The following is a 66,888-nucleotide window of genomic DNA, read 5'->3' as shown; positions in this document are numbered from 1 at the left end:
ACTGGCTGCCCTTCCAGCCACTGTTCCTGGCCGCCCCACCAGCCGCTTGCTTGCCACGTTCACCGATCGCACCCATCAGTTGCCTTCTGCTGCCACCTGCTGTGACCTCAGCAGGTCAATCTCTTAGTGATTAGCTCTCACCACAAATCATTTCAGTTCTCAACGAATACTTAAAATAACAAAGGCTACTAATGAAGCCTATTTACCTTTATTTTTGAACAATGGGAACACATTAAACCAGACCACAGACCCTTAGAGAGAGTCCACATCTCCTGGCTAAGATACCTGCCCCCATCCCTCTTATTTTTGGGGTCTGGCTTCAAGCCTCTGGCTTAACGAGGTCCTTTCAACTGAGGGTGACCCCCTCATTTGGGACAGGTTAAGCACAATTCTTCTTTGAGTGATTGCTCCAATGCATTCCAGTTAGGTGTGCGCGCCGCGCGTGCACGGCATCTCGGAACTTTTTACCCTAGCAACCCCAGCGGGCCGGCTGGCGCCCCCTGGAGTGGCGCCGCCATGGCGCTAAATATATACCTCAGCCGGCCCGTCCGCTCCTCAGTTCCTTCTTACCGCCCGTGACGGCCAGTTGGAACTGTGGAGTGCTCTCTGTCCTCCACAACCCTAGCTCTCGCTACTTCTTGTTGTACATAGTTTATTTAGTGTTAGTATAGTTAGTTCAGTAGTTAGTTAGTTAGTATTTTAGGTAAGGATAAGGGGGGTATTTCCTCCCTTCCCTTCCCCGGTGCGGGCTCATGCCCAAGGCACCGGGCTTTAAGCCCTGTGCAGCGTGCCAGAGGCCTATGCCGGTTGGTGACCCCCACGGCTCCTGCCTCCGTTGCCTGGGCGAAGGACACCGCACGGACAAGTGTGCGATCTGATCAGCATTCAAGCCGCGGACCCGTAAGGAGCGGGACATTCGCCTAAAACAGCTCCTTATGGAGGCGTCCCTCCAACCCCCGGCACCGTCCGCGCCGGCACCGAGGGCTTCATCGGTGCAGAGTGCACCCGCGGCACCGAGCTGTTCCGGCACCGCGGCCCCGGTACCTAAGCCTGCGGCTAAGAAGACCCGGCACCGCTCGCTTTCGCCCTCCGACAAGCAACAGCTGCTGAAAGCAGTGGCAAAAGCCCGCACGGAGGACGCCGCGAGAGTGGCTGCGGCCGTTCGTAAAGCGTGCCCTGGGCCCTCGACTCCGGCACCGCAAGCGCCGTCGAGTCCGGCATCGCCGCGCTCCCCGGCACCGACCGTGGTTGAGCCAAGGCTGCCATCGACGCCGGAGACATTCACCTCCGCGCGTGAGCTAATCCGGCTCATAGAGGCACCGAGCCTCCGGCCCCCGGCACCGCCGGTGCGGGCTGTCGCCTCAGTGGGGAAACCGGCCAGAATGACACGGCCGCCCTCTCTGGACGAACGGCACGGAAGGCGCTCCCGGTCCCGTTCCCGGTCCCGGCGCAGGTCGCCGTCCCGTCGTTCGGGATCTCGACGCCGCTCCTCATCCCGGCACCGAGCACCATCCCGACGCCGGTCTGAGTCCCGGTACCGCTCTCAATCTCGGTACCGGTCGTACTCCCGGCACCGATCCAGGTCCCGGTCACCGTACCGTCGGTACCGCCGGAGGTCTCCATCCCGGCACCGTTCACGGCACCGCGACTCTCGAAGTCATTCCCGGCACCGCAGATCCCGGTCCCGGTCGAGCTCCCGGCACCGCGGTGGCCGACGGTCACGATCGCCGTCCCGCCGGCGATACTCGTATCGACCCTCGGCGCCGTCGGCAGAGGGACTCCCGTCTTCAGCGGTTCAATCCCTCGGCGCCTCGGCACCGCCTTGGCCATCCCGCCCAGCATCGGTGGCCTCCGGTGCGGATGATACCGCCCACCAGTTGCCGACCCCGCAAGGACTCCATCATGAACAGTGGGGCTACTGGGTCCCCTGGGCGCATCATGAGGCGCAGGGCACCCCTTTTCCTTTGCGGGATGTGACCAGGGTCCCCGAGGCGACAGTTAGCCGGCCGCCTCCCTCTCCTCCGCACGAGCCCTCCGCTCCTCCGGACCGCCAATCAGCCACACCGCACGACAAAGCGGAGGCTCAACCACCAGCCCCGGCGCCAGAACCAATCGTGCAGGGCGTCTCTTCATCGTCCTCGCCGGACGAGGCGGTGGCAGGTGCTGCGGCCAACGAACCCCCGCCCATTGACCTTCGGGCCTTCCAGGACCTGCTTCGCCGAGTGGCGGCGGCCATGGGTCTCCCCGTCGCGGAGGTCCAAGAGGATGAGGACCCGATCACCAATGTGGTGGGTGCGGACACTCCCGTCCGAGTGGCATTGCCCTTCGTGCGGACAATTCAAAAAAACGCCACTACGCTCTGGCAGACCCCCGCTTCCATTAAACCCACAGCACGCGGGGTCGAGCGTAAGTACTCAGCCCCCCCAACAGGCTATGAGTACCTCTACTCCCACCCAACCCCGGACTCCCTGGTCGTTCAATCCGTCAACGACCGCGAGAGACACGGCCAACCTGCCCCTGCGCCCAAGTCCAAGGACGCCCGGCGCATGGACCTGCTCGGCCATAAGGTCTACTCCGCAGGGGGCTTACAAATGCGGATTGCGAACATTATGGTCCTTCTCGCCAGGTACGTCTTTGACATCCTGACGTCCCTGGCGAAGTTCACGGAGCTCCTGCCATCAACATCTCGCCAGGAGTTCTCGGCCTTGTTGGACGAGGGAAAAAAGTCCTCCAGGTTCTCTATCACGGCCGCCCTCGACGCCGCGGACTCCGGGGCTCGGACCTTGGCATCCGGCGTGACGATGAGGCGCATCTCCTGGCTGCAATCCTCCACCCTGCCGCCGGAGGTGCAGTATACTCTCCAGGACCTCCTTTACACCCAGGGTCTGTTTTCCGAAAAGACGGATTCTCGGATCCAGACCCTGAAGGACGGTCGCATCGCCATCCGTACGCTCGGGATGCACACGCCGGCGACACAGCGCAGACCCTTCCGGCCGCAACCCTCCCGCTACCAACAGCGCTATCGGCCGTATGCTAGCCGGCGACCGGCCCAAAGCCGCCGTCGCCTGTCAGGCAATCGGTGGAACCAAGGGCAGGCCTCGTCCAAGGCTCCCCAGGGGGCCAAGTCTGCTTTTTGATGGGACGCTCGAGGACGGCCCATCTCTCTCCCTACCGGATCCTACCCCCTTATTTTACAACCGCCTTTCCCATTTCTTTTCGGCATGGTCCCAATTGACAACGGACAACTGGGTGCTGCAAACAGTCCAGTCGGGATACCGCCTTCAATTTGTTTCGCCTCTGCCTTCCCACCCACCCTCCCTGTCCCTCTTCAGGGACCCCTCTCACGAGCAAGTCCTCTTACAAGAGGTCCAGACTCTGTTGAGCGTGGGTGCCATAGAAGCAGTGCCTCAAGACAGGCGGGGCAGGGGATTCTACTCCCGTTATTTCCTTATCCCCAAAGCGAAAGGCGGGCTACGTCCTATCCTGGACCTTCGCGAGCTGAACAAGTTCCTGCTCAAGCCCAAGTTTCGCATGGTCACCTTGGGGACCATCATTCCCTCTCTGGATCCGGGAGATTGGTTTGCCGCCCTCGACATGAAGGACGCTTACTTCCATGTCGCCATCTATCCTCCTCATCGACGTTACCTCCGATTTGTGGTCGGCAACACCCACTACCAGTTTGCTGTGTTGCCATTCGGTCTCTCCACCGCACCGAGGGTCTTTACCAAATGCATGGCGGTGGTCGCCGCAGCCCTCCGCCGTCGTCAGATCCACGTGTACCCGTATCTAGACGACTGGCTGGTTCGCGGACAATCTCGACAACTCGTGATGGGCCAGATGGCGGAGATCCGGTCCCTCTTCCGGCGGCTCGGCCTCCTCATCAACGTCGAGAAGTCCACTTTGATTCCTTCTCAGCGCGTGGAGTTCATCGGAGCGGTCCTCGACTCCACCATAGCCAGGGCCTGTCTCCCTCGCGCCCGCCACCAGACGATGGTCACCCTCATCATGGACCTAGTCACCTTCCCGACCACGACGGTGCGCTCCTGCCTCCGCCTCCTGGGCCACATGGCGGCATGCACGTATGTGACCGCGTACGCGCGGCTCCACCTCCGCCCGTTCCAGTCCTGGCTCGCGTCGGTGTACCGGCCGCATCGAGACCCGATCGATATGGTGGTGACGGTCTCCAGAGCGACCCTCGAGTCCCTCCGATGGTGGCTCGACCCGGAGATCGTGTGTGCCGGGATCCCGTTCCACCCTCCGCGCCCGTCCGCCACGCTCACCACGGACGCCTCGGCACTCGGTTGGGGGGCCCACTTGGGCGATCTCCACACCCAAGGCCTCTGGTCGACCCAGGAGCTCGCCCTGCATATCAATGTCCGCGAGCTGCGAGCGATCCGTCTAGCCTGCCAAACTTTCTGCCCCCACCTGCAAGGCCGATGTGTGACAGTATTCACGGACAATACAACAGCAATGTTCTACGTGAACAAGCAGGGCGGAGCACGCTCTTCCCCCCTCTGCAGGGAGGCGATGCTCCTGTGGGACTTCTGCGTGACCCACTCCATTCACCTGCAAGCGTCCTTTCTTCCGGGAGTGCAGAACACGCTGGCCGACCGGCTCAGCAGGTCGTTCCTCTCACACGAGTGGTCCCTCCGTCCAGATGTCGTCCACACAATCTTCCAGAGGTGGGGGTTTCCCCAGATAGACCTATTCGCCTCCAGGGAGAACAGGAAGTGCCACCGGTTTTGTTCATTCCAGGGTCGCTCGCCAGGCTCCCTGTCCGACGCCTTTCTCTACCCCTGGACGGATCGCCTCTTCTACGCCTTCCCTCCAGTTCCGCTCGTGCACCGAGTGCTCCTGAAGCTTCGGAGGGACAGAGCCCACGTCATTCTCATAGCGCCGGCCTGGCCGAGGCAGCACTGGTACACCCTGCTGCTCGAGCTCTCCGTTCGGGACCCCATCCCCCTCCCGTCGTGGCCGGACCTCAGACCCAGGACTTCGGCAGACTCCGCCATCCGAACCTGCAGTCCCTCCATCTTACAGCTTGGTACCTGAGTGGTTGACCCACGCAGAGAGGGGCTGTTCCGCGGCAGTTCAGCAAGTCCTACTTGAAAGTCGAAAGCCTTCCACTTGCTCCACTTACCTCGCGAAGTGGAAGAGGTTCGCGCTTTGGTGCGATCAGCGATCTCTCAATCCATTCGTAGTTCCGGTACCTACCATCCTCGACTACCTTTGGTACCTTAAGGAGCAAGGTCTTGCAGTCTCCTCATTGAAGGTTCACCTGGCAGCAGTGTCCGCCTTTCGTCCATTGCTGGAAGGTCGGTCCATCTTCTCCAACCAGATGGTTTCCCGCTTCCTTAAAGGCCTGGACCGCTTGTACCCGCCGGTGCGGCGTCCTGCCCCGACCTGGGATTTGAACCTCGTCCTGGCCAAGCTGATGGGTCCCCCCTTCGAGCCCTTGGCCACGTGTTCGCTACTCTACCTCTCCTGGAAGACAGCTTTCGCCGCCATCACATCCGCGAGACGAGTTTCTGAGCTTCGCGCACTAACGGTGGGCCCACCTTACACCGTCTTCCATGCAGACAAGGTACAGCTTCGACCACATCCGGCCTTCCTCCCTAAGGTGGTATCGGCCTTCCACCTCAACCAGGAGATCTTCCTCCCGGTCTTCTTCCCGAAGCCGCATGCCTCGCCTCGGGAACAACAGCTTCACACCCTGGACGTCCGCAGGGCGCTTGCCTTTTACGTCGAGCGGACGAAGCCTTTCCGGCGTTCGACCCAGTTGTTTGTCGCCGTCGCCGACCGCATGAAGGGTGAGCCGGTCTCCTCCCAGAGAATTTCCTCCTGGGTCACTGCATGTATTCGGACCTGCTACGAGCTTGCTCGCGTGCCGCCATGCCGCCTCACCGCTCACTCGACAAGGGCGCACGCCTCGTCGGCCGCCTTCCTGGCCAATGTTCCGCTCCAGGACATCTGTCGAGCGGCCACCTGGTCTTCGGTCCACACCTTCGCCTCCCACTACGCGTTGGTGCAGCAGTCTCGAGATGACGCAGCCTTCGGCTCTGCGGTATTACACTCCGCCACGTCTCACTCCGACCCCACCGCCTAGGTAAGGCTTGGGAATCACCTAACTGGAATGCATTGGAGCAATCACTCGAAGAAGAAAAGACGGTTACTCACCTGTAGTAACTGTTGTTCTTCGAGATGTGTTGCTCCAATCCATTCCAGACCCGCCCTCCTTCCCACTGTCGGAGTAGCCGGCAAGAAGGAACTGAGGAGCGGACGGGCTGGCTGAGGTATATATTTAGCGCCATGGCGGCGCCACTCCAGGGGGCGCCAGCTGGCCCGCCAGGGTTGCTAGGGTAAAAAGTTCCGAGATGCCGTGCACGCGCGGCGCGCACACCTAACTGGAATGGATTGGAGCAACACATCTCGAAGAACAACAGTTACTACAGGTGAGTAACCGTCTTTTCTGCTCCCCTTTATCCATTCGATAAAGAGCAGCACGGCTTTATGTGCTGGATACCTATGCAGAGTAGGTGTGTTCATGTAAATACAGTTTGCTCCTGAAGTCTCTCCCCTTCGGAACCAGCTGTCAGGGGAGATTCAGACCCTGCTTACATTAATTCTGCTGTTCAGCTCTGCTGTCTAGCGGCTGACTGTCTTTTTGACATTTCCAGCCTCCAGCTCATAGCAAAACCAGAGCTCTTCATTCCTTCTGCCAAACACGTTGGTGGGTCGCCATGGCACTTCGGGGCTAATGTAGTAGGGAGCTTTGGCGGGGTGGGGCTCATGGCTCTTTGGGGTTGGGATACCAGGGGTCCTTCAGATGGAAGGGGGGGCTCATGTTTCGTTAGGGGTGGGGGAAAGCTCTCCTGGCTCTTTGGGGCTGAGATCTGGAGTCCTGGGGGGATTCAGCTCTTTGGGTCTTGAGTCCATGAGGCTGTCGTGTGTGTGTGTGTGTGTGTGTGTGTGTGTGCAGGGCAGCTCATGGCTCTGGGGGATGTGTGTGTGTGTGTGGGGGGCTCATGGTTCTTGGGGGGGAGTCCAGGGGGCTCTGTGTGTGGGGGCTCATGGCTTGGGGGTGCTGGGGCATGTTTTTTGAGGAGAGAATGTGTGTGTGGCAGGGAGGTGCTAATGTCTCTTGGGGGCTGTTGGGAGGTGGGGCTGATGGCTTTTTGGGGATGTGGGGTAATGTTGGAGGGTTCATGGAGTGCTGGGGGTGCTGTAGGGCAAATGGTGGGAGTGTGGGGCTCATGGCTCTGGGGCGCTGGGGTGCTCTGGGGCGATGGCTGGGGTGGCTCATGGCTCGGCGCTGGGGGCACTCGGGGCTGATGGCTCTGGGGCGGGGTGGGGCTCATGGCTCGGCGCTGGGGGCACTCGGGGCTGATGGCTCTGGGGCGGGGTGGGGCTCATGGCTCGGGGCGCCGAGGGGCACCCGGGAGCTGATGGCTCTGGGGCGGGGTGGGGCTCATGGCTCGGGGCGCCGAGGGCACTCGGGGCTGATGGCTCTGGGGCGGGGTGGGGCTCATGGCTCGGCGCTGGGGGCACTCGGGGCTGATGGCTCTGGGGCGGGGTGGGGCTCATGGCTCTGGGGCGCTGTGGGGGCACTCGGGGCTGATGGCTCTGGGGCGGGGTGGGGGCTCATGGCTCGGCGCTGGGGCGGGGTGGGGGCTCATGGCTCTGGGGCGCTGGGGGTGCTGGGGCCGATGGCTCTGGGGCGGGGTGGGGGCTCATGGCTCTGGGGCGCTGGGGTGCTGGGGCTGATGGCTTTGGGGGCGGGGTGGGGCTCATGGCTCGGCGCTGGGGGCACTCGGGGCTGATGGCTCTGGGGGGCGGGGTGGGGGGCTCATGGCTCTGGGGGCGCTGGGGGGGGCACTCGGGGGCCGATGGCTCTGGGGGGCGGGGTGGGGGGCTCATGGCTCGGCGCTGGGGGGCACTCGGGGGCCGATGGCTCTGGGGGCGGGGTGGGGGCTCATGGCTCGGCGCTGGGGACACTGGGGCTGATGGCTCTGGGGGCGGGGTGGGGGCTCATGGCTCGGGGGCGCCGAGGGGACACTAGGGGCCGATGGCGGGGGCAGGAGTGTCCGTCCCCCTTGCGGCTCCGCCCGCAGCCGGGCCCCACCCGCGGCCTTGCCCGGCCCGTGGCCCGGTGACGGTGTTTGTGACCCGGCCCCGCCCGGGCGCCGCCGCGGCCTCACTTGGCGGCTGCTCCGGATCCAGCGAGGGGCCGGACCGCGCCGAGCCGAACCGCGCCGCGCCATGGCCTCCCGCAGCGCCGGGACCCTCCTGACCCAGAACCGCGCCACCTACGTGCCGCCGGCTCTCATGCCCGGGTAACGGGGACCCCATAACCCCCTGTATCCCCATAACCCCTGTACCCCTTCCCCATAGCCCCTTCCCCATAGCTCTCTGCACCCCCATAACCCCTGTATCCCCATAACCCCTGTACCCCTTCCCCCATAGCCCCCTTCCCCATAGCTCTCTGCACCCCCATAACCCCTGTATCCCCATAACCCCTGTACCCCTTCCCCATAGCCCCCTTCCCCATAGCTCTCTGCACCCCCATAACCCCTGTATCCCCATAACCCCTGTACCCCTTCCCCATAGCCCCTTCCCCATAGCTCTCTGCACCCCCATAACCCCCTGTATCCCCATAACCCCTGTACCCCCTTCCCCATAGCCCCCTTCCCCATAGCTCTCTGCACCCCCATAACCCCTGTATCCCCATAACCCCTGTGCCCCCTTCCCCCATAGCCCCTTCCCCATAGCTCTCTGCACCCCATAACCCCTGTATCCCCATAGCCCCCTGTGCCCCCATAGCCCCCTTCCCCATAGCTCTCTGCACCCCCATAGCTCCCTGTATCCCCATAACCCCCTGTACCCCTGCATCCCCATAGCCCCTTCCCCATAACCCTCTGCACCCCATAGCCCCTGCACCCCCACCAACCTCCCCTGCACCCCCATAGCCCCTTTCCCCCATAACTCTCTGCACCCCCATAGCCCCTGCAGCCCCTGACCCCTGCTCCACCCATAGCCCCTGCACCTCCCCTGTGCTCCCCATAGCTCCCCTGCACCCTCACCAACCTCCCCTGCAGCCCCATAACACTCTGCACCCCCATAGCCCCTGCAGCCCCTGACCCCTGCACCGCCCATAGCCCCTGCACCTCCCCTGTGCTCCCCATAGCTCCCTGCACTCCCATTGCCTCCTGCACCCCGCATAGCCCCCTTCCCCATAACCTCTGCACCCCATAGCTACCCTGCATCTCCACCAACCTCCCTGCACCCCCATAGCTCCCTGCACCCCTACCAACCTCCCCTGTGCTCCCTGCACCCCCACCAACCTCCCCTGCACCCCTAAAGCCTCTTTCCCCATAACCCTCTGCAGCCCCCATAGCCCCCTGCACCCACACCAACCTCCCCTATGCTCCCCATAGATCCCTGCACCTCCACCAACCTCCCTGCATCCCCATAGCCCCTTCCCTCACCAACCTCCCCGCACCCCCATAACCCTCTGCAGCCCCACCAACCTCCCTGTACTCCCTGTCAGCCCCGGACCCCATAGCCTCTTACCTCCCATCAATCCCCTTCCCCATAACCCCTTCCCCACCAACCTCCCTGCACCCCCACCAACCTCCCTGCACCCCCATAATCCCCAAGCCCAACCAACCTCTTCCCCTCAATCCCTGGGCCCCCATCAATCCCCATAATCCTCTGCACCCCCACTAACCTCCCCTGCACCCCCATAACCCTCTGCATCCCCACCAACCTTCCCTGCACTCACCATCAATCCCCTGCACCGCATGAACCTCCCCTGCACTCACAGAGACCCCCCTATAGTTCTGCACCCCCACCAACCTCCCCTGCACTCCCCATAAGCCCTTGCACCCCCATAGTTCCCCATACCCTCACCAACCTCCCCTTCACCCCAACAGCCTCCCCAGCCCTCCCCATAATCCCTTGCACCTCCATATAGCCCCATCCACCCACACGAACCTCCAGTAGCCCCCACCCTGCATCACCATCAAGATAAGTGTAGGGGACTTAGGAAGCCCCCTACATCCCCACCAACCTCCCCTTAGCCCCCCTGGATCCCCATAACCCCTACATCCCCACCAACCTCCATCAACCCCTGAGCCTCCAATCAACCTCCCCATTGCCCCTTGTATCTCCGTCACTCCTGCACACACAACCCATCAACCCCTGGGCTCACCCCTGCACTCCTCATCACCCCCGTCACCCCACCAACCCCATAGCCCCGTGTACACTCATCAACTCGTAGGGACCCCCATAGCCCCCTGCACTCCCCATCAACCCATAGGGACCCCTGCACCCCATCAACCCCTGGGACCCCATAACCCCTCTACCCCATTAACCCTCCCAGGGATCCCCATACCCCTATACCCCCACTAACTCACAGGACTGCATAGCCCCTTGCACCCCCTAATCAACCCACAGTGCTCTCCCATAGCTCCCTGCACCCCCTCCCATCAACCCACAGGGGGACCCCCCATTAACCCCTGGAAACCCCATAGCTCCCTGCACATACACCTCACTAACCCTCATAGCTCCCTACATCCCCATTAACTCCTGGGGACAGCCATAATCCCCATATTAACCCCAGGAGAACCCCCTCCGCAGTCCCCTCTGTCCTCCCGTTAAGCCCAGGACCCCGCTTTCGAGGGTACGTCCTATCTCTAGCCCCCCACATGCTACTTCTATCACTCCAATAGCCCCCTTTTCCAGGAGTAGGTGTCCCCATCCATTGCTCCCTATGTTCCCCCCATCCTGCAGACACTCCCCCATTCCCTCCTCCACTCCCCCTTCCCTAGAGGCATCCTACATCTAATATCCCCTACACACACTCTCTGGGGCATGGGAATCCCACATAATTTCTTCCTAAGTCCCCTACACTTATCTTGGGGGGGGGAAACACCCTCTAACTACCCACGTACGGAAACTACATCAACACCATTACCTCTCTCAACCAAACTAGTCATCTCATCAAAACCATGTGCCAGCCCCCTGCTCTGGTAGGGGAGAATGGAGCGGGTTGGAATCACGCATAGAGGTGGAGATCGGGGTTGTACACACAGAGATCATAAGATAGGGTTGTGCATGGAGGCTGCTGTTTACGGGGGTGCAGAGAGGGCGGGTGCAATTTATGGGGTGGAGGAAGGGGGCATAAAGGGAGAGGATTCAAACCAATAGCGACTCAAGGGGTGCAGATACCCCTCTGCCCACCAAAGGTGTGTCCAGGAAAGGGGACCCTTGTCATGTACTCCCATCAATTACTTTGGGCTTGCAGTATTGAAACCTGGGTAGGGCAAACAGATTCTCCTGGGTTATGATGGAAACGTAGCCTGTTCAGGTCCCATCCCGCTCTGGACTGTGTTGGATCAATCATGCAAATTGCAGAGGCTGTCCCCCCACTCCCACCCCAAGAAATCCCTCTTGTCCAGCTCTCAGATCTAAGGAGTTCTGCTCACTCGAGCATTTACCAGGAGACTCAGAGCCAAGGCAGCCAGGACCTCTGAGAGCCGCTCTCTCCTGGTGCTGTGGGAGGAATAGTCACACCTGCCAACGCCTCCAGGCAAAACAAGGAGATTTTCAATGCACATAAATCTGCAAATTTCCATACATGTAAGCAGGCTCTGCCTAGGACAGAACCGCCATACTGGGTCCTGGTCCATCTAGCCCAGGATCCTGTATTCCGACAGTGGCTGATGCCAGGTGTTTCAGAGGGAATGAACAGAACAGGGCACTTTATCGAGCGATCGATCCCCTGTCATCCAGTCCCAGCATCTGGCAGTCAGAGGCTTCAGTCCACTCAGAGCAGGGGGCTGCATCCCTGACCAGCGTGGCTAATAGCCATGGATGGACCTAGCCTCCAGGAACGTATCTAAATTATTTTTCGAAGCCAGTTATACTTTTGGTCTTCACAATGTCCTCTGCCAACAAGTTCCACAGGCTGACTGTGCGTTGTGTGAAGAAATACTGCCTATGCTTGTTTGAAACCTGCTGCCTGTTCATTTCACTGGGTGACCCCTAGTTCTTGTGTTATGGGAAGGAGTAAATAACACTTCCCTAGTCACTCTCTCCACACCACTCATGATTTTACAGACCTCTGCCATATCCCCCCTTAGTCGTCTCTTTTCCAAGCTGGGGATTTGCTCCCAGTATAGCTATCAGTGTGGCTATCCCAGTTCCAGTCTTTATGTCAGAGGTGGGCAAACTACGGCCCATGGGCCACAACCGACCCGCAGGACCCTCCTGCCCGGGAAGAGGCTAGCCCCCAGCCCCTCCCCTGCGGTTCCCCCTCCCCCACAGCTCGCTCCACCACCGGTGCAACGCTCTGGGTGGCGGGGCTGTGAGCTTTCGCTGGGCAGACCCGGGAGAACTGCGTAGCCGGGGCTCTGCGGGAGGGAGGACTGGGTGGCCGGCGCTCTGCGGGAGGGAGGGCTGGGTGGCCGGGGCTCTGCGGGAGGGAGGGCTGGGTGGCCGGGGCTCTGCGGGAGGGAGGGCTGGGTGGCCGGCGCACTGAGTGAGGGCTGGCTTGGTGGCGGGGCCTCTGCGGGAGGGAGGGCTGGGTGGCCAGGGCTCTACGGGAGGAGGGCTGGGTGGCCGGGGCTCTGCGGGAGGGAGGGCTGGGTGGCCGGGGCTCTGCGGGAGGGAGGGCTGGGTGGCCGGCGCTCTGCGGGAGGGAGGGCTGGGTGGCCGGGGCTCTGCGGGAGGGAGGGCTGGGTGGCTGGCGCTCTGCGGGAGGGAGGGCTGGGTGGCCGGGGCTCTGCGGGAGGGAGATCTTCCAGCCTGAGACCAGAAGTCTACACAGCAATGAAACAGTCCCTGAGCTGAGTCAGCTGGCATGGGCCAGCTGCAGTTTTTTCATGCTGTGTAGACATACCCACAGTCATTGACTTCTCTGGAGACTGTGCCAGCAAATGCTAATTGTGGTGGTGGGTTTTTCTGAAGGGGACAAGAAGTCCAGGAGCTGGATTGCAGCCCACCAAAGAGCCCTCAGATGGGAACTGTTTTTGGTCTACCCCTCAGAATGGATTTCTAGGAGGTGGTAGGATCTCGATCCCATTACCAGTCCTCTTCGTTATCCAGGCCCCTGTTTTTAGACTACAGGTATTTTACTCCTCCACACTGACAGCTCAGTACTCCACGTCAGTTACAGTATTAGCTACAAACGTGCTGTCTGCAGTGCTCCCTGCACAGAGCACGCTGCTTCCAAGAGGAGCCTTCCAGCTGGGTCACATCATTGTGCTCCTTGGTTTTCAGAGGGAGCCGTAAACGATGCAGTCTGCTGTTCTGGCTGTGATCCGGGCTCTGGAAAGCAAAGTCCCTGGGCTTTGTGTTGGGGGGTTTCCCATGGGCCCCTTTTCTTGCACAGCCAGAGACAAATGGGCTGATTGCTTTCTCAGCTGCAGCAAAACAACTGGCTTCCCTTATTTATTGTTTGTATAGCAACAGCTGTGCTCTAGGTGCTTTCCAGCCAGGTCATTTGACTCAGTTCTTGCCCAAAGCGCTTAGAACCAAAGTATTGTAGGTCCCTTCTCTGGTGACTTCTGGCACGTGGGAGCTGCTCTGTCTCTGGCTGATCCAGCACCCACTCTCCGCCTGCCCTCTCGTGATGTCCCATGTTCTCGCCCTGTCTCTCTGTGAAATAGACAGCAGGGTCGTTGGGCCTTTCCCTGCCTTGGGTCCCTTCCTCCCCCCCCCCATTCATATTTTGCTGTCCTAGTGCCTAGGCTCAGCTAGTCGGATTGTGATGTAACAGTGCAGGCTGCCCAGGCAGACTCAATTGGGCACTAGCAGAGAACTATCCTGGCATCTGGATGCCACTCCATTAACACCACAGAGGTGGGAAAACCGTAACCCTAGTCCTCTAGTGTCTCACGAGTCCCGTTTTGGTTTCTGGCCCCCATGTCTACGTGCTGAGTCCAGAAGAGTAACAATGGGATAGTGAGACACCAAACCATGTATCAGTTACGCTGCTTGGAAAATTAGCTTTAATTAGGTCATCGCTGGGCACAAAGTGCTTTTCCATGGCCCTTTGTGTAACTGTGTAGTGCCTCTCAAGCAGGGAGGGCAGCTGTCGTCTCTAGATTTAACCCATTAGTCACTGCAGCACTGTGTCCATACCTTAGAACCAGTTTTCCTTAGGAACCTCTGCGTTAACAGAGCACAAGGACGTACCTGGTACATCCAGCCACATTTGGGAACGGCAGTTCATGGATTGTAACAGACTGGAGTTCAAAGTAGTTTCCCTTCTTTTGTCGATGAACCCCTGAATGACGATGTACCTAGAAGCAGTTCCACAACCACGTAGGGCTTTATGCTGATTTTGTCCCAGTATAATAATGGGAAACGTGATCATAATTAGGCCTAGTCTTGAAAGAGGAAATAAGGGTTCTGGTGTATTTCCCCTCTCCCGCAAACCTCTGTCAGCCGCACTCGGCCAGTAGATTCTCTCTGCTCCCAGAGCTATTATCGCTGGGAAGGGAAAGGCGCAGTAAGTAGCAGGCTGAGTCGGAAAGAGCTGCCTGGGAGAAAAGATCAAAGAGCTACATATGGGTAGCTTAGCTAAGTGACAGCTAAAGAGGGACGTGATGGTCTGCAGGTATCTGAAGACTAAAACACCGAGGAGGCAGAGGTGGTTCAGGGTGGCAGAAGAGGAGTGTGTGTGGTGGGGGGATTAGAAGGTGGCAAATTCAGTCCTATTAGGTGTAGAATCGTTTCCCCAGGGAAGTGGTGAAAGCACCGATGCTTGGGACATGTCAATCCAGATGAGAGGGTTTAGATGATCTAATGATTTGTCTCTCTGAATATCCATTGTGATCCTATTTACAGCCCAAAACATGGAGAAAGTGAATAAGGAAAAGTTATTTACTTGTTCCCATACTATAAGAACTAGGGGCCACCAAATGAAATTAATGGGTAGCAGGTTTAAAGCAAATAAAAGGAAGTTCTTCTTCACGCAGCGCACAGTCAACCTGTGGAACTCCTTGCCTGAGGAGGTTGTGAAGGCTAGGACTATAAGAGGGTTTAAAAAAAAACTAGATAAATTCATGGAAGTTAAGTCCATTAATGGCTATTAGCCAGGATGGGTAAGGAATGGTGTCCCTAGCCTCTGTCTGTCAGAGGATGGAGATGGATGGCAGGAGAGAGATCACTTGATCATTGCCTGTTAGGTTCACTCCCTCTGGGGCACCTGGCATTGGCCACTGTCGGTAGACAGATACTGGGCTGGATGGACCTTTGGTCTGACCCAGGATGGCCGTTCTTATGTTAAGAATGTGAAGTTTGCAGAGCCAGGCCCTCAAAAGTTAGGAAATGCCCCAATGAAGGCTGCCTGTGCAACCTGTATTCATTCCCCTGTGCGTGTGCATTGTATGTATCTTTTTCCCCACAGGCCCCTGCCTTGTTCAGTGAATGGGTAGCTCTTCAGTATTTCATTTCATGCTGTACAGTCAGTGTGTAGTGCCAGGCCTTATTTAACACGCACTATCCAAAGTCTGCGCTGACTACCGAATGACTGATTGCCTCATGTAGGCAGTGTTGATGTAGCCATGTCGGTCCCAGGATGTCAGAGAGACAAGGTGGGTGAGGGAGTAGCTTTTATTGGACCAACTTCTGTTGGGGAGAGAGACAAACGTTTGAGCCAGAAAGAGCTCTCCTCTGAGCATCACCGCTAAATGCACGGTGGAACGGATTATGAGCTAATTACTTGCACCAAACAATTGTAGTACTTGGGATATTTTTATGTTCAAAGCACGGCTCCAAATCAGCATGGGCTGCAGCTGCAAGTGCTCGGCCCGTCTGCAGATCGGCTCCCAAGTGAGTCAAGATGCACACCCAGCCAAGCAGGAACACGCAAGTAATGCCCAACTGTGAAAAGTGGGGGTTAAATGACTTGCCCCTCATCACGTAGGAACAGGCAAGGACAGACTCCAGTTCGCCAGGGTGGCATTCAACTTCCTTAACCACGAGGCCAGACTTTCTCTTCCTGCAATCCCTGGCCTCCGTCACTATACATTTTTCCACTTCTGCAACAACAAATGAGGCAGGGGTTTTAATAGACAACCGCCTCCTTCACTGCACAGCCCTGATTATTCTCCGAGCAGGTCCAGCCAGTGCACTGAGGCAGGAGTCCTGTGGAAGCAATACTATGTGATCATGCAATTAAAGATTGTATCATCATGCACATGCACACGGGTTGGAAAGGCAACCTTAATTCTGGCATCTCCTAAGAGCTTGACTTTGCAACCTTAACGTTATATTAACATAGTTTAAGATGTAGTTTCCTAATTTTAAACAAATAAACAGTAATTCAATCACATGGAATTGCACTGACTCCTGCCTGAGTCATCAGCAGTGTTTGGCTCTTTAGATCCACAGCCCAGATCTCTCTGACTTGAGCTAACAGTAGTAGGCTGTTATCCTCTAAGTGACCCAGTCAGCGTGGGAGTAGGAAATGAGGTCCTCACCTTGCTAGTGGGTTTCACAAAAATAGTTCTTAAACGATCCCAAGGAAAGTCAAGATGCAGAAATATTAAGGTTGAGATTTGGATCAAATCAAAGTTGGGAAATAATTGCAGGTGTGGTTGACTTGGCAGCCATAGTTTAACCGCATTGCACATATAGGTTAGAGGGATATTCAACAATTAATAACATTTTGCATTTAGAGAACACATTTCATCCATGCATTAATTTCAGTTTGGCCTCTAGGCATTACCATAATAGAAATCAATCAACAGTTTCAAAGTGCTTTGCAAATGTGAGCAAGTATCATTAGCACCCCTTGTCAGATGGGGCAGCTCAGGCATAGAGAGAGGGGATGTGAGACCATCAGCCTCAGGGAGCCATTGGCTAAGCTGTGATTAGAACCCAGGTCTCCTGGCTCCCCGCCTTGGGTCCAGCCCCCTAAACAACAGCACTTAGTCATGCAAAACACTGCATGTGCACAAAGAGGCCAAGATATGGTTGCTTTAGGGTGCATGGTTTTGCACCTCCTGTTTTTTTTATTCTCAACTAAAGTGTACTATAAACCAGCCAAAGCTTTTCATTCCTGGTGAGCTTCATCTGTGTCCTTTAAAGTCCTTGCAACTCGCAGCCTTTCTCCAGCTGAAATTTAGGGCTTCGCCGTCAGACCAGTTTTGTGGTGTCTAGTCTCAGTAATAAGTCTGAGGGTTCTGTAGGTTCAGACTGTCCTTGTAGATCATTTAATGGATCAACCTGTTTTCAGAAGAGCGGCCATACAGGGTCAGACCAGCGGCCCACCTAGCCCAGGATCCTGGCTGTGACAGTGGCCAGTCCCAGAGCCTCAGGGGGAGGGAACAGAACAGTTAATTAAGTAAAAATCCCATGTCGTTAATGTCTTAAGGTGATTGCATGAGTCGGAGGTACCTTTTTTACTGTGTGGTAGAAGAAAACTGCGGAGGATTGTCTCACCTCATTAATATTTCCGTATTGATACATTATATGTTACGTGATGGAGCGAGACAGACTTTTCAAACATTCTGCTACGGTATCTTATCATGTCTTGAAAGTAGTTTTAGCCTTACTCATCTTCTGTTAGGCCTGAAACAGCCTTGTCCCAGGGAATTCAGATGAGTATCTGCTCTTCCTCCTTTCCTGTGTGGAGAGCAGCACACAGTGCCGTACCATTTACCACCACTCTTCCCATCTTCATCTGTTTTCTTTCCCTGTTCTTTTTCTTAGGGCTTGGCTACACTTACGGTTTGCAGCGCTGGTTTTTTGGCGCGCGCTGGTCATCTGTAGGAGCAGCGCTGGTGTGTGGTGTGTCCACAGCTACCAGCGCTGGTGTGTGGCCACATTGCAGCAGCATTCCAGCGCTGTTGGGAGTGATGCATTATGGGCACAGCATTCAGCATTCAAGGCCACAACGTGCTTTTCAAAAGAGGGTGGGAGGTGGGGTGGGTGGGGTGACAGGGGAAGGGGGGAAGAGAGAGGGGGGATTTTACTTACTGTGTGTTTAGCTGTTTGGCTTTCTGAATCAGAATTCTTTTCTGACTTAATCTTAACTCTTAATTGCAACAGCCTGCACCTGCGACTCTGTTTCCCGCTGCCTCTCTCATTTGATCTTTTACAGCCAACAGCAGATGATCACAGAGATAGTCACAGCATGTTTTTTTTTAGGCAGCAGCGGCAACGGGAGAGCAGCACAGGAGGCTGTCCACAGAGGAGAGAGGGAGAGGATTTCATTTGATTGTGATTGATCAGCAACAGGAGAACTGAGCTGATTAGCAGCTCCGGGAAAAACCAAGCAAACGGAACGAGGAACTCCGGAACAAACAAACAAACAAAGACAGGCTGCATAAACAAAACAAAAGTAATAAAAGTTTTAGTTAAAAGCATTCTATTCCATCTCCCCCAATAAAAGCGCTGTGTGTGTGGTGTGTCAGCGCTGCAAGCGCTGGATCTGAACCTGCACCTTCTGCCCCAACCCCCCACACCAGGGGCCAGCAGCGCTGCCGCAGCTGCAGCCAGCTGGTTGTGCGCTGGGGGTGGGCTGCAGGTAGCCGCAGCCAGCGCAGCAGCGCAACCAGCGCTGAAACCTTAGGCTAGATTTTTAAAGGTATTTAGACCCTTAACTCCCATTGATTCCAGGCAAGTTTGTGCCTGGTGGGAGCCAGTTTCAGGCAGGTACCACCTGCATCAGTCTGACCCAGCAGCAGAGGGTAAGTCACTGGTGATAAATGAACAGTAGCCCCAGCTCAGGCCTGCCTACACTCATAGAGGCTCTGGCAGGCCACAGTCTCGTGTGCAGCTCCTGCTCTCATCCTGGCCTCTCTCTTACGAAGTGCGAGCTCCAGATCCACCCTCCTTCCCACTCGGCTGAGCTGTGCTCTCTTCCTCCCAGCCCGACACCTGCCACAGGCAGCTCATTAACTCTTTCTTAGCCAGTGCGGGGTTGGCCTACGCCGTCACAGTTGCTCTAGTCACATTTTGGGGTAGGAGGTGGGAAGAAGACCCCCCCTCCCAAGCCCCAGGTGTTGCACCCAAATCTGGCTGCATCACAGTTATTTACTGTTCTCCATGCTGTAAAAGGCAGAAGAATACAGTGTCCATAGTACAGAGGAAGCGATGGACCAGGTGCTCATGCTGATTAGTCTCATACTCAACATGAATCAGATGATCAGAAAAAGCAGCAAAGAGTCCTGTGGCACCTTATAGACTAACAGACGTATTGGAGCGTGAGCTTTCGTGGGTGAATACCCACTTCGTCGGATGATCAGAATCTGGCCCATTGTTGGAAACAGCTGTTTTTTACCAAGGACCCTGAGATTAACGCTCCCGTTCTCATGAAAAGTGTCCTGGGGCCTTTAATGACCACGAATGAGCAAGACCTTGATGTTGCTTCTCATTCGAAATAGGCGCACAGGAAAGCTCCTGGCACTGAACGCACTTACTGTCTGAAAACCCAGCGAGGGCTCTAGATTTTCCGTGCCAGTCCAGGCCTTTTCGTGCACAAGAAATTTGGATCGATAGGAAAAGAAAGGAATCAAAAAACCCCCAGTTAGTTGTAGGGTTTGGGTTTTCTCCCTCCCCCAGTGCAGATAGAACGGAGCTAGCTGGAACAGGTGCTGTTTCTTTACCCCTCTGGGATCTGGAGAGAGGAAGCAATTTGGAGCATTCTGTCCATCAAATAAGCAGCACACGATGAGTTTATACGAGGCGTACAATAACTGCCAGTTATGGTACGTCTGTGTGATGAGGACTGGCTGAGATCCAGGAGAACTTGGCAACACCAAGGACTGTCTTCAAGAGACGTGTCTCAGGCTAGTGTCTCTTAGGATTCCACCACTGAGACACGGGGAAAAAAATATCCCAGGACAACCTAGATATGTTGAGTCATAGATGTTTATCTTAAAGCAGAATTGATCTTGTTTTCACTCCATGTCTGGATCCCACGTACCGCAAATTATACACATTGATTCTCTCCCCATCAGTCAGAGATTGTCAGGCTGAGATTTTCACAGGAACAAATTGGATTTAGGAACCCACCTCCCATTGAATTTAATTGGTTTCCTCTCTAGACCCTTCGGGTTCCTTCGCATCTATGTTTTTTTTGTTGTTGTTCACCATAACAGTAGTTATTGGATAGATTTCTCTCTTCTCCTCTGAGATGTTTCAGTTGTTTACAAAGCATATATCCTTAGATTTCTAATTTGGCAAGATCCTATTGTTACAACCTCACCACTGGGTTATTTTTCACCATCCGAAATGCTCTTTAGAGGCAATATGCAGAAAATCTTTATCTTGCAGCCAAATTCACTGTGGATCCCCCTATGAATTAACACAGTGAAAAAGAAAAGCCAAGTGCTCTGTTCAATCCAGCCTCGTGCAGAATCAAAACCAGGGATCAAACACACTGTCTGTGAATCCATCACAAGTTTGCCCACTTTGCTTTCGCTGTAATGTAAATTTTCCCCTGTGAAATCAGAAAGCCTAAGGGTATTAGCATTGCAGTAAAGCTGGTCCCATGCAATCAATACAATGAGCCACAGCGAGAATAATGTCAACTTGTATAAATTCTGTGCAGAGTTACTGAAGGCATAAATGGCTTTTTTGGGGGGTGGGGAGGGTAGAAGGGAGATATATTACAGCTTCATAGCTACTCTTTAAGCTCTTTGTTATTAGTAAGATTTTCAGCTACAAATGTTGCCAGAGCTACCAGGAATTCCACTTAATCTATTTGACGAGCCAGATCCTGAAGTGAATGGAGCAATGTCAGTTTACACCAGCTGAGGATCTGGCTTTACATATTTACCATGGTGATGAAGCAGGATGTGGGTGTGGGGTAGGAGTGTTATGTGCATGGGCCCTGCGTACAGCCTGTATTACCTTGTTCATCTAGCCCCACCCGGGTGGTACCCGAGGGTGCTGTGATGAATCTGGGGGATGGGACCACCAGGGGCTGGAGCAAGAATAGCGGGATGGCCTCAGCCTCTCCTGGATCTCTGGGAGCCACATGGATCCCGGGACCCCCACCCAGTTTCGAGTGAGGAGCCCATATCCTTTCACAGAGTGGAGGGGAAACCCAGCCCCTCTCCAATGACATGCTGTTGGGAAAACTCTGCAAGGCATTCCTCATGGAGATTTTCACCGAGAGAGCCCCTCCCCATGGATTGTACCACAGGAGCGAGCCCACTGGGCCCTCAGCCTTACGCTGGAGTCCTCCGTTCCTTGCTCTGCCACTCACCTGCTGAGTGGTCTTGGCCAAGTCCCGTTAACTTCTCTGTGCCTCGGTTCCACTTCCCTATTTGTTGTGAGGCTTAATCAAGTGCTTTGGGATCCTCGCACGAACGGTACCTGGGAGGTGTGAAAATTGTTAATAAAATTAGAGCTTTGGCCCGTAGGAAATTCAGAGTCCCTCCTCCCCCGTGTCACTGAAAGCGCAGGACCCGCAATGGTTCTAAGAAAGGCTGAATGCGTTGTGAACCTGGCATTGTTGACAGGGAGTCTGTTTGATCCCTTTGTTCATTGTAGGGGGGTAGCTCTTATCGATGTCAAGGAACATCACACATGAAATGTGCCAATGAAAAGACCAAAGCCGTGATAAAGATGTCTCTGCCGTCACCCTCCAATCTGTTCTAGTCTGACTATTGCTAGATGCCTTTCATATCCCACGTCACAGCTTGCCAAAGTCTGTTTTATAAGCTGCATGTTTGTGGAAGTGTAGAGCCCCATACGGAGGCATCCGTGAGGTGTTTAGCCATGGGACGGCCCGTGATTCTGTTACCATCATGAATGTACAACAGTCCTGGGATTTATAATCCGGCCAAGGTGATCTTTAAATTGACAAGAGCCTTTCGTCAATGCTTCATCTCTTCTTAGGACTGTGCAAAGACTCGGTACCCCCCCCCGCCCCCTCCTCAGCCCTAGCTGGTCATAGCCCCATTTTGCAGATGGGGAAGATGACACACTGGAGGTTAAGGTTCAACATTGCAAGTGCCTGTTAGTTCTAGGTGTCCAACGGGGGCCTGAGTTCCAGAGCTGCTGAGCACCAGTAACCGCTGTTGACGTCAGCACTTCTGGAAAGCAGGCCCTAGGAGTCTCCAGCTGGACCCACCCAAGGAGGTGGGGCGAGGCTTAGACAGTAAGTGTGAGGCCCTGCTGAGACCCGGGCTACAGAGCTCCTGGCTTCCACTCCCATGCGTCTCACGGGTAGACAGTCCCAGCAGCTGGCCAGGTGGATGGCTGATAATATCTTCTGTTATGCACGTGAAGATCAGAGTAAGAAAAGGCTTTAGAGTGTAAACTGCTGGCCCCCAGGACCTGGGAGGAGCCCCTCCCTCCTCCCTCCCAACGTGGCTCAAGCAGCCAGGAGCAAGGTGGGACTTTGACCTGGGGGCCGCAGGGTGTATGTGCAGGAGGGCTGCATGGCCCCTCTCTGAGGTATTTAAACCAGAGCCATCAGCCCCTCACTTCTGCAAGCTGCATTTAGAAGGAGAGAAGGGCCCTGTCCCCAGGGGGTGCCCCCGGCCTTTCCCTGTCCCTCACTGGCTTGCTCTCTCCTCTGCAGGTACCGTGGGCACGTGCCCAACACGGTGTTTTCCTTTGGTGACACCTACGGGAACACCACTCTGAAATACTTCCAGGATTTCCGCAATGCTGCCATGGAGACCAGCCGCTGCCCCTACAGCAAAGGCGGCCAGTTCCCCACCCTCTTCTCGCCCGACCCTGGCTTAGTGCTGGGGTGCAGGGCGCGGGGCTGGGACAGGTGGCTGCACGCCCCTTCCTATTCCCGCTTCAACTTGGATTTCAACCGCTCCGAAGAGCTGAAGGAGTTTTACAAGGTGAGAAGGCGTTTCTCGCGGCGGCATGCCCTGCACGCAACGGCACGGCGGGTCTGATCCAACACAGTCAGGGCCCCATCTGGGCAGCACCCACAGGCCCCAGTGAGAGGTGCCTCGGAAATGCCCTGGACCGAGCCAAAATGCAATCAACACAAATATATAATTAGTCACAACCAAAAGCCAGCGCCCTCGGCCTCCGGCACCCACCCGCCACACTGAGATGGTCTTTTTCACTGCCCTGTTACTGGTTCTGAAGGCAGCTTCTTGACCATAAGAACCTAGGCAGACAGTCCCCAGAAAACCCAATTGGCATTGTTCTAGGGGAGGCGCCGGTCGTCCCATCTCCAGCAGTTTACATGTGTGTGACTGGCATGCAGAGGGAGGAGTCAGCGTGGAACGCAGTGGGTGGTCGCTGAAGAGCAGGGCTCCCCTCCCGAGGTTACCGTGCAGACATCTCTGTGTGTGCTGCTGCGGGCAGGATTGCCTGGGGAGCTGTTTGAGGAGTCATCGAGCTTTGCTGAGTTGCCTGAGAGGACGTGGCAGCTAAAGGGGGAAGTCATGAGAGTGTAACCCAGCTGGTGCAGCTCACAGCATAGGTAGGGTAACCAGACAGCAAATGTGAAAAATTGAGATGGGGATGGGGAGAATAGGAGCCCATATAATAAAAAGACCCAAAAATCGGGACTGTCCCTATAAAATTGGGACATCTGGTCACCCTACTGCATAGGGCCCAGCTGGAGTGTAGCCCCATTGCTCAGCACAGCAAAACTTTGTCCGTCTTCCTGAATCTTCACTCTGGAACGGGAGGGGGAACTGGAGCAGGGAGGTGGAGCCTAGAGCATGTTATCCCAGTAATAAATAGTGTGAGAGGAGGACAGATGTGTGTGTGTGACTGTGGGAGCATGCAGGGGCCTGGGCGCGTCTGATTGTACATGGCAGATGTTCCCCTTGCTAAAGAGAGCAGCATCTCTCTCATCTGACTCGGCCAAGCCGCACATTTTACCATTTGCACCCAAAACACAGTGTTGTCTCCCCACTTCTCAGCCATAGTGAAGGCACAGAGCCCCGCCTCCATCGCGGTGCATTGGGAATAAGTACAGCTTGTATCAACGAATTCCCAAGCCAAGCCCCCATGTGATCTATCGCGGTTGTCACTCACTCTGCTGCCCAGAGAGCACCTTAGGGAGGGGAGTTTTAGAGACGTGGTTGTTATTATTTCTCTAGCTGCGGAGGGTGTGTTGTGCTTTGCACGTCTCTACGAAGAGAGGGCCCCGCCCTAAGGAACCTATCCCAGCTCGTGGATAAGGCTTTTGGGCCCTGGGCCCCGCATAGGCAGTGTCCCTTGGCAGCAGGAGGGAGGGATGCAGCAGAAGACCTGTTATCTTTTCCCAGTAGTTGGTATTTTAACTCCTCGGTTGCCTGGCCAGCTAATGCAGCTCTGCCCTGGGCCGGAAGCCTGGGTTCTGAGTAGTTTGCTTGTCCTGCAGCTGTCCCAGAGGCACCGCGAGCATTACCGTGACAAGACCGGGACAGAGCACGTGGTTCCCTACTTTGTGCTGCCGGTCAAGGAGAAGGACAAGTACCCCCACCCTCTTGATCTGTGAGTAGCAAAAGCAGCCCCCAGAAGGTGTGCTCGGTAGCAGCCCTTCCCCTGTAGGCAAGCTTGGCCAGTGTGGCTGGGGGGAGAAGGAGGCAGACCTTCCTCATCACATTTAGCCCAGTGGTCAGTGTACTCCAGCTGAGGAGGAGAGGGGCAGGGCCGGCTCCAGGCACCAGCCCAGCAAGCAGGTGCTTGGGGCGGCCAAGGGGAAGCGGTGGCAAGTCGGGCTCTTCAGCGGCAGGTCCCTCGGTCGCTCCCGGAGGGAAGGACCTGCCGCCGAAGAAGAAAGCGGGGCGGTGGAGCTGCCGCTGATCGTGGGGTTTTTTTGTTTTTGTTTTTTTCCCCCCTGCTGCTTGGGGCAGCAAAAAACCTGGAGCTGGCCCTGGAGAGGGGATTTGAAGATGGATCTGCCACCTCTCTGGTGAATGCCCTACCCCCGGGGCTCTGGGGTATTCTGATGTGGGGCTTTCTCAATCTCGCCTGTTGAAGATGTAGGGGAATAATTTAAAAAGTCATTGGAGCAGGGGGCTGGATCCTGGTTTCCCCACTCCTATGTGAGTGCTCTAACCACTAGGCTACAGAGCCATTCTAATGCATGCTGGTGGTATAGGTGGTGCTCTCTCTCTCTCTCTCTGGTTCTTTCATTGTTTATCCACAGTGGAACAGCTTCACCAGACAAGAGTGAGGGTATGTCTACACTACAGTGGTATAGCTGCAGCACCGTAGTGTAGATGGTTGCTACAGCAACAGAAGGGGTTTTTCCATCACTGTAGTGACTCCACCTGCATGAGCTAGGTCAGAAGAAGAATTCTTCCATCGACCTAGCCCTGTCTACACCAGGGCTTAGTTTGGCTTAACTGTGTCTCAGGTGTGAATTTTTCACATCCCTGAACAACATCACTAGGTCAATCTAAGTTTTAGGTGTAAACTTGGCCTGTGGGAGCCCCACACCAGATTTTCCCATAGCCCCATGGTGAGATTACTCCCCGGAGAAGTGGCAGGTGGGATTTGAACCAAGGGTCACCCACGTCCAGGTGAATGCTCTGACTACTGAGCTAAGGCATGAGGGTGGTGCTCCTCCCCTGCTCTTGTTAAAACGATGTAGATCCCCACTGAAATCCCTTCTCCCCCTCAGGTGGAGGTGGGATTTGAACCAGGGGTCACCCACGTCCAGGTGAATGCTCTGACTACTGAGCTAAGGCATGAGGGTGGTGCTCCTCCCCCTCTCCTCCTGCTCTTGTTAAAACGATGTAGGTACCTAACTCCGAGAGAGTTTTCAGCTGAGAATCCCAAGCGGAAGGAGGCATCTCCCACCAGAGGGGCGGGGCTTAGCACACACCCTCCCCCTGGCTTGGCCCCGCCCATTGGTAGGTTAGGGGAGGAGCTGCCTCGCGTGACTCCCGTTCTGGGGCACCTCACTGTCGCCAGGCATTGTGCAGGGGGCTGAGGTGCTGGACTCCGCATCACCACGCCGCTGTTCTCTAGCCCACAGAGATCTAAAAAGCAACCCCCCTGCCCTGGGGGACTAGTAACGCCCGGGATTGTGGAAGCACAAATCCATTTCAAACTGGAATGTGCTTCCCTCGCTGCTGCTGATTCTGCATTGCACCTGGCAGGTCACTTTCACCTTTGTTCCTGGGCAGTTTCACGTTCTGGGCCTGGGGGTGCTCAACCCCCCACTTCGCCCCAGGCCCTGACCCCTTCCCCCGAGCCCCCGCCCCATCCTGCCTCTTCCCACCCGCTCTCTGCCCTGAGCTCTGCCCCCACACCTTCCCCCAAGACCCCACCCCCACCCCACCTCATCCTGCCCAGCTCTGCCCCCTCCCCTGAGCGTGCCCTATCCCCACTCTTCTCCCTCCCTCCTGGAGCCTCCTGCACGCTGCGAAACAGCTGATCACGGCAGGTGATAGGCACTGGTGGGAGGGAGGGGGAAGTGTGCTGATCAGCAGGGCAGCAGGCGGGCGGGGGGTGCTGGGGGGGGAGCAGGCTGCCGGTGCTGGGGAGAGGGGTGCCACTAATTTTTTTCCGTGGGTGCTCTAGCCCTGGAAACTTTTTTATTTTTAAACTCCTCAAGTCTTTTGGGGGCTTGGGGGGGTTTGTTTTTTCGTTTTTTAATCCTGGGAATATTTCTATGGATCTCAAGTTTTTTTTAGAAATCCCAAACTCTGGGCTAAATTTGCCCCGATTTGTGTCTCTTGAACCATTTCCCAGGTTGGGGTGATTGTTCTGGTGCCTCCCCAGCCTCACAAATATTTGCCTCACTGAAGTTTAGTGGCTGCCCTCCCCGACTCTTCTGTGTGCAGGCTGGACAGCGTTCTGGTCCCCGCTGTGACGGGCTGTATTGCTCACTGGGCTGCTCTCGCTCTGGATTCAGCCAGCGGATTGTGGATTCACACTGCTGCTTTATGAAACTGGGCAGTTTCCCTTGGCATTGCCTCTCATAAAAAGCCACATCAGCTTTTGCTTGAGGTGTGGCTTCAAACAGACCCCTCAACCAGGCCTCAGCCCTGAGCTCATCTGGCTGGGCTTGGATTTGCCAGCGAGGTTAGCAAGCCCTGGCGAAACTTCTGGTCAATGTGGTCTGAGCGTTGAGTTTGTAACAGCCTGTGACGGTGCTGCCTGTGGGAACCAGCTGAGGTCACTCAATGAGGGTGAACTGCAAACAAAATGGGGCAGACAAACCCCAGAAGCTGGTGGATATTCCAGTACTTAGATTTACCAACCAGCTCAGAACAGCTTCTGTAGCACCTCACTGGTTACTCAGACGTCCAAACAACGCAGTTCCCTTAAAGTGCCCAGCCTCAGGCCTCCATCCAGACACACCTGTCAGATATAATGATGGTTCCTGAAAATCTTATATCATATAAACAAAAAGTTTCTTCCAACCCCAAAGACTCAGCCACACACCCAGGTTCAATTATAACTTAGATCTTATCCAAAATACACACTTAGAGCCAATTCTTATTAACTAAACTAAAATTTATTAAAAAAGAAAAGAGCGAGAGTGTTGGTTAAAAGATCAATATACAGACAGACTCGAATTCAATTGTTGAGGTTCAGGTACATAGCAGAGATGAGCTTGTAGTTGCCAAAAGTCCTTTTAGAAATAGTCCAGAGGTTACAGTCCAATTTCCATATTCAGGGTGGCTCCAGTCAGTGACTGGGGATCTCAATCCTTGTGGCTTAAGGTTTCCCCCTCTTGAAACCCAAAGCAGATCTGAGATGAAGCAGGATCGTGTCCCAGGGTTTTTATACATTTCCAGCAGCCTTTTGGTCTGAGAAAACAATAGGCTTAACTCCTTCTCCCAAACATCCTGGCAATTAGCACAGAGTAATTTATCCATTAAACAGTTCAGATACACGTTACCACAACCTTCAAAGAGACATAGAGACAATAATACTATTTCACTCAAGTGTCTTTCTAAATGTTAATATTCTTTTTTTGATCTTTGAATCAAAGCTGTAGCAATAGACAAGACTTGTTTGCTTACATCCCAAGACCTGAGCAAACACCTACCCTTCTACCTCTAACAATGCGGCTGCATTTCAAAGCTCTGGTCATTCACAGATCTTCCTAACCAGTTTCTAAAGTTTGGCCATGGGTCAGGTCAGTCTGTGAGTTAATTAACTCTTTCTGGCCCTGTCATCCTTCAATGAGGTATTAGATCAGACTCATAATGTCACACAGCCAGGGGTGAAAGTAACATACAGGACTTACATACTTCTGGAGTCCTGAGGGGGGCGTGGCCTCATCTGGAAGAGGCGTGGCCTAGACCGGAAGAGGCAGGGCCTCTTACAATTTAAAGACCGTGGTGCACCAGCTGTGGCTGGGAGCCCCAGGGCCTTTAAATCAAGCTGGGGCTCTCAGCTGCAGAGGTGGCTGGGAGACCCCGTGGCTCAGGGGCAAATTAAAGGGCCCAGGGCTCCGGCCGCTGCGGAGCTCCGGGCCCTTTAAATCCCCACTGCAGCTCCCGCTGCCGGAGCTGCAGGCAGGATTTAAAGGGCCCGGAGCTCCCATGGCTGCGGGGAACGCCGAGCCTTGCTGGGCTGGGGCCGGGATTTAAAGGGCCTGGAGCTCCTGCCGCTGCGGGAAGCTCTGAGCCCTTTAAATCCGTCCCCAGTCCGGCCGCCGGAGCTGTGGGCGGGATTTAAAGGGCTCTGGGCTGCCCAAAGCCGCGGGAGCTCTGAGCCCTTTAAATGCCGGCCCCAGCCCGGCTGCAGGAGCCGCGGGTGGGATTTAAAGGGCTCTGGGCTGCTCTTGTCATGCACGTGCCTCGATGGGTAAATCACTTGTCCACCCCCAATCCTCTGCCACCACAACTGCTGCAGTCTCTTCTGCTTGGGTCCTTTTGAAACCAACCGTGCTTGCCTCCAAAACGCTGCCTGAACGGTCCTGCTCTCCCAGAGCTCTGAGCATGGCCCCGAACCTCCCTTTGAGTCGCTTCCAAGTCTAACCTCTTGTCCTTCTTCTCAGGGCCATTCGTCTCCTACTTCCATCTCTGATCTGCTCTCCTTCTATGTTCCCCATCTCTCCTTCTGCCCCGTGCCTGGCGATCTCCATGCCATCTGTGTGCCAGCCGTGGTGCCCGGTCTGTATCCTCCCGCCCCAGCCGTCTCTGGCCCGGAAGTTAGGAACCACCTTCGCCTCATTCAAGTGACCTGTAATTGTGTCCCTTCTCTGTGCCTCAGTTTCTCTGCCTGTAAAATGGGGGTGATGACTCTCCTTTGCAACAGGCGCTGTGCTCTAAGACCGAAAGACACCAAAGGAGAGCTAATAACTCACACACTTCTGCAGCCCTGCCTGGTTAAAGGGGCACATTTGTCCTTCAGTGACAATAAACAGGAGCCACCCAAAGGGACGTCCGCCTGACCTGAGTAACAGTGTAACCTGGCCCTTTCCTGGTGTGTTACATCCTCATTCAGCTGCCAAGCCCGTCGTCTAGGCCGTTCTGGACAGTGCTGTTCTAGGAGGAGCCCAGCAACCCGATGGGAGCTCTAATCTAATAGTAACACTTAGAAGGAAGGCAAAATAACCTCCCCACGCACCTGGCCAGTTGTGCATTGCTGTAACTGGGGGTGGAGAGGGGGCAATGGTAGGGTGGGATTATTCCTTCCTGTTCCACTCCCCAGCAATCAGCAGTGCCCTGAAGCATGAGAGTAGACTGGCCCAGGCTTCACATTCAAAATTACACCAGCAAGTCACCTGCCAGGGTTACACTGGCTGGAACGGGATGTCTGCAAGTCCGGCCACCCCACATTTGAGGTGAAATAGCTTCCAGGCCGGGACCCCAGAAAGTTGAATTAAAAGAGCCAGCGAAGCCATGGCCAACTCCCCTCCCCCTGCCCGAGCTATCCAGGGCGGCCAGCGTTAATAGCACCTGGTAACATTAACACTGCCCGTTTGGTAGCATCGCTGTTTCAAACCAGGGGAGGCAGATGGGATTTAAACTGCTTCCTTCCAAGAGTCCAGGCCCAGTCCCACCTCCCTACAGACAGAAACCCTCCATGCCCTGGCACAACATTTCACCTCCCCAAACCAGCCAACCAGTAAGTCCCTAAAGGGTTAAACACCCAGGGTTCACCAGTGGGCACAGAGGTTAGTTTTGTGGGGGTCCTTCAGAATCTTCTATAGCAGGGGAGGGCAAACTATGGTCCGCAGGCCGGATCCGGCCCATTGCCAGCGCACAGAGCCCTCTGCCCCCTCCCCCCGCCAGGGGCCACCGGGACGCTGGGAGCACAACGGGGCAGGGCAGGCAGGGGGCCTGCCTGAGCCCCACTGCGCCCTGGGGCTGGCAAGCCCGTGGGCCAGATTGAAAGCCCTGATGGGCCGGAGCCGCCTGCCGCACCCCAGCCCCAGGAGTCACTGCTGGACACGCTGGCCAGGGCAGGCAGGGAGCTGGGTGCACAAAGCCTGGGCCAGCCGGTCCTTTCCAAGTGTCTGTTGTCGTTCATTTTGCTGCCAGTGTTTTGGTTTTGTTCTTTTCAGCAGCGTCTTCCTCCCCCGCCCCAGCAGGGTCCCTGGCACAACCCTCTGCATGTTTCCATCGCTGCCGTCGGATAAAACACACGGCGTATTTCTAGGCACTGATTTTGTCTGTGGGGATTGAGGTGGGCTCTGTGCAAACATGAGCCCTTCCTATTACCTGACATGCTGCAAGGAAGGAGGCTTCTCTTCCCAGTTTCCCAGGCTCGACTGAGTCTGTTTTCATTAACCCTTTGGGTGCTGGTTCCCCCACTGCACCTGCTGTGCAGCCTCTGGCCGTCTGGGATCCTTTAGGAGAAATGGAAAGTTAAGACATTTTTGGAATGGTCAGACACAGGGAAGGCCCCAGTCCCTGGTACGTTCAGAGCCTTGCTCCATCTCCGTGTGCTGCAGCACATCCAGCAGTGCTCAGCGGCTTTGGCTGTCCTCTTTTGTTTAGCTGCGAAGCAGGAGAGCTCTGCATGGACAGACCTGGCGCATGCGGCCACTTTCTGTCTGCACACCCTTGAGAGAGCCAGCCGCCTGGCAGCTGCAGTCTAGCTGGGCATCCCTGGCATGCTGATCTGTGAGTGAAGAGGGAGCGCGCCTGGCGCGTATGTACTGGGATGGAGGGAAGGGGACGCATTGAAGAGTGCCGGCTTAAAACCCGGCCTAGCCAATCTCATTCTGTCTTGTACAGTTTGCAATAGGGGGCGCAGACTCCGCCTCTGCGGAAGAGGTGTGAACTGTAACCCATTGGCTTTGCTGGCAGAGTCCTCACTCACCTGGCGAGCTCTTCGTTAGGACTCTCAGCAGTGGAAGGACATAGGCACTTGCAACAGTGGAAATAGATCACTGGGTTCAGAATAAAACCTACCCCATGATTTCAGAGGCCCAGCTTAATATTCCAACAAACTATTCCGTCTGTTTCCAGCTGTGTAATATTTCTTTCCATTAAACCCTTTTTAGCCCTATTCATGGCATGACTGCCCTGGAAGGGTCTTTGGAGAACTAATGAAATGAGGACATCGCACGACACCAGAGCCTGGAAAGTGAGCACCAGAGACGGGACAGGATTTTAGTCAGACTCTGCTACCTAAAGAACACTTGGGAGAAAGGATGTCTTTGTTGAAATTGGCTCTCTCGCTGCACATTTCAGAGCGCGCCGCAGTCCCCTAGCAAAACCGGGGAAGATCAGACTTGACATTCCCGGTATTTCTAAGGCAAAACACAAGCAGGCACAAAATGCCAAACCTCTTGGGCTTTGTGCATCCATGCCCAAGGAGTACAGAGCCAGCTGGTGGCGTTCCTTGGCTGGTTACCTCTGGAGCTACCGAGCATGTGATGCAAGGGTGGCATCTGGGACTCAGAAATACAGGGCCCAGTCTTTAGCCACAGTACAGCTCAGGCTCAGGGCACTCCCCCAGCTCATTCTGGGCCGACTCTGCTGGATTGGGCCGCAGCCTGAGTTAGAGTAGCAAGAAGGCTGCTCCAATTTACGCTGGGTGCCTACATCCCCGAGTGGTCGATAGATTCCAAGGCCAGAAGGGACCATTGTGATCATCTAGTCTGACCTCCTGTATAGCACGGGCCAGAGACCTGCCCCACAGTAACTCCTAGAGCAGAGCTTTCAGAAAAACAGCCAGGCTTGATTTAAAATTGTCAGTGATGGAGAATCCACCACAGACCTTGGTAAGTTGTTGCAGAGGTTGATTACCCTCACTGTTAAAGATGGAAGCCTTATTTCCAGTCTGAATTTGTTCTGCTTCTACATTTAGCCATTGCATCGTGTTAGACCTTTCTCTGCTAGATTGAAGAGCCCAGGACTAAATATTTGTTCCCCATGTAGATACTTATGGGTTGTAACCAAGTCATCCTGTCACCTTCTCTTTGTTAAACTAAATAGATCAAGCTGCTTGAATGTGTCACTATAAAGCAGGTTTCTAATCCTTTAATCATTCCTGTGTCTCTTCTCTGGCCCGTCTCCAATGTATCAACGTCCTTCTTGAATCGGGGGCTCCAGCGCTGGACACAGGATTCCAGCAGCAGTCGCACCAGTGCCAAATACAGAGGTCAAATAACCTCTCCCTTGTTTATGGGGAAGCCCTGGTCACACCCCCGATCCCTTTGCCCGGCCCCTTTATATCAGCAGCCGGGTGGATGGCGAAGGAGCCATGATGCCAGCACTGCCCTGCAGGACAGTCCATCCATGCAGCGGTGACACTGGCTTTAGGGACCCCGTGGGCCGGCCCAGCAGTGGGGAGGAGAAGCCGGGCCAATAGATTAACAGTCTTGTGATCCGACTGAGGGTCTTGGCTCACGCCCAGGTGCATGTCAAGCTCTGCAGAATCGCCCTGGGACGTGAGCCGCACCTGGGCCCCATGGTGTGCTAGGAACCCTGGGCCTGGGAGTCCCGGAGTTCCGGGACTAATCGGCTCTCGCTGGCATCTTCCCCACGTCCTTCGTTCACTGCCTTCCCCCAGGAGGCAGAGCTCACCACGCGTTGGACTGCCTGCCCCCGGGAGCTGCGAATCGGGAACACACCCAAAGGGATCTCACAGACCGAGGCTGCGTTAGTACCCTGCTGGGCTCAGCTTTCCCGATCGCAGCACCTCCGAACGTCAGCCCAGGCCTCAGGACCTTCGCTTTCCTAGCGGCTTGGCCAGCTCCCTGCCCCTGTGGCTACGCGACCTGCCTTAAAGCCTCCAATGACCAGCCACAGGCCTGCTTTAACTGTGCACTAAGAGCGGTGAGTCAAGTCATCCCTGGTGTAGCTCCCCTCATGTCACTGGGGTTACACCAGGACCACAGTGACTTCAGGACACAAACCACCACCACGAGCAGCACTAAGTGATCACCCTGGGCTGGAGATTTTGGCAATCTCCGTGGAGACTGGATCTCTTGCCTGCCCTCTCGCGGTGCCCCTGACTGGTGGCACGGCCGAGGGGGTGGGTGCCCCTGCCATAGAGGAATTCAGCCCCCGGGTGCTCAATCCAGCATCATTCACCCGTCTTTCATACCACTGACCCACCCCCCAGTCTCCTTTTCTTTTTGTTGTTGTCCCAAGTGAGTGCGTGATTTTTGGCTCCTGTGGCTCCTCCTTCCTGCGTGGGCGGGTGGTTAGTTCCTGTGGGCTCCATCCACCCCCCAGACTTCCAATCAGCCAGCCCCAACCCCGCCCTCACAACAGGATTGCCAAGAAAGACACCAAAGGGAACAGTCGGGTTGCCATGCTGGGTAGGATGCTATAGAGGAGCATCGCCTAGCGGTTACAGCAAGAGCTCAGGCCGATATTTTCAGCACTGGTCTTCAACCCAGATCAGGACCAAACATTGAAATATCGAAAGATTTTATGGTACAGAACTTCTGAAGTTTTTGATTCAGAAATGTTGAAACATTTCGACCTTCCTGAAATCCAACTGGTTCGTTTCTGGTTGTTGAAAGGACCCAACATGCTACATTTCAAGTCAGTTCGACATTAAGCTGCCTTTTGCCACAGGGACGCTTTCCTCCCAGGAGCTGCTGTTCAGGCGCTTGGTGTCCCTGTTCTGTCCTGTGGGTCAAGCTCTGTGAGCAGACAGAAATGTTACCCTGGAACATCAGCCTGATGGAAATTGTCTGAGCAGCTGTAGTTCAAGCACATGCCTGGGCTTCAAGAGACCTTGGTTCTGTTTCCAGCACTGATTTCCTGGGTGTCCTTGGACAGGTCACTTAAAACAAACCTCGCAGAGCCTCATTTTCCCCATCTGTAAAATGGGGGTGCATCATAGGGCCACCCCACCTGGAGTGCCCTGCGGTGGTAGGCTGCTACACAACAGGCATGCCTGCCTCAGTTTCCCTCCTGCAGACTCCCCAGAAATAGTCCAAAGCCTCTTCCCAAGTATAATATATCCTGGGATTCATTTGTTACAAGAGTCCTGAGCACATCAATCATAACAAGTCCCAATTCAATACCCCAGAATTCCCCCAACAGGGTTCTTACAGTAAATGTAACATATGCCCCAATGTCCCTCACCCCATCCCGAGTGTCTGGCGTAGCCCCAACATCCCTCACCCCTCTCCATCCCTAGCCCCCCAGCGTCCCCTGCCCCCACCTATCCAGCATAGCCGTCTCCTGTCCTTGTACCAGGATAGCCACCCCAGCATGCAACCTCCGCAGACACTCTGCTGGGAGATCATCTTTAGCAAGGAGCATCCCTCAGTCCCTCCCCCTCCCCCCCGGCCCTCCCACTGTTCCCTGGGTCCAGCTCTCTGGCCCTGGAGATGTCAGCAAGGAAGCGCTTCTGCTGCTCTCCAGCCCTGGCCCTCTGGCTTGGGGATTGTGACTGTGCGGTTCTGGCGGGACCCAACTGAGAGTGCCCCAGTATCACCACCAGTGCCACTCGTCCTGGGGATAAAAATGGTTGAAAACCACACCCCCAATAAAAAAAAAAGGTCTCTCGATCCCCCAAGGAAGCCCCAGACCCAGGTCAATAATACACACATCATCTCTTACCACAATCACGCTTTTGCAATCCTTTAGGAATCAGTTACATACAGTAATGGCAAGTTCTTAGTTCAGGCTTGCAGCAGTGCTGGAGTAAAAACTGCAGTTCAAATCATCAAGTCTCTGAGAATCCCCGGCTGGGATGGGTCGGTCCAGTCCCTTGTGCAGAGCTCAGCCCTGTAAGTCCCCTCCAGAGGTAGAAGAAGTTGAAATGAGGCATCAGCCTTATATAGGCTTTTCCAGGTGTAAGAACCTCTTGTTCTCACAAGGCGTCTGCCTTCTCTCCATGGGTCATTGTGTAGCTGATGGTCCTTGGGCCATCATCAAGGCTAAGCAGAGCTCTGGGAGGCTTCCCCAGACAGCAGCACCAACTGAAATCATAATTATAACCAGCAACCCAGAACCTGGTCTTAGACACCTTAGATGACCCCCCCCCCCAGATTTGGTGCCACTACACACAGGACCTTGTTGCAACCCCATTATGGTATGGTCATTTATGGGATGTTAGACACAAACCCCTCCTTGCTGCTCTGCTTCCTTCAGCCTTCCCCCAGGAACCACCGTCTGGCTCTGGCAGCTCCCATCTGCCCAGCCTGACTCTCACCCTCACCGGATCTCCTGTCTCTCTCTGACTGATCCAGGCGGCCCTTGACTCACCGGCTCTCTCTGGTCCTGTATAGACTCCAGGTGTTGTCCTGCCCTCTTAATTTGTCAAATGGCAGCACCTGCTTTACTGGGCCCAGCCAGCCTGTGGCAGGGTTCTAATACGTCTGTCTCCCATCTTGGGTGTGACATGCCCCCAGCCCCATAAAAGCTGAGCCCCTCCCTGCCTTTAGTGCACTGATCCTCTCCACACCCCCGTGAGGTGGGGGCAGGTGCTATGAGCCCCACTGCACAGATGGGAAACCGAGGCACAGGGAGACTAGGTGACTTGACAATGCGGATGTACTTATCTACCTGGGACATTCTGAGACTCGGTTCAGTTTTGCACAAAGCTCTGACACTGGGAAGCACTCTGAAGAGCAGAGAGAGAGGTTTTATTTGTTTTGTGGCCAGAGGGATGTGCTGGGGAAATAAGAATTATTCCCTCCTATGAAACCAGTGTTCTGTGTGTCGAACTGTTCAATAATACATTGAGTGCTGAGGCTTGTACTGCAGTGCAGAAAAGTGACTTCAAGAGCTGCTCATGTGCAATCTCCAGGGGCCCTGGGCATTCATAAGGAACGAACAGCTTTGGAACCATCTCACATGGCAATTTCTTCCCTCCCATTGCATTTACAAATGACCTTCACGGATTCATTGAGGCAGCCCTTTGGCCAATGAGCTGTATCTGCCTAGCCCACCCAGGCGCTTGGCCTGCAGCCGTGATGCCAGTGCCAGAGCGGGTGACACCTACCCTCATTATGTGATATGCCTTCACTTTGATAGTCATCGGTGCATTCATCCAGGGATCTCAAAGCACTTCACAAGCTTCACCTGACTCATCTGCACATTTGTCTGGCGGGATCGGCATTAACCTGCCATCATTATTGTTGTTATTCATTGTAGCACCCAGGAACCCTAATCAATACGCCTTGAGGGAGATTTCATCCCGCACCCTGATATGGACAGAGCCACCTCTGATCCTTCTTTCTCCTACTCTTCATGGCTAGGGGTCATGGTCAGTCCTTGGGTGGTCAGAAGGGTACAAGACCATTGCCCATAGATGGCCTGAAAGTGCTAGGCATACCTTCCTGCTAGCACCTTGGAAATGTGGGGGAGCCCATCAGGAGCTCCATAGGGAGACAGCTCCCCAACTCTGTGTTCCAGCCCTGTCCATATCACCAGGGGCAGCTCTAGGATTTCCGCCGCCCCAAGCACGGCGGCACGCCGCGGCGGCGCCGCGCTCCGGCGGTCCTCGGGTCCGGTGGACCGGTGGACCCGCTGCCTGCTGGCCTGTGGAGGCCCGTGGCGCGGCTGCTCCTCCGCCCTCCCATGCCTGCACCGGGAGGCCTCGGGGGGCAGCGGGACGGCCCTCCTCCACACTGCTGCGCGGGTCCCGTACCCTGTCCCCAGCGGCAGTTCGCCCTTCCGCACGCGCAGCCTGGTCCGCGGTCCCGCCGCCGAGTCCCAGCAGACATGCTCGCCGAGCATGCCTGCCTGAGAGCGCGCCCTATATCACGGGAGACCAAGTCATCACAAGAAAGCTCCTCTGCTTGGAGACACCCCCTTAGTTCCTTGATCTCCTGATTGTCCCACACCTGCAGTGAAGACACACTAGGTTTCCAAATGGTCTGTTTAAACTATGGAATAAATTAGTGGATCTGACTGTCCAGTTCTTACCCACAAACCAAATCATTAGCATGATGCCACCACATTCTGCGAGCTCATTGTTCCGGTGTGTGTCAAAGCTCTCCTTGTTTCACATAATGGCACTGGGAGGCTTCTTCTCCTGAGGGAAATATTGGACCAGGTGTTTCAGGAACAGATGGCAGATTTGAATTGTCACATTGTGTCTAGCCATCTGCTCATGAGTATAAAAAGTAAAAATCCCAGGAACATAGACACAGTGATTAGATTATCTCTCCAAGGAGAAGCAACTATACATAATTTCATTTTTTTAAAAAGTAAAAACCTACTTTAAAAGGACTCTAGGGTTGCAAAGTCAAGCATTCAGTAGTCAGGAAGTGACAAAGTAAGGTTGCCTGGGCAACCTTAACTTTGCCCCTTTGTGCAGATGCATTACGAGATAGTGATCATGTAATTAAAGACTGTCATGACATATAGAAGCACAGTCTATGTGAAACCAGAGGCACGTAGTGCAGGCTATAGGCACAAACAAACAGACTTCCACATAGCTTGAGTTCCAGCTTTGTCCTCTGTTTGCCAGGAAATATAACATGTCTGCAGTTCTACATAGCACTCAGACATCTAGTGGCTGCTTCACATACTGCAAGGTAACATATTACAGTCAGATGCTATGTTTTCCCCAGAACCCCTCGTTCAAAACCCTCTGCAACTTCATCAGAGAATCAAGCTTTTGTTCCTTTCTGCATCCCAGTGTTACTCCCCGCACCACCCTGCCTCATTCACTGTCCAACCTGTGCACAGAATGTGACAGGGCTCCTGCGGAAAAAGTATGAGTGTGTAGTTAAAGAATGTATTGTAATGTGTACACACAAGAGGGTGGAATTACAGATGCACATCGCCAATGAACATGATCGTTGTACATGTGAAGCCATAACACTATTACAGATGCATCCCTGCCTCCTCCTTACACACACGCTAAGCATTCAGAATTTGCCAGTGATTTCTGTGATGATGCCGTATAGAAATAAATACTGCGATCTCAGTCTGTTCTTCATAGACTGTATGATGCTCAGCATCCCCAACTCCCAGACTTTGGTCTCTAAAGTTTCCTGAGCAAAAGACTAACTGCATATGGCAATCAGTTTCTGCCAGTCTCTGAGATAGACAGAAATTGCCTATACGTTGTCGTCTGAGTGGGAATTCAACCCTGGCCTCTTGTGGGCTCCAAAATGCTAAAAGTTTCAAACCAAGATGCACAGATGCCATCTAGTGGTGGGACGCAGGTTAATTTTTACATTACCCAGCATGCAGTGGAAAATACAGTAGGAAGAGATATATATACACAGAGAACATGAAACAATGGGTGTTACCATATCCACTATAAGGAGAGTGATCAGTTAAGGTGAACTTACAAAGTAAAAATATACATTAATTTTTTAAACCTAACCAGTGTCCCTTAAGTGAATTGACACAAGTATTAGAGCTGGGTGGGTCTAATACAGTATTTTTTTAAATTTCTTTCTTTATATAGGAATTAGAAATTATTATCCGACAGGAGCACTGTAGCTAAGTTATTATCTGCAAAAAAACCAAGAGTTTTCAGGTGCCCAAGTAGCCTTTGGAATCACGGTTAAAGTTACCCCCCCCAAATCTGAAATGGTGCCCCTGGGTTAGAGCTTAGCAGGCAGGGCCGGCTCCAGACCCCAGCATGCCAAGCACGTGCTTAGGGCGGCATTTTGCCGGCAGGGCGGCAGGTGGCTCTGGCGGACCTCCTGCAGGCATGACTGCGGAGGGTCCGGTGGTCCCGCGGCTCCAGTGGAGCATCCGCAGGCATGCCTGCGGGAGGTCCACCGGAGCTGCGGGACCAGCGGACCCTCCGCAGGCACGTCTGCAAGAGGTCCCCCAGAGCCGCGGGACCGGCAACCGCCAAAGCGCGCCCCACGGCGTGCCGCCGTGCTTGGGGCGGCGGAATTCCTAGAGCCGCCCCTGTTAGCAGGGGATAAATTGATGGTCAGGTGCACTGCAGAGTCACGTCCTGTCTGGCAGCACTGTAACTTGCCATGGAGACAGGCCCAAAGGAATCAAGATGACGACTAAGCTGGGCTGATTTTCAGCCCCTTGAACATGGATGTTACCCTTGGAGAGTGTGAACTGGCCCATGTCTTCACACCAGCGCACTGCAAAGCCTGACCTGTGTTAGTGTGTCCTCACTGGTGTTACGCCCGGCCCCCCAGCCCATGGGCGTTGCAGGCTCTCCCGCGGGGCACATCCCATGGGAAGCAGAGCCGCTTGTGACGGAGCTGTTCTGGCGGGACCCAACTGAGAGTGCCAAATCAGGACCAATTGCTTAAACAGGGCAGTTACAGCCCTAGGCTGGGGTTTTTCCACCTCTAAGGCAAACCAAACCAGCCAGACAAAAGGGACTTGGTCACCCCCCTACCACCAACCACAACAACACAAAACAATTTTGACCCTCCAGTCTCCCAGTCAGTATCACACACCACCACACTGGCGTCTGGGGATATATGAAAAACCAACCCAACACCCCAAAAAAAAAAAAGGGTTCTCTGATCCCAGCAACCAAGCCCCCCAGACCCAGGTCATCATACATCAGACAATACCTCAAATCAACAATGTTGTAATCCTTTTCTATCTAAAAATCTAAAAATTATTTACAAAGGGAAAAGGGTAGAGAGGTAGAGTTAAATGGAATTTATTAACAAAATGGAATAGTAATGGCAAAGTTCTTGCAGCAGCATCCCCACGGGGATGGTCCTTTCAGTCCCTTGTAAAGCTTCAGTTTGTAGCAAAAGTCCCTCCCAGAGGGAAGCAGGATTGAAGACAAGATGGAGATGATGAGGCATTTAGGCTTATATAGACTTTTCCAGGTGTAAGAATCTTTTTCACTGTGGTGTTTACAGCAAAAAATGGGGAGAGGAGAGTCACACAGTCCCACTGCTCTGCACTCTGCTCACAAGGCGTGTCTGCCTTCTCTCTCTGGGTCCATTGTGTGTAATGGGGGCCATCAAACAAAGGAGCTAGCTAGCACCAGCATTATAACCAGCAACCCGGAACCTGGTCTTAGACACCTATTAGGATTTGGTGCCACTACAGGACCTTGTGTTTGCAGCCCATCTATGGTCCGCTCTGTGATTCTTTCCTAGGGAATTGTGGGAGAGCTTGTCTGTCCTTTGGCCACCCAGGCTGCATGGGGGAAGGCACTGGAGGACTGGCAGCGTTCGAGGGTGGGTTGCCAGCTTCAGTGAAAGCAGCCCCTGGGGCTCTAACGCACCCCCCAGCTAGCCCAGGTGAAAGCACCGGATGGAGAGGGCTGTGTGTGTAGATGGGCCAGCCCCTGAGCGCGTGCTGCATGCCATCTCTGAGTAGGATGAAAGGGGAGCACACTCAGGGCTGTATGGGTGCGTTTGTACAAGCAGAGCCTAAGACACACACACACACACACACACACACACACACACACACACAGAGGTCCTCCACCAAGTGTGATCCAAGAGCGCTTGAGAAGATCCATGGGATTCCAGCTGTGACAGGCAACTGGATTTCCCTTTCCAACCTGCCTAAACATTTTTGCAGTTAGGGCCAGACTGTGCAACCCTTATCTGCACCAGTGAGCACGTACGCACCCCAGTGAACTCACTTGTGCAAGGCTCCATGTCTCCCCTGCCCACCCTTCCTCTCCCACTGGACACATCTGGGGCAGGGCTGAGCTTTCAGGGGCTGATCCCGAGCGGGTTAATCCACGTTCTGCTCTTCTGTTTCTCCCCAGCCCACCTCTGAGCGCGAAGACCCAATGGCATTTATTCCGCGTGTCTCCAGAGAATCTGCGGACATACCAAACCTTCCCCTCGGGGAAGAGGGTGACCGCCCAGGAGAGAGAAGTCAGAGACAGCTATTTTGAATACAGAGCATGAGGAGAGAGGTTCCTAGATGAGGAAGGAACGGTGAGAAATAAAGCCCTGGGAGTTAGCGACCCCCTGGATTCTCTCTCCAGGCTGCGGCTGTTTCTAAACAGGGCAGCTCTCTCGTTACCCACCCGCAGTGCCAGGAGAGGGCATGCATGTGGCTGCAGTGAGTCACAGACCCTGCGCCTGCCACGGTAGCTGTACATTTTACACAGAGATAAAGGACAGGTGGGGTGAGCACTGGACGCAACAGACTCAGCAGCTGTTGGTGAGAATGTAGAGGCTCAGCTCTGACCGGCACAGCCTTTTATTGTCCTCCAGGGAGATCGGGGTTAAAGCGGAAGCTCCGCCCACAACTCTAACTGTACCAACAGTTGTGGCTCAGCTCTTTCGTAATGCCAAGAGGCACCACTCACAGCAGATGGGCAGGCCTCCATAATAGGTTTTCCTTTCCCCTTCCTCACATAGTTTGTTGGAAGAGAAATAGTTAATAATGTTGACAATTAAATGGTCACCATTAGGCTTCAGAGTTAACACCCACCGGTGTAAATAGAACCATTGATGCCTCTCTCAGAGTTGTTGTTTCAGGCTCTCTGAGGACTCAGGGACACAACTGGATGCTTTTCTACTCCAGTATAAGGGCCAGAGACTTGTTTTTAAATGAAAGCTTAGATTCTGGAGCAAAGAGGGCAGGCAGCAGGGAAACAGACTCCTTTGCCAACCCCCTGGGAGAACTATTTATGCAGAGAATATAAAAACTGCTTTATGTTCGGTGTTCTTCCATCTTTTGTAAAAAAAGCAGTCGCTCATAAACCTAAGAACCAGAGTGCAGCCTGTCGCTGGGCTGATCCTGAGCCGCAGCCCAGCCCAGGAACCAGCATAGTCTGACGAGCCCCACGCTGATCGCCCGTCAGCTCAATGTCAGGTGCACAGGGTGAAATTCACCAGCCCCAGGAACTCCCACCTGAGCACATAGGGCTTGTCTGGGTGAACAGTGAGAGTAAAGCAGCAGAAGTGCTGAAAGAAGCTGCCCCAGAGACAGGGGACTGTGAGTCAGGAGGTCCCATTAATATAAGCCTTATCGCTCCTCTCTGGCACTATAGATCATGAGTCATGCTGCTGTCTTTCCCAGGCAGTTCCTAGATTCAGAGCGTCCTAGGGCCAGGAGATCATCTAGTCTGGCTTCCTGTGTGGTATAAGCCAGAGAATTTCACCCAGTTCCCCCCATCCTGAGCCCAGCCACTTGTGTGCGGCTGAGGGATGCCTTCCGCCAGGCCACCAGCGAGGATCTGAAGACATGGAGAGATGGACAAGCTGTCGCTTCCCTTGGGAGTTTGTTCGAACGGTTAGTCGCCCTCCCTGTGGTCTTACTGCTAATTTGAATGTGTCTGTGTGGTGCCAGAGTGCCCCTGGCCAGCAGCGGGCGGTTTTGCAGGGGATTTTGCCCGTCAACCTCTGGTGGCCACTTCCTTGGCCTGGCTCTGGGCCTTCCTCTTAAGTTCTGCCCCTTCCGCAGTAACGAAAGGTCCAACTGAAAGTCCGGATAATACTGCGTCTGCTTCTCTTGGGCTCGTGGACATTCCTGGCTTCTCGGCCCCTGTTCCTGGGCCCTGCCGAGCTTCTCCACTGCCCCTTCCTCCTCGCAGGCTTTCTCCCCACTGCCTCTCCTGCCCCAGGGCTCTGGCTGCGTCCCACAGGGATTCCCTGCTCCTTGTAACCCCTAGCTCAGTGCTCTTGCTGGGAAGCCTTGCGCCCCCAGGCCCTACTCAGAAAGGAAAGTCCCCAGAGCATCAGAACGGCCAGAATGGGTCAGACCAGTGGTCCAGCTAGCCCAGTATCCTGTCCTCTGACAGCGCCCAAGGCCAGGTGCCCCAGAGGGAATGAACAGAACAGGGCAATTACCGAGTGATCCATCCCGTCGTCCAGTCCCAGCACTGGTCCCCTTGTCAGCGCTTAGGGACATGCATTACAAGGACAACTCCATCATCGGCAGCTTGTGACAATCTGGCTTCAGCTGCTCGCCACTGGTTCTTCTTGTTATTTTTTCTCTGCTAGATTGAAGTGCCCTGTAGTGCCCATTGTTTTCTCCCCAGGGAGGTACCAGAACCCTGTAATCAAGTCACCTTTCAATCTTTCTGACGAGACAAACAGCTGGAGCTCTTGAAAGGTCTGTCTACACTGCAGTAATCACCCGTGGCTGGCCCGGGTCAGCTCACTTGGGCTTGCGGAGCTATACAACTGCAGTGTAGACAGCCAGGCTCAGGCTGGAGCCCGAGCCCTGGGACTCTCCCCATCTGAGGAGCCTGTCTCAGGAAAGCAGTCCCATGCGTACAAGGCTAGATTGTGTCTGCTGCAGGCACCTCCCCACAGCAAAACTGGCTCTTTCACTGTAAGGATTAAATCTGAGACTTGGAAAGGAGCCCAGAGGAGTTCCCAACTCCCGTTAACTTTCAGTGGGATTCAGGCACCCAACTCCTCTAGGCTCCTTTGGAAATCTCAGTCTAAAAAGAAAGACACTGACTAGTGCCCATGCTGTGTAACTGAGCCTCATCGCTGCTACAGGCAGGGCTCCAGGAGTCGTGGTTAGTGCAGGGGCAGGCTGTGCTGGGAGGTGTAGGCCGCGGGCTGGCTTGCAGGGGTCAGTCATGAGCATCTGAAGACATGAAGTGAAGGCTGCCACCCTGTACTAAGAACCTGCTGCCTGCCCAGGCGCCGCAGATTTTTAGTGACAGCTCAGGGCTTGTGTTCGACTGGAGTCACACGTAAGCCCGAAGGCAAGAAGCAGCATTGCCAGCTCCAGCAATAGTCTCTGTCTTTCGCCAAGCCCCAGCTCCTGGAGTCATGTGATCATGTGAGAAGCTCAGCTTTCATTTAAAAAATGCAAGTCAGTTTCTAGTTCCCATGGCTGAAAATGCAAACCCTAAAGGCTCAAAAAGCAGAAAACAAATAAAAAGAAGCCCACGTGTGTGTTTTGTGAAGCAATCTCATGCTTCTTTTAGGCCAGGCATGCTTTTAGGAGCCCTGACTCATTATTTTTGAGCACTTGGGGTTTGCAGTATTGAAGAAGCTTCCTGTTCCTCTCGCATGTCCGCACAGCACCAGTTCTCACCCCTGGGGGGCACAAGACACCCCACAGGGGTAACCACGAGACTGGCCATCAGGGATATCGACCCTGGGCTAATGTCAGAGACTCGTGTTCCCATTTCTTGTTAGCGCAGCTGTGCCAGAGTCTTAGCACAGGAGGGTGAGGGATCAGGCCCCATCCCCCTTCCACACCAGCCTGGAGAGCATAAGCTGGGTGCACCCTTAGCCAGGGGAGAATACGCTACACCCCCAAAAGAGCATCTCCCCCTCTGCTCTGGGAGGGCTTGGGACTCCCCGAGGCAGGATCCCAACCAGAGCCTGGGGCTAGAGGGCCCCGCTGAGCCCTTCCCGGGGAGCTGTGCACAGAAAGCCACCTAAGGTACTTAGCTGGCCCCACAGTCTTTAAGGGATCGTTGGGATAACCCCTGAAACCACTGAGGCTAACAGCCACCTTTCCTTCCACTGAACTGTGTGAACTGATACAGTTCCCGGGATCAGCGCACCACTGGGCGGAGGGGTGTTTTCTCCCTCAGCGTGTCATGGGGGGGAGGAGAGGGTCAGAAAGCACATGGAGCCAGGCACGCAAGGAGGGAGAGGGCGAGCAGGAGAAGGCATCCATGGCCTGTAGGACCCGTGCGTGGGAGATGCCTGGAGAGGTTTGGGGTCAGAGCGCTGGTGCTGGGAACACGGCAGCTGCGTCCTGCTGTTCGGTGCCTCCTGTGCTCTGGGACACACGGCTTTGTACATCCTTTGTAAATAAAGATTGTGCCACAGGTACCCGCCTCCAGCCTCAGTTTCTCCTCCCACCTGGAACAGCCCTGAGGGCCCTGAACTTTCATCAGCTCTGGGGACCAAAGGGATCGTCCTCTTCACCCTCCCAATGCCCCTTGTGATGGGGGTGTCATAGCAGGGGCTCTCCCCAGCACCCCCACCCACAGCTGCCCTGTCCCTGCGGTGGTCTGCTTCTCCTCATGACTCTGCCCTCCAGCCAGGTCACTTGTAGTCTCCCTGGCCCGGGTAACAGGGAGTCCCCCAAACAATAGTCCAGGTCCTCAGCCCGACTCTGGGCCCAGCGAGCCGTACACCCCCCGGCTCAGGGACCTGTCACACCACCTTCCGAAGCTCACATCTGCTGCCACCTCAGCCTGTCCCCGGGCCTTTTCCCCAGCCCCTTCGGGGGCTCACCCATCCCCAGGCTCGGCCCTGTTCTGTATGGCTCCGGAGCAGAGCAACGCCCGGTCCAGAGCCAGCTCCCCAGATCTGCCTGCCCACGGCTCTTTGGGCAGAACCTCGTGCCCGGGCTGCCTCCCTGGGTCTGGCCCTTTCAAGCTCACTCCACCCCTTTGCCTGGCCTGCTCCCTTCTCCTGCCCAGCTAACCTTCCTCCGCCCCCCTGGGACCCCCCCCAGGCAGCCCTCAGCTGGGCCTAACCCTGGCCCCCCTTAAGGGGTAACCGGGGGCACTGATTGCGCTCCGGCTCCGTTAACTCTTTCTCTGCCAGTGCGGAGGACAGAGGCAGAACCACAGTTGTCCTAAGGCGGGGCCCGGGTTACCTGCCAAGCAGTGTGTGTGTGTGTGTAAGGGGTTCCCTCACTTTGCGTTGCCCCATGGCACCCACATGTCTTCGCTGAGCCGCTGTCTCTCCTCCTAGAGCGGGCTGGGTGCAGAAGCAGCTGGAGGGGATGGCGGCCCTGGGTTTTGGGAAGCAGGGAGCCAGGTGTATCACACTTTATCACACACACATACAGACCCATTTCTCTCTGATCTGCTCTCAGAGATGATTGATCAGTCTCTATAGCGTGGCCATAGCAGGTGCTGAGTTCTTCAGAGCTTAACTCTGTGCTGAAGCATAGGCCAGACTGCTGTCTTTTCAGAAGGCATTACACAGTGTTAAACTTCAGAGCTACTGTGTGTAAAATGGAGGGTCATAATTCCCAGTCATTTCATGGAGAAGCAGCAGCCACTTTCTTAGTAAAAGAAACACGTAATGCTCACAGAACATCTTGTAATAATATGAAATATGGAATCCTATGAATAATTTGTAAACAAAAGCTTTTAGGCAGTAAGTCTACTGGTGTTTCTTGTACCGATTCTCCCCCTTTTGGTTCTGTTTCAAACATTCACATCTAAGGTTTCCACGTAACATTTTCTGTACATGAGCTCACACGTCAAAACGCATTCCCTTCTGATCTTCTTTGCAGTGTGACCGGAGTAGTGTGACCGTGAGTCACCTGGACTCTTCAGAGCTTGAGAAATGGCAGCGTCTCTCAGTCCTGTCAAACACTTCAGACCCTGGCAGCGAACCAGCACTCTGGGGAACTCCCCAGCTAGCAGCTGCCAGCCCTTGGGGCAGTAGCTGACTGGTCCTCTCAGTTGCTGTTGAAACACAAGTCTCTAGCCTGTATCCAAAGTGGTGCAGTGATGGGTAAAGGCATATACTATACCGCCTGAGCATCCCTGGCCCCTCCCATGACCCAGAGTACCAAATGCTGCAGTATAAAGCATGCAGATTGCATAACCTTAACTCTGCCCACTTGTGCATTATGCTATAATCTTTGATTACATGACCACATACCATTTTTCCCCACAGGACCCCTGCCCCATTCCATGCACAGGCTGGATGGATGAAATCAGGGCTCTGTAGTGAAAGAGGCTATTGTTTGTAGGCTCCCTCACTGTCGCTGCAAAAAAGTGGCAGATGTGCAGCGAATGAGGCAGGAGATTGTGGGAAGAAAAATGGGGGTCTCATGGGTAAGACAGGTGAATGCTCCACGGGAAAACTAGATTCAGTCCCTGTCTCTGGCCCAGAGGCCCTGTGTGATGCTGGGCAAGCCATTGAAACCAACATTGTCACAGCTGGCCCCTAATTAGCTGCTCATTTTCTGGGTGAGCAGCACTACAAATAAACATACTTTAAAATAAACTATTTGCAAATCATCCTTTATAACTAGGTATTATTTGTCTGGTGGTGGGCCCAGAGCCCTGTGCAGGTAAGGGATATATACCTCCATACCCGCCACTTGTACAAACCCAGGGAATTGAAAGGTCTCAAACCCACCACGTTATTTCCATAAGCAAGTAACCATCGATTCCCACCACTGTCATCCTCATCCTCTCCCTCTCCCCACGCCTCCCATTACAAAAATGCGGTCTCAGGGTATATGGTTTGTCTATATAGAGAGAGCTATCTACTAGCAGGGACAGAGAATAGCATCTGTTATACTCTTCATACATGTAGGTTACATAAAGTTGTTACTAAACAAACTGATTCCTGGGTGCATCGCAATCGGTGACTGTTCTTTTAAATCGTACAGAGTTCTCCCCCCCGCCCCAACCCCTTTGGAAAGCTTTATACAAAACCCCTTCAGAATTATTAAACTCTTGGAGCCCAGCTGGCTTAGATGATGGAGTACGTCACATAGCGTCAACTAAGACAGAGCAAGGAGCAATGGTCTCAAGTTGCAGTGGGGGAGGTTTAGGAAACACTATTTCACTAGGAGGGTGGTGAAGCACTGGAATGGGTTACCTAGGGAGGTGGTGGAATCTCCTTCCTTAGAGGTTTTTAAGGCCCAGCTTGACAAAGCCCTGGCTGGGATGATTTAGTTGGGGATTGGCCCTGCTTTGAGCAGGGGGTTGGACTAGATACCTCCTGAGGTCCCTTCCAACCCTGATGTTCTATGATTCTGTAAGACCAGCAGTGTTCTTACAAAGAGGAGAGCTGCAAAATGATGAGGTGATCATTTGTTCTGTGTCTGAACAGCACTCAGCACTCTGGGGCCCTGGGACCATGACTGGGCTTCTTCCAGTATTGCCAAATTAAAACATCATGATTGCTCAGCCAAATCTCATGAGTTTGGGGAGCCTGGTTCATTGAGGCAGCACTGCAGAGGTGCAACGACAAGTGATGCTCTGCTGCCATCTAGAGGGGGGAGGGACTCCCTTCTTCAGACCAAGGAACTGCAACGTAAATAGCCCATGAAAGCTTATGTTACAATAAATTTGTTAGTCTCTAAAGTGCCACAAGTTCTCCTGTTCTTTTTGCGGATACAGACTTACATGGCTGCTACTCAGAAACACATGTATGGTTTACAGCAATAAACATTTATTTCCCCTTTTAAGCAACAATAAAAATAGGGTTATGGTTTTCTTCCACTGGCTATACAGATAGACGTGCTCACAAAAACGGAAAGAACATGCTAGAACCAGAGTACTCTTGTACTGGGCCAGCAAGATGGTCACAGCAAATAATTCAACCCCAAGTAGTAGCAAGTTACAAAGGTCAAGTTACAAAACAAGCGTGTCAAAACCAGTAAAAATGTTTAATGCAAGGGGATCTCTCTCACACACAACTAGGGTTGCCAACTTTCTGACTGCAGACAGCCGAACACCCTTGCCCGGCCCCCCTGCCTGAGGCCCCGCTCCTGCCCCACACCTTTTCTGAGACCCCACCCCTGGTCACTCCATCCCTCCTCCCTCCATTGCTCGCTCTGGGGCGGGGCTGGGGATGAGGGGTTTGGAGAGTGGGAGGGGGCTCCGGGCTGGGCAGAGGGTTGCGGTACGGGAGGAGGTGTGGGGTGCGGGCTCTGTGAGGGAGTTGGGGTGTGGGAGGGGGCTCAGGGCAGGGGGAGGAGGTTCAGGGTGTGGGGCGGGCTCTGAGCAGTGCTTACCTGAGGCGGCGCCCAGAAGTGGTGACTTGTCCCTGCAGCCCCTACAGGCCAGGGAGGATCTGCTCTCTGCCCTTGCCTGAAGGCGCCACCCCCAAAGCTCCCATTGGCCATGGTTCCCAGCCAATGGGAGCTGTGGAGCTGGCGCTCAGGGCAGGAGCAGCATGTGGAGTCTCCTGGCCACCCCTGTGCCTAGGGGCTGCAGGGACATGTCGCTGCTTCCAGGAGCGCAGAGCCAGGCAGGCCTTAGACTTGCTGTGCTGCCAATCGGACTTTTAAAGGCCTGGTCAGGTGTGCTGACTGGAGCCACCAGAGTCCCTTTTATGCCAAGTGTTCCGGTCAAAACTGGAGACCTGGCAACCCTACTACACACACAAATACAGTTGGGGTTTGGAGCCTATAAAATGTGTTAGGTTAAGAAATAAGTAGATGCTAGGGTTTGACCTGAGATCGACTAAGAAAAGAGGAGTATGGGAAACTGTGTTTGTTAGTGGGAGCAAAAGTTAGAGCTGAGCTGGAGACAGTAAGATGGGAAAACTGACGTTAGCAAGGACACGGCCCAGGTTATACTGGGGCCACGTCTTGGTTCTAACTGGTTTTAACAGGGTTTGTAGTAAGCGTTTGAGGATGTGGAATGTTTTATTGAAATGCTACCTATAGTGACAGCATGGGGAGAGCCTTGTACAGATGTTACTTTAAATAGTGTGTGATGTAAACAGTCACTAAAGAGGTGGCTGAAATGTGAATATGGTAATGGGTGGGTTTAAGATGAGTTAGTATTATAATGGAGAATTAAATGAGTGGCCTTGCTAAATTAGGAGAGCTCCAATTAACAGCCAAAGGGAACTGTTAGGTTACAGGGTAATAAGGCTGGTCATGGTGTTGTCAGGGGATCACCCCCGGATACACCAGTCCATTGTTCTGTGTGTGTATCATGGTAACCCCAGTGCCAATGGTAACCGTAGGCCTGTTTGGTGAACTTGTCATTTTTCTTTTGAATAAAGTTTGGCTCTGCCATTCAAAGCCTCATCCAGGGTCCTGCCGTCAATTCAATTGTCTGTAACTGAGCTGAAAACCAAGTGCTTAGCTTTAGCCACGTAATATTAATTGGGAACACTTCAAATGCAAGTTTACAGGTTCCAGCCTACAAATGCTTACGCACGCAAAGTACATTTACTTACAGGAGCAACCCCATTGAGTTCAATGGGATTACTCATGGGACTGAAGTTACCTTCTTAAGTGTCTGCAGGATCAGACCCTTCCTCTGTATGTAAGACTAGGCTGTCTGTGAATCCCCTCAATTGCTGGGACAACGGAGCATTTGAAATAGCAGCGATCCCAAGACCTTGTCTAGAGTGGAAAGGGTTTGCTGGCATAGCTGTCATAGAATCAGTGGTGTCAGGTCACTGTACACCAAGCCTTGTTTAACTCGGTGGATTATTGGCGAGTGGCTGGAACGTTTTGGACTCTGTGGGCCCCTATATTCCATTTATATTAGTAATGCACCCCATTGTCCTGAAGAGGGCAGTGCTCCTCCTGCAAGGAACCTTTCCCGGAACTCTGCTGCAAAGACGGCATCTAAATGCTTACCCGAAAAGGGAGCGCTGCAAGCTTCAACGGGGGGAAGGGGGGAGAATCAACAGCCCAGCACCCTAACAGCATGGCTGCACTAAAGCAGCTGGCTGCAGTACCCCCAGGATTCTTGCAGGGGGTGGTAGTGAACATTCAGCGGAAGACAATGGCGTTGTTAACAGTTTGAACCCAGGTTCGGTTCCTGGCTGAGCTACAGACTCCTGGCATGACCTTGGCCAGGTCACTAACTCTACCCTGCCCCGCAGGTCCCCATTGGTTTAATGTGTAGAACAGCACTTCCAGGCCTCAAAGGGATGGGGGCGGCGGGGTGGGGGGAGATAAAATCCATGAATGAGGAGGAGATGCTCAGATATCACAGCACTGAGGGCCATATAAGCAGATAATTGATGCCAATGAGAGATTGCACATGACTAAGAAATTGGGAGGTGCTCCCATACTAGGGTAATGGGGGCCCTATCGGCACTGGCCAGACAGAACCTTGGCTACTATAGCAGAGGGCTGGAGGGCTGCAAGTGCTGTTTCTGTCTGTTGAAAAGGCTGGAGGGGTGATCCTGGTAATTAGAACTTGTCTGTACGGAGATTTAGTGCGCGGCCGGCTGGGTTGTGAACCTGCTGAGCACCAGCCTTCCACACACTACGGAAAAACAAACCCAGGCTCCGGGACCCTCCCTGCTGACCAGGTTACAGAGCCTGGGCTCCAGCCCGAGCCCAAACGTCTGCCCTGCTATTTGTAGCCTGGCAGCCTGAGCCCTGCAAGCCCAAGTCAGCTGCCCCAGGCTCGGAGCCCTGCTGCCCCCAAGTGGCCACGTTGACCCTGCAGCCATGCACTAAAAGTGCTGCTGTCACGTAAATTGGTGGAAACAATTCGAAATAGAATTATAAGACCCCTAAAGGATCACGATACAAGACAACAACGAGGAGTCCAGTGGCACCTTATGCCCAAATAAATCTGTTAGTCTTTAAGACGCCACCGGACTCCCCGTTGTTTTTGTGGATACAGACTAACTCCAGATACTTGATACAAGAGAGACAATAGCATGGCCACTGCAACGGACATTCTTACCTCCCTGATCTGTTAGAAGACTTTGAGCTTATCATGAAAGCAGAGGATAAAGGACAACTGCCTGATGCGATTTATATTGCGTTTGAGAGTCTCTGACAAAGTCCCTCACAAGAGGCAAGTAAGAGAACAGAATGGTCCTGGGATGAGAGGCAAAGTGTTGTCCTGGAGCAGAAACTGGCTAGAAGATAGGAAATAAAATGGTGGATTTTCCTCATGGCCAAAGGTTAGCAGCAGGGTCTGGAAGGTTCTGTATTAGGAGCAATGTTGTTTCATCTGTTGTTATGCTGAAAGGTGCTAATAGCTGCTATGGGTGTGAGGGCTTGGATCCAAAGACAATCACAGACCTCATTAAAGCTAATGTGTGTTTGCCAGAAGGATCAATTATGCCTCTTTCGAAGTAGCTGTAAAACCAGCTGCAAACAATCTGAGAGGCCAAGCTGCATGGACTGAGGGGTTTCCCTGGTTGCAAACATAGGGGTTGGAGGCAGGCTTGTGTGACCCTATGTGTGTTGGAGCAAAAAGCCTGGAGATGGAAATGTAAGCGTGACTGTGAGAAGATGCAAAGAGGTGGAGCTTCTTGGGCACAGAGCCTGCCAGAGTGGCAGACTTGGTGATTTGTGAGTTAGGCAAAGAATGGTTACTTGCTTGACCGTAACTGTGGTTCTTTGAGATCTGTTGTCCACCTGGATTCCATTCTTGGTGCACGTGTCCCGTGCTTCTGAGATCAGATTTTTTTGGTCTGCTGGGGCCAGGCCTGTGGCCCAGATATCCTCTCATCACCCTACCTCTCGTCCTCCATCAACTTCAGGGCATAAAGGGTGGAGCCTGGCCAACTATCCCTCAGTTCCTTCATACCACCCATGGCTACATAGCATGGCCTAACCACTCAAGTAAATAGCTAAGATCCTTGGCGGGGATGTACTTGGGAGGCTAGTCCATGCAACTGCCCCTGCTATCTTGGCTATGCTGCTATTGTTACTTGAGCTAATTTTGATCTAAGCCGGGGTAGGCAACCTATGGCGCATGTGCCGAAGGCAGCACTCGAGCTGATTTTCAGCGGCACTCACACTGCCCAGGTCCTGGCCACTGGTCCGGGGGGCTCTGCATTTTAATTTAATTTTAAATGAAGCTGCTTAAACATTTTAAAAACCTTATTTACTTTACATACAACAATAGTTTAGTTCTATATTATCGACTTATAGAAAGAGACCTTCTAAAAATGTTAAAATGTGTTACTGACAGGTGAAACCTTAAATTAGAGTGAATAAATGAAGACTCGGCACAGCACTTCTGAAAGGTTGCTGACTCCTGATCTAAGCTATCAAAGTTGCCTTGGAAAAGCCTACATGAGCTGCAGTCATGGCCTCTTGATTCCAGTGTAGACATACCCTTTGGCTCTGTCCTTTGTAAACAGACTGGATTACGCCAAGAATACACCAGTCTCATATCACCAATGTCTCCTCCTAACAGAAACAACCCTTCAGGACTCTGACTTTTGGCTAATGGCTTGGCCAAAGAGGCAACAATATTTATTAATGATCTGGGACAGGGAGTGAGCAGTGAAAAATGCCAGGTGACACAGTGTTATTTAAACTAGCTAAGGCTACAGAAGGCCATGAAACTCCCCAGAAGGACTGAACGGCACCAGGACATGGCTGATGAGTTTCAGAGTTGGCAAAAGGTGATGTGAATTGGGAGGAATAAATCTGAACAATTCATACAGATGAATGGGCTCTAAATGACATGTAACCACTCAAAGGAAAGACCTGGGTATCGTTACAGACAGTTCAATGAAAACATCTGCTCAGTGCGTGGGGGTGGGTAACGCAGAGCCAACAAAAGATTAGTGTGAATAACGAATGAGCTAGGAATGAAGATTGAAAACATTCTAACACAATGAGAGACATGAATGAGGAGCCCTCCCGGGAAATGCTGTGTTCACTTCTCAGACAGGACGGAGTAGAAAGCGAATGGGGGTCTAGAAACAGGTGGTAGGAGAATGACTGAAAGGCCTGGAGAGAGATTGGAAAAAGCAGGACTGTTTAGCGGACATAGGAAACATGACTGAGATACAGCAACCGACCAATGGGGTTTGGGTTTGCATTTACGACAGAACTCCTCGCCACAGAGCACGCAAAGCAGAAATGTTCCAATGCACAAAACTGAAAAGTGAAACGGTTCTTCATTCTCACAGGATTTGAAGGCCGCGTTGAGCCAAACGCCAACAGTGGAGTCACTCCCGCTCCCCAAAGAGCACTTTCCATCCCAGCAGGGAAAGGTTGACCTGGTTTCCCGCTTTGAAGAACTGTATTGTACAGAAATGAAAAGGACTCAGAGAAGAATCACAGAAGGGTAGGATTGGGAGGGACCTCAGTAGGTCGTCTAGTCCAGGCCCCTGCACTCAAGGCAGGACTACACATTAACTAGAGCAGTGGTTCCCAAACTAGGGGCGTGGCTTGTTCAGGGAAAGCTCCTGGTGGGCCAGGCCAGTTTATTTACCTGCCGCATCCGCAGGTTCGGCTGATTGCAGCTCCCAGTGGCTGCGGTTCGCTGCTCCAGGCCAATGGGGGCTGTGGGAAGCAGCGGCCAGTACGTCCCTCGGCCCATGCTGCTTCCTGCAGCTCCCATTGGCCGAGAACGGCAAACCATGGCCACTGGGAGCTGCGATTGGCCAAATCTGCGGCTGCGGCAGGTAAACAAACCAGCCCGGCCCACCAGGGGCTTTCCCTGAACAAGTGGCACCCCTAGTTTGGGACACTGAACTAGAGGAACACAGACCAGTTCAGACTAGACCGAAGGCATGCGGTTTTTTAAGAGCAAGGGTAATTAACCATTGGAACAACTTACCCAGGGCCAGGGTGGATTCTCCATCACTTGAAGTCTTTGGGCACGTCTACACTTACAATGTTGCACTGGTGCAGCTACGCCACTGTGGTGCCTCAATGACACTCTCTCCCATCGGCGTAGTGAATCCACCTCCCCGGGAGGCGGTAGCTGTGCTGATGGGAGAAGCAATCCCGCCAACATAGCAGTGTCGACACAGGGGTTAGGTGGGTATAACGATGTTGCTCTGGGTGTGAATTTTTCATGCCCCTGAGTGACTTATTTATACCAATAGAGGTGTGACACTGTACCTCAAACTCGCACCCTGGAACCCCCATATTCACCACTGTGATATGATTACAATATGGTCCAGACAAAGTACACCCTGTGAGATGTCACTCAAAAAGGCCTGATCTGTTGAACGTTACTATCCTGACAAATTGCGTGTTTGGTCATTGTATGTGAGGTTATGAAGTATCGCTGCGTGTTTCTGGCTGAAACACGTGGTCAGCGGGAAACACCCAGAGCCAGCCTTTCAGTGGCAACAAAGCAGCAACTGACAAGACAGATTTACATCGAGATTGGCCAGACAGGCGTTGATGGCCCATTAAGAGGAATCCGCTCCCCCAATGGCCCTCCCAGAGACTCCTCAGAGGGCACGGACACGAAGGAGGGGGCCTCACTCCTGTGACACAGCAAGGATCTTTCTAGCAGCTGGAGGAAAGTATCAAAGAGGGACAGTGACATCATCATTTGGCCTCTCTCCTCCCCCATCTCAACAGCTGGAAGATTGTCGGGAAGACAAAGGCTTTGAACTGGGGAGATTGGTCCCAGGCTGAGAAGGGAACTCAGCCTGTGTATTAAGAACTGTAAACTGCCTGGAACATCCAGTGGGGTGAGAAAAGCTGCTTCATTCAAATCGTGCTTAGTCTGTTAAAGTTAGAATTTAGACTGTGATTCTATATTTATTTGTTATGTACCCAACTTTGACCTCCGTGCCTAACACCCATAATCACTTCAAATCTCTCTTTCTGTAGTTAATAAACTTCGTTTAATGTTTTAGCCTTACCTGTGATTTTCTCTAATGTGCTTGGGGAAATTGCTCATGTGACGGGTTGGATCACAGAAACCCCCTTGGGAGCTGCCACCTGATGTGCCAAGACTACCTCTGCTCCTGCTTTCCTGCCCTGCCAGCTCAGGACCCCAGCACCCTGTCTTGCTGGGCCAGACACTCCCGTCTGCTCCAGCACAGAGCCAAGGTCTGAATTACTTGCCCCAAAGCTGCAGGTTTACCTGAAAACAGCTCACAGAAGTGTGCTTGTCTTAACACCCAGATGCCCAACTCCCAGTGGGGTCTAAACCCGAATAAATCCGTTTTACCCTGTATAAAGCTTATACAGGGTAAACTCATAAATTGTTCGCCTCCTATAACACTGATAGCGAGATATGCACAGCTGTTTGCTCCCCCAGGTATTAATACAGACTCTGGGTTAATTAATAAGTAAAAAGTGATTTTATTAAATACAGAAAGTAGGATTTAGGTGGTTCCAAGTAGTAACAGACAGAACAAAGTAAGTCACCAAGCAAAATACAATAAAATGCGCAAATCGATGTCTAATCAAACTGAATACAGATAATCTCACCCTCAGAGATGCTTCAGTAAGTTTTTCCTCAGACTGGAGACCTTCCAGGCCTGGGCACAATTCTTTCCCCAGGTACAGCTCTCGTTCCAGCTCAGGTGGTCGCTAGGGGATTCTTCATGATGGCTCCTCCCCACCCTTTGTTCTCTTCCACCCCTTTATATATCTTTTGCATAAGGCGGGAACCCTTTGTCCCTCCCTGGGTTCCCACCCCCTCCTTCTCAATGGAAAGACACCAGGTTAAGATGGATTCCAGTTCAGGTGACATGATCATGTGTCACTGCAAGACCCCAAGCCTTCATTCCTCCCAGCCTGGCTCACAGGGAGGCTGCCTGCAAACGGAGCCATCCAGTCAATTGCCCTGATTAATGGGAGTCATCCAGATTCCAAACCACCATTAATGGCCCACACTTTGCATGATTACAATAGGCCCTCAGAGTTATATTTCATATTCCTAGTTTCAGATACAGGAGTGGTACATTTATACAAATAGGATGATCACACTCAGTAGATTATAAGCTTTGTAATGATACCTTACGAGAGACCTTTCGCATGAAGCATATTCCAGTGACATTATATTCACTCATTAGCATATTTTTATAAAATCATCTAGGCTGTAACGTCACAGCTCAGATTACAAAGGCTGGTGCATGTCCACTTCTCTTTGCCGAAGTGGCGAACTAATTAATGAGCTCACACTATTCAAGAGAAGGTCATGAGCAGGGTAAGACGGGACATCACTGGGGTGCAAGGCTTGGGGAGATTTGCTGGGGTCTTTCTCTGTATAATTCATGAGCGGCTTGAGAGCATTCATGCAATTTAGCTGGGGGTGTCCCTGCCTGTTGGCTGCGGGATCACAGCACCTGGATGGGTTTTGCTGCTTGTCACTAGCACAGCACTGAGAGAGAGCCCAGGCTGAAGCATTTAAGGGGACTCAGCGGTCTCACAGTCTAGGCTGTACTCTGGGGATCCCGTCACAATAGGTCTGTAGTGTAGACATTCATTCATTCATTCATGCCCGTCACCCCAACCGGGGTATGGGCCGCCAACCACAGAGCTCCAGAGTCTTCTATCCTGGGCCATTCGCTCTAGCTGGTTCCAGGTATAGCCCATTTTTTTGCTATCAACCTGAAGGTCGCGTCGCCAGGTATTTCTTGGGCGGCCTCTTTTCCGCTTGCCTTGGGGTTTCCACCGCAGTGCCTGTCTGGTGATGTTAGTTGGCTGCTTGCGTAGTGTGTGTCCTATCCAGCCCCACCTTCTCCTTCTAATTTCTTCCTCTGCTGGGAGTTGACGGGTCGTTGCTCTCTTCATGTCCTGAATACAGCAACAGCTCTCCTGTCAACAGTCGTCTCTGTCCAGCTTGCGTCCATCTTGTCTCGCTAATGCCTAGTAGGGTCAGGTTGTTGCTCCTCATCTCTGCTGCAACCTGCGCCGTCTTTCCTGACTCGTACATGGTCCTCACGTTCCATGTGCCGATGGTAATCCTCCTGGTTGTAAGAAGGGTGATCGGCTTAGTGGCTTCCTCGCAGCTTTCACCACCCAGCGTCATGCGTCTTCGAGTTGAAGACCCTTCTTTTTCCAGGCTAAAAGTCTCTGTTAACTCTATTGTTGGCGTTTCTGTAGCAAGCTGATTTTTACGGGGTGGAGTTGCTAGCCCCACGCCCAACCCTCCTCCTTTACCCTGACTTGGGACAGGCAGATGGCCCCAAAGGACCTCTCTGGTGGAGTTTGTAGTGTAGACAGGACCTTTAAATCTCTTTCTAAAAGATATGCTCTAGCGCAACTGGAAGTTCTGGGCTTGACACTGAATGAACGGCTGAGGTTCTCCGGCCTGTGTCCTGCAGGAGGTCAGACTAGATCAGTGGCTCTCAAACGTTTGTACTGGTGCCCCCTTTCACACAGCAAGCCTCTAAGTGCAACCCCCTCTTATAAATATATTTAACCCCATTATAAATGCTGGAGGCAAAGCTGGGTTTGGGGTGGAGGCTGACAGCTCGTGACCCCCCCCATGTAGGAACCTTGCAAACCTCGGAGGGGTCCCGACCCCCAGTTTGAGAGCCCCTGGACTGGCTGATGGCAGTATTGCTGTTGAGGTTACGCCTGTTCTTTGGACAGACACACGTAAGAGCGGGAAAGGGAGGGGGAAGCAATGAGACAATGAGAAGCACTGTTTGCTGCAAACCAGCTGTGAACGGTTGCTGAATGTAGTGGAGGGTGCCAGCCTCAGCCCTGCTCTCTCCCATGCTAACAATGGCATTGCCCTTTGAATGAGTTTTCCCCAGGATTGTCCGGGAGTCTCCAGGAATTAAAGATTAACCTTTAATGAAAGCTTATGTCATGTGATGACACCTCCAGGAAGGTGTCCAGCCAAAGTGGGCAACCCTAGTTCCCCCTCATGGGTGGTGAGCATAAAGCATCCCCTTGCTGGTGCTGCTGGATGACTGGTTTGAATCATAGAATCTCAGGGTTGGAAGAGCCCTCAGGAGGCATCTAGTCCAGCCCCCTGTTCAAAGCAGGGCCAACCCCCAGACAGATTTTTGCCCAAGATCCCTAAATAGCCCCCTCAAGGATTGAACTTATAACCCTGAGTTTAGTAGGCCAACACTCAAACTACTGAGCTACCGCTCCTGCAAGCTTTGAGGGTGACTCAGTCATCTCCCTGGACTCCAGAGAGATTACTGATGAACCCAGGAAGCTGAGTAGCAGATACCACCTCTTCTGCCGCCCTGGAACCTGCATGGGGCATATCAAAAGCCCAGGTTCTTCTTCAGGAAGAGACGCTGTGGTGCGACTTCCCTCAGGCGGCTTGGGGGCTGGAGAAGGAATGGGGAGGGGAGGTGCGGCATAGCTGCAGCTGGCCCGGGGTTCTCCAGGCAAGTGGGGCATGGCTCGGGGCTCCTCCCGGCAGGTGTCGGGGGAGCTTGGTCGAGGCTCCTCTGGGCAGGTGGGGCAGGGGGCTCGGCGCCCTGGGCTTTGGCTAGCCCGGGGCTCCTCCAGCCGAGGGGGAGCGCTTGGGGCTCCTCCAGGTGGGGCGGGGGAGACTTATTGCTCCAGCTGCAGGGGGGTGGGGGGGTCTCGGGGCTCTGGCTGTGAGAGGGGCAGGAGCCTGAGGGCTCCAGCCTGGGGTGGGGGTGCAGGCAGAAGGGGCAGAGTTGGGGGCTAGCCTCCCCAAACGGGGGTTCCACCTACCACCCATGTTCCCCCTCCTGCAATTTGTGCTTGCTTTTTTATTAGCAATGTTATATGTCATGACTGTCCCCTCTTACTCACTTTGTGTAGCCAGGCGTTTGCCGATCAGGCACTCAGCACAGGCAAGACCTCACATTCATGGCCACAAAGCCAAACGTGGTTTTATTTTACCTTCCGCTGTAGGCTGAAGAACTGAATGATTACATCTGCCCCAGATCGAAGCCACTGAAGCTTTTGGGGCTACTCATGGTAGCAAGCGCTGGGTCTGACAGTCAGTGTTTGCAGCATTAGCAATGGAGAGAGGCAGGGTGATTTTGTGGGTACGGCACTGGGCAGAAATGTGGGTGTGATTCTTGGCTGAATCATTGACTTTTCAGACGGCCCCGGGCAAGTCATTTTATCTTTCCGTGCCTTAGATCTATGTGGAGAACTGGAGCCAAGGATACTAGGGACTGCAAGGGTCATCCAGTCTTCAAAGATGCAGGATACGTCCTCTCTCCCACGTGTTTCTGTTTAGATAATAAGCTCTTCAGGGCAGGAAATGTCATATCCTGGATCTGTGCTGCACCTAGCACAAGGAGACACAGCCTCAGACAAATAATGTGCCCCATATTGTCAAACTTCAGCAGCAAAAACCAGGCAAAAGCTGAAAGCGCAGAGGCAGAAGCCTGTCTGTTCTCTGTGCACCTCTATAAAAAGCACTTTCCTACAAAGGAGAATAATTGCCCATTTCTTGACAGCACGGATACTCAGCACAGAGCAATCTGCATAAATAACACAGGCTGAGAGATGCTAGAGCACTGGATGTGTCTGGTGGAGAACGCCGCTTCTCCATTATGCACACATGCATGGTTGCTTCTTTATTGTCTTTGCAGCAAGGGTAATGCCTGCAGAGGCAGCCTCGTGAATGGCTTACAGGGAATTTTTACCAAATACAAAATATCCATCGGAAACGATCCATTAAAGACACTGGGCGAGATGGCCCTTGTCTCTCACGTACTTTGAGCAGAGGCCACAGCGTCCGTGAGAAAGGCAGGAAACACGGACCCCGGCATTTCCAGCACCCGAAGTGAGTTTGTTTTGTTCCAGGGAGAGTTTTGTTCCACGTCTGGCTGCTCAGGGATCTGCAGAGCCCGATAGAACAAATCCTTCATGAAATGTCCCTTTTGCTATCACAGTAATTAGAAAGGACTGACTCATTCGGCGTGATGCAAAGAGACAATCTGGAGTTCTTTAGTGACTGTAGCCTGAGCAAAAAAGCCACAGTGTTGCAGGGACCTGTCTATACCTCAGACGTCCCTTTAAAAGGCAATTAAGCAGATATTAACTAGGAACATGCCAAAGTGGCTGGTCTGCATAAGAGAATATAAACCTCCTACAATAGCTTAAGGAGTCATTCCTGGTGACTCATGTTGAAGACTAGCTCTGAACACACAACTCTGTAGCAGCTAAAGTCGGTTAATGCTCCTCCCCTAGCCAGAGGGGGAGGCTAGCAAAAGCAAAGGAAATCAGTGGCTCTCAGCTCGCTGCTTTGCACTCCCCTGATGACTCCTCACCAGCCAGCATGTGCCGCTGACTAGTAGCCACATGGCTACTGCCTGCCAGCCCCTGGCTACGTTCTGCAAACTGCCAGAGGTAGGGGTCACAGACCGTGCAGGGCAGTTAATGGGGTTCAAGCAGCGTTAACCTGCCACCGCGTTTACACAGCTCCTGCTGGGGGTTTTGCTCCCCTGCATGCTGCGCTGTGGGAAGCCCGGGGATTGCAATATACAAAAATGGACAGTATCTCTGTAAATGTTCTGCTCGCAGAACGATTAGCTCCAAGCTGCACACATCTGCAGGCAGGTTGGGGGGACCTGGGTATTTCAGCCAGTGTAAAAACCAGAGAGAGAAGTCAGGAGCTTGTCTTGTACCCATCAGAGAGAGGGTCACATGGCACACCAGGTCCTAAACAACCATGCAGCACTGAGATGTCCTGAAACCAGTAGCCAAAGGAATCTACCCAGTGAGAGGACAGATGCGCTGTGAGTGGGAGGAATATTCTGGCCTCAGGCTGATAGATATTTTGGAGACCAGGAAACCGACACTTTCTCTCTGACTCCAGAGCCCTCAGAACACCCCACCCACTACCTAAGCTTGCAGCGTGGGCTGTGCGAGCCACCCCACAGATTCTGGGGTTGCCCCACATCGGACCCCGCTCTTAGCCTGTCTCCTGTGATCTGCATTCAACCTCTGGTCCCGGATCCTGCTCCTGGTTTCTGCCTCGCTCCTGTGTTCTTGCCCTCAGTTCATGCCTGATCCCTGCCTACGCTCTGCCCTGACCACTGGCTACCAGTCCCGGCTCAACCTCTGGCTTCTGACTCCAGCTCGACTCCCGGTTCCGACTCTCACCTGGCTCCAGCTCGGACCACTAGGCCTGACCGACTACGCCCCACTTCTTACCACTCCACAGCAGCAGAAAGAGACTCAGCCAGATAGGGCTGAGAGTGGCCTGCCAAGGCAGGGAAGAGCTACAGAGAGCAGACTCGGGGCGGGGGGAGCAGACTCGGGGCGGGGGGAGAGAAGCCCCAGGACTAAGTTTTGGTTTGTGTCTTCGGTCAATAAATTAGACCCTGGGGAAAGGGGCTTTATTGGACCAAAAAAAATAAAATAAAAAAATAAAAATCCTGTGTGGAGTTTATTTAAGAAGCCCCTTGAAGGCAGAAACGGAGGTGGGCAGCCTAGAGCACAACCTCAGGCCATGAGGTGAAGACCTGCCTGAGGACAGCTAGAAAGAGAGACCGTGGCCTTGTCTATACCTGAGGCTTTCCACTAACTATCCTGAGGGGAGGGGCTCTCCTGTCAGCATGGATAATTCGCCTCCTGGATAGGGGCAGGTTGGCCAAGGAAAGAATCCTTCCGTTGATCTAGCGCTGTCTACATCGGGGGTTAGGTCGGCCTAGCTACGTCTTTCAGGGCTGTGGATCTCTGAGAGACATATCTACACTGAGGTAAGTTTTCAGGGCAGACCAGCCCCAAGACATGTAATTCCTGCTGCTTCCAAGAGAGAAATGGTAAGTCACCAAGTCAAGTGACAATGCATGTACACGGAGCTGTAAGACATCTCGGGGCAGATCCAAAACCCAGTGAGGTCAATGGAGTCTTTCCGGGGGGCACGTTGGACTTCGGATCGGGTCTCTAGAGAGAGAGGAGCTGAGAAAGTAATAGGAAGGAGGAAAGATCTCTCAGCCAACACTGGACAGACCATAAAGCAAACTATCACTGATGGCTGGTCTACACTGGGGTCTTACAGTGGCATGGCTCTGTCTTTCAGGGGCTTGGGAGATGTAGCTAGGCCAACCTAACCCCTAGTGTAGACAGTGCTAGATCAAAGGATGCATTCTTCCACTTCCTTGGTGACCTCCTCTCAGGGACATGGATCGCCTGCACCTACAGGAGAACCCCTCCCATTGGCATAGGTTGTGTCTACGCTAAAGTGCTACAGCTACAGCTTTTTAAGGGAATCCAAGCTTTAAGATCAACACCAGGACCACTGAATATGCAGCGAGAAACAGAGAATCCAGAGACAGACACCAAGGACACAAGCTGACTTTAAATTTCGTCTCTGAAAGAGCTGGTGATCCAGATAACGATAATCACTGTTCTTACCGAGAGTAGCATTTTTCTGACACTGTGTGGGAATAACAAAGACATTTTCTGAGACATATGTTGCACTGCAAACACCAGTACCGTAGTTTAAATCCTTGGATTTGAGGGAAACTTTGCATTCACAGTCTCAAGGAAATGGCTTAGTAATTGAAACACGAGGACTATGTGAAATAGTCACAAAAGGCCTTGCTGAGCTTTTTGCCCTTTGCACAAAAAAGCCCCCAACAACCAAAAAACACCCTCCCCTCAAACTACACATTGTGGAAAGTCAGTCAAAAAGAGGCTCTTTTTTGGGTGGGGATGGTATAATTTTCATCCCATAGTCACCTTTTTAACAAAACCCTTAACTTCCTGAAAGTAAATCCCATGCCGAGTTTCTAAAGAAAGATCCTTTGAATACGTTGGGCTCTACTAACAGATGAAGTTGTCAAGGAAAGAAATGCTGGTGCATAACAAATGGTGAAAATATGTCAGATGATTAATTTTGCTCCACTTGTGAATGTTAAATTAAGAAAAACTGAACTAATGAGTCAATTAACAAAAACCTAGCTAGCAAACACGTGTTCTATTTTGTGGGAAACGCTCCAGGTGTTGCAGGAAATAATACATTGAAAAGAGCATTACCAGTTTCCGAGTTATTGACAATTTGGAAGATGATCTTGAATGCTGATGGGTCAGCGTCCGAACAGATAAAGCACAAGATTGGGGATTAGCTGGAGTCAGCTTCAGACCACCAAATCACACTAGGGAACAGGATGGCAGGTGCATAAGGAGCTGGTCATAATACAATGTATAGGGAATGAAAATCTGCATGTTCACGGGAGACTTCAGTCTGAGCGACAGATGCTGCAGGTCTCATGCCCAGTACTAAGCCACTCTCAGAATTTCTTAATATTACAGCTGACAAATTCCTAATTCAAGAAGTGTTATAGCCAACACCGGGGAATGCTGTATTTGACCTCATCTTGACAGATAAAGAGGAACTGATCAAAGAACTAAAATGTAATGGCGGCCTCAGTACAAGTGACCCTGATTTGGTCACATTTATAATGTACAAATAGAATAAAGTCCAAACCAGTAATGAACCCGCTGCTTTAAGAGGGCCAATTTCATAAAGCCTAAAAACACGTATGAGCCAGATCAGCCGGGAGGAAGAATGTAATCAGAAAAATGTGAATGATCATTGGGAATTGTTTAAGCACATTTTACTAGATGTCCAAAAAGTCACAGTCCCACATCGAGGAAGAAGATTGTACTGGTTAAAACACAGACCTGGTTTTAGAGGAGACCTGAAAGCAGCTTTAAAAAAAAACCCAAAAAACACAGTACAGAACAGGGGTGGCCAAACTCTGGCTCGTGAGCCGCATGCAATTCTTTTACAGTTAAAGTGCGGCACGCAGAGCCCCCCCCCACCCTCCCTCTTCCCCCCATTCTCCACTACCAGACTGGGGCGGGAGGAGCTCCCAGCAGGGTGGTAGGACTAGGGCTTCTGCCCTGCAGGGATGGGGCTTCAGCCCCATGGCAGGCACCCGCTGGGGCTTGGGGCTTCAGCAGGAATGGAGCTGAAGCCCAGAGCCCCAGCCGGTGTGCCCCACAGAGCTGAAGCCCCAAGCCCTGGAAGGTGCACCTGGCTCTCAAACTTCTGAAGATTATCATATGTGTCTTGGAGGATCAGCAAGTTTGGTGACCCCTGATATAGAACAAATGGAAGAAAAGGGAAGTTGATAGTAATGAATATAAATCAGAAGCTAGGAATTATAGAAAATTGATAAGGGAAGCAAAGGGACACATGGAGAGTTTGATGGCCATCAGAGTTAAAGATAACAAGGAGTTTAAATATATGAGGAACAAAAAGAATCCTGACAACGGTACTGATCCATTACTAGGTGGAAATGGTAGTACTATCAATAATACTTCAGAAAAGGCAGAAATGGCCAGAACATAGCTCTGTTCTGTATTTGGAGAAAGAACAGATGATGTAGTCAGATCATCTGATGATAACACTCATTCCATTCTACTACTATCTTGACGGGGTGTTAAACAGGAGCTATTAAAGGTAGATATTTTTAAATCAGCAGGTCCAGATAATTTGCCTCCAAGAGTTTTGAAAGAGCTGGCTGAGACGCTCCCGGACCACTGATGCTGATTTTCATTAAGTCTTGGAACACCGGGGAAGTTTCAGAAGACTGGAAGAAAGCTAATGTGCCAATATCTAAAGAGGATAAATGGGATGACCCAGGCAATTATAGGCCTGTTGGTCTGATATTGACTCCGGCAAGATAATGGAGCAGCTGATATGGGACTCTATTAACAAAGAATTAAATGAAGGTAATATAATTAATGCCAATCAACATGGGTTTATAGAACATATCTATTGTCAAATAGCTCAATATCTTTTTTTTTTTTTTTGAGATGACAAGTTTGGTTGATAATAGTAGCAGTGTTGATGTAGTAGACATAGACTTCAGTAAGGCATTGGATGTGGTACCAAATGACCTTTAATAGCTCAGTGGTTTGAGCATTAGCCTACTAAACCCAGGGTTGTCAGTTCAATCCTTGAGGGGGCCATTTAGGGATCTGAAGCAAAAATCTGTCTGGGGATTGGTCCTGCTTTGAGCAGAGGGTTGGACTAGATGACCTCCTGAGGCCCCTTCCAACACTGATATTCTATGATTAAAAAACTAGAATGATACAAAATTCACAAGGCACACTATTAAATGGATTTAAAATTGACTGATAAGTCTCAACATGTAATTGTGAAACAGGGAATCATCATTGAGGGGGTGTATTTCTAGTTTGGTCCTTGGCCCTACGCTATGTAACATTGTTATCCATGACCCCAAAAGAAAAGAAAATCATCACTGAGAAGGTTGCAGAGAACACAAAGATTGGGGGAGTGGCAAATAATGGAGAAGACAGGTCACGGATACAGGGCAACCTGGATTGTTGCAAGTAAACAATGTCTGTTTTAATATGGCTATATGTAAACGTATACATCTAGGAACAAAGATTGCAGGCCATACCCACCTGATGGGGGACTCTAACCTGGAATGTAGTGACTCTGGAAAAAGATGTGGGGGGGCCTTGTGGACAGGCACCTGAATGTGAGCTTCCCGAGTGATGCTGTTGTCAAAAGGGCTAATGCCATCCCTGGATGCGTTAACAGGGGAATCTCGATTAGCAGCAGAGAGGTTATTTTACCTCTGTATTTGGCACTGCTGTGACCGCTGTTGGAATCCTGCCTCCTGTTCTAGTGTCCACCATTCAAGAAGGGTGTTGATAAATTGGAGAAGGTTCAGAGAAGAGCCACAAGAATGATTAAAAGATTAGAAAACCTGCCTTCTAGTGAGACACGCAAGGAGCTCCATCTATTTAGTGTAACAAAGAAGGTTAAAGGGGTGACTTGATCACAGTCTGTAAGTACCCACTGGGGAACAAATATTTAATAATGGGCTCTTCAGTCTAGGGCATAAATTAACAGTGGGTAATTAAAATACCATTGGAATAAAATACCAGAGATCATGGCAGATTCTCCATCACAGGCCATTTTAAAATCAAGGCGGGGTTTTTTTCTAAGAGACCTGCTCTAGGACTTATTTTAGGGAAATTCTCTGGCCTGTGTGATACAGGGGGTCCGTCTAGATGATCACTGTGGTCCCTGGAGGGCGTGAAATCTACACCCCAGAGCACAGCCTTGCAAAATCAAAATCTACCAGCCCAGACACAAAATCTATTTGCCCACCTTTACTGTAATGAGGGCACCAAGGAGTTATTTTCACAGCTGGCTGAATTTTTCAGCCTGTTGAGTAATGATTCTTTTGTATTGAAAATACAATTTTTTCTATTGGACCCTCCCTGAAAACCTTTGTCAACGTTTCTTGGGTTTTTCACCTGGGCTGAATTTGTCTGACAATCAAAATCTTTCTCATAAAACATCCGCTCCAGGTGCTGGCAGAGCAGAGCTGTTACTCAGGTTCAGTGAATACCCACAGTCACAGTGTGCAGCCCTCCAGGCAGATGACTTTAATTAAACATGTAAAAACAAAACCCACGGCAAGTATGCGACTGTGTATCTAAATACATTTATTTCTTGGGTTTT

The 66,888-nt window shown here is 53.0% G+C and overlaps 1 protein-coding gene across 3 annotated transcripts; it reads left to right on the top strand.

The window, feature by feature from the left end:
* Window positions 1-8,186: 8,186 nt before the first annotated feature.
* On the top strand, window positions 8,187-41,174 carry FAM166C (family with sequence similarity 166 member C). 3 transcript variants are annotated; one of them, XM_039528568.1, is made up of 4 exons: window positions 8,187-8,333; window positions 22,553-22,826; window positions 24,314-24,426; window positions 40,951-41,174. In XM_039528568.1, the coding sequence occupies exons 1-4, from the start codon at window positions 8,260-8,262 to the stop codon at window positions 41,093-41,095; spliced, it is 606 nt and encodes a 201-aa protein (XP_039384502.1). In that variant the 5' UTR covers window positions 8,187-8,259; the 3' UTR covers window positions 41,096-41,174. The 3 variants fall into 3 exon arrangements, with proteins under 3 accessions (XP_039384502.1, XP_039384503.1, XP_039384501.1); XM_039528569.1 differs by lacking the exon at window positions 40,951-41,174 and adding an exon at window positions 31,358-32,323; XM_039528567.1 differs by lacking the exon at window positions 40,951-41,174 and adding an exon at window positions 28,901-29,283.
* The last annotated feature ends 25,714 nt before the right edge of the window (window positions 41,175-66,888 follow it).

This window comes from Mauremys reevesii, linkage group 3, assembly GCF_016161935.1.
Source record: "Mauremys reevesii isolate NIE-2019 linkage group 3, ASM1616193v1, whole genome shotgun sequence".
NCBI classification, from domain to species: Eukaryota; Metazoa; Chordata; order Testudines; family Geoemydidae; genus Mauremys; species Mauremys reevesii.
The sequence above is the reverse complement of the archived record's forward strand: the minus strand, read 5'-3'. Positions and strand labels throughout refer to the sequence as shown.

Bases quoted from the DNA above. Each gene is read 5' to 3' on its own strand.
- FAM166C (XM_039528567.1), top strand. From the start codon at position 8,260: ATGGCCTCCCGCAGCGCCGGGACCCTCCTGACCCAGAACCGCGCCACC. The intron at 22,827-24,313 runs GTGAGAAGGCGT...CTTGTCCTGCAG, and splicing joins AGCTGAAGGAGTTTTACAAG to CTGTCCCAGAGGCACCGCGA. The intron at 24,427-28,900 runs GTGAGTAGCAAA...CCTTCTTCTCAG, and splicing joins TACCCCCACCCTCTTGATCT to GGCCATTCGTCTCCTACTTC.